The sequence below is a fragment of the Tiliqua scincoides genome, chromosome 5 (assembly GCF_035046505.1).
Source record: "Tiliqua scincoides isolate rTilSci1 chromosome 5, rTilSci1.hap2, whole genome shotgun sequence".
NCBI classification, from domain to species: Eukaryota; Metazoa; Chordata; class Lepidosauria; order Squamata; family Scincidae; genus Tiliqua; species Tiliqua scincoides.
In genome coordinates this window covers 103,787,405-103,848,352 of record NC_089825.1, presented here as the reverse complement: position 1 = coordinate 103,848,352, position 60,948 = coordinate 103,787,405, and the positions used below count along the sequence as shown (strand labels likewise).

The 60,948-nt window shown below is 43.6% G+C and overlaps 6 protein-coding genes across 6 annotated transcripts; 2 read left to right on the top strand and 4 right to left on the bottom strand.

The window, feature by feature from the left end:
* Window positions 1–3,945: 3,945 nt before the first annotated feature.
* On the top strand, window positions 3,946–4,884 carry LOC136652784 (olfactory receptor 13A1-like). The gene has a single exon (XM_066629705.1). The coding sequence runs from the start codon at window positions 3,946–3,948 to the stop codon at window positions 4,882–4,884; it is 939 nt and encodes a 312-aa protein (XP_066485802.1).
* A 16,471-nt stretch (window positions 4,885–21,355) lies between these two features.
* Window positions 21,356–22,318, bottom strand: LOC136652782 (olfactory receptor 6P1-like). The gene has a single exon (XM_066629704.1). It carries the CDS (start codon window positions 22,316–22,318, stop codon window positions 21,356–21,358), a length of 963 nt encoding a protein of 320 aa, XP_066485801.1.
* Window positions 22,319–30,020: 7,702 nt separating this feature from the next.
* Window positions 30,021–30,998, bottom strand: LOC136652781 (olfactory receptor 6F1-like). Its single transcript, XM_066629703.1, has one exon. The coding sequence runs from the start codon at window positions 30,996–30,998 to the stop codon at window positions 30,021–30,023; it is 978 nt and encodes a 325-aa protein (XP_066485800.1).
* A 5,010-nt stretch (window positions 30,999–36,008) lies between these two features.
* On the bottom strand, window positions 36,009–36,965 carry LOC136652780 (olfactory receptor 6F1-like). Its single transcript, XM_066629702.1, has one exon. The coding sequence runs from the start codon at window positions 36,963–36,965 to the stop codon at window positions 36,009–36,011; it is 957 nt and encodes a 318-aa protein (XP_066485799.1).
* A 12,386-nt stretch (window positions 36,966–49,351) lies between these two features.
* Window positions 49,352–50,329, bottom strand: LOC136652779 (olfactory receptor 6F1-like). Its single transcript, XM_066629701.1, has one exon. The coding sequence runs from the start codon at window positions 50,327–50,329 to the stop codon at window positions 49,352–49,354; it is 978 nt and encodes a 325-aa protein (XP_066485798.1).
* A 6,715-nt stretch (window positions 50,330–57,044) lies between these two features.
* Window positions 57,045–57,986, top strand: LOC136652778 (olfactory receptor 6F1-like). Its single transcript, XM_066629700.1, has one exon. It carries the CDS (start codon window positions 57,045–57,047, stop codon window positions 57,984–57,986), a length of 942 nt encoding a protein of 313 aa, XP_066485797.1.
* Window positions 57,987–60,948: the final 2,962 nt, after the last annotated feature.

Sequence of the window (60,948 nt, the reverse complement as noted above, 5' to 3'; positions counted from 1 at the left end):
CTAGGCACTACTGCCCTGGATCAGCCTACAGAAGCTGAGAGCCCCCCTTCCTCTACCTTGACATGTGCATTTTCTTAGAGGGTTTTACACTAGCAAAAAAGAATGATTATCACAGTTTAAAACAACCTTTCACATAAATGTCACCTGGAACCTGAAAGACTAAATAACAAATTGAAATATTTGTATCACTATACTTTATTGTTCTTTTTTTTTTAATGCTAAACATATTTTTGCTAGACTGAACCATGGGGCTTGTGAACATATCACTGTTCTGTTTCATTCCTGGGATGCACTCTCACCCAGTGACTGTAATCTATATAGAGGTGTTTCTTCTGGTGAGTAAGATAGGATTACAGCCCAAGTCTTACTGAGCATAATAGCATTACCTTCTGAGTAAGGTAAGTACTGTTTTCAAACACCTCTCTATCTATAGACAAGTGGTTCTCAAGCTGTGGGTTCAGAACCCACCAGCCATGCCCCTTTTTAAGCCAGGCAGCAGTCTCTAGGGTCCCTAAAAAGTTTGAGAACCACAGCTATAGAAAACACTAACCTGTTACTCTATATGCAAAAGAGGTCAGTGTACATGTGATCAAGTTATATACTGCATAGATATAGGGTGACCAGATGTTCTCTTTTTTCATGACATGTTCTCTTTTTTAAGCCTTGTGTCCTGGACAAGAACTTAAATGCTCTCCTTTTCTCTGTGAGCAGGCAGTGCAGAGCCTTCTTGTAATTAATAAATTATATGTAATATAGTTTTAAATTTAATAAGTAATTTATTATTATTATTATTAGTAGTAGTAGTAGTAGTAGTAGTAGTAGTAGTATTAACAGTATTTATATACCTCTTTTCAACTAAAAGTTCACAAAACAGTTTACAGAGAAAAATCAAATACCTAATGGCACCCTGTCCTAAAAGGGCTCACAATCTGAAAAGATGTAAAAGAACTCCAGTAGACAGCCACTAGAAAAGACACTGCTGGGGTGAGGTGGGCCAGTTGCTCTCCCCCTGCTAAAAAGAGGAGCACCCACTTGAAAAAAAATGCCTCTTACCCAGTTAGCAGGGGTTGGTAATATAGTGTTATATAAGTAATATATTGTTTAATATATTAATATAGTGTTTAACCACATGAAATCAATATACCTGTGTTTTCAGCTTTTATTTTGTCATGTCCTACATTTTTATTGTCTGTCCTACATTTTGGGGGTGGCTTGTCCTCTCCCATGGTTATGACATCTGGTCACCCTGCATAGATACTAAGAAGTGTTGTGAGCAATTGACTGAGTTGCTCAACAGAGCAAACACCCCTGTTGGATTGCTTGTGAGCAGAACTGAGAATGACAAGGTGTGCTGACAAAGTCTGAAATTTGAGAGCTTGGCATTTCAGGACAGACTGCACTTGCTCCCGGTGTGGAAGGGATTGTCACTCCTGGATTGGCCTTTTCAGCCACACTAGACGCTGTGCAAGAACCACCTTTTAGATACCATAGTCTTTCGAGACTGAAGGTTGCCAATACAATAAGAACTGAGAATGACAGGGTGTGCTGACAAAGCCTGAAATTTGAGAGCTTGGCATTTCAGCTTTGTGAACACTTTGACCTCTCACAAAAGGACCAGGTTTATTGAATTCTTCTGGGCCTTTGCAGGAATTTAAATATCCACCTGGATATTTTGTGAGCATTTAGGAAGCACACAATTGCAAATCAAAAAATGAGACTCATGCCTCCTGAATTAACATCAGCCTATAACATTGTGTTCCCTCTCACATAACACCAGAACCAGGGGATGGCTACTAAAATTGAGTGTTGGGAGAGTTAGGACAGACCAAAGAAAATATTTCTTTATCCAGCATGTAATTAGTCTGTGGAACCCCTTGCAACAGGATGTAGTGGTGGCATCTGGTCTAGGTGCCTTTAAGAGGGGATTGGACAAATGTCTGGAGGCAAAGTTCATCACGGGTTCCAAGTCATGGTAGGTATGTGCAAGCTCCTGGTTTTAGAAGTTAAACCAGATTGCGAGACATTAGGGAAGGCACCAGGATGCAGGTTGTGTCTTGTTTTGAACCATTTGGTGGGCCACTGTGAGATAAAGGAAGCTGGACTAGATGGACCTTTGGCCTGATCCAGCGGGGCTCTTCTTATATTATGTTCTTACACTCATATCTTTATAAAACAAACAGCATTACATTAATGAGCTGCAGAAAATGTACTTGTCCATTTCAGATGAAGATCAATTGCTCCTAGACATTTCAGCCTTGGAAGCCCTTTGACCTCTTGCATTCCTGTGCCTTTGCAAGAATTTCAGCAAACATCCTGAAAACACTAAAATGTTTGCAAATATTCATTAAGAAAAACCCATCAATGAGAGGCTCAGGCATCCATAATTACCATTGCCCTTTGACAGTTAATCATTTCAACACAACATACATAGCACTACATGAAACAGCTGTTGAAACTGTATTTGTCCCTTTAAGATGCCTCCAGTGCCCCAAAGAGGAATATCCAAACAAGAACCATGACCATTGCTTTCCTAAGCTTATAACTTTCCTTTCCTACAAAGGTGTGCCTACAGGTGGGCACAGCAGGGGGGGGAGTGGCTTCTATCACCCACATGTTTAGCCAAGCCTCTCTGGGCAGTTTCCCTGTTGTTGTCCTGCTGGATTTTCAGCTGCATTTTCTTTTGCAGAAGGGGTAGGTGCATTCTACACTGCTGCCTGACAAGTGGGGTGGGGGGGCAGCAGGGGAATGCTAAAGGGCATGCCGAGACACACCTACAGCTTGGTGCAGCCCCATTTCCCTCCACCAAGCCACGGTGGGCTTTTGCTTGCTTGCTTGGCTAGCGCTGCTGTGTGCCCTGCCGCCTGGCCGAGCCAGGATTCACCCTTGCTCTGCCATGCCCGTGGAGTGGGGGGGGGTTTCCTTCCTCACAGCTGGGGTGGGATCACGTGGGGGAAGGGAAGGAATGAGGTGGACACGTTCTGTGCTGCTGCCGGGCATTAGAGTGGGTGAAGATGGTGGGGAGAGTTGAAACCCCAAAGCACTCACACTACCTGGCAGCAGCCCCATTTTTTCTGCTGAGCCGTGGTAGGCTTTTTAAAGGGGGGGGCGACTTGACTCGAGTACTATTGCATCACGAGGGGGTGACTTGGAAAGCGCCCCTGTTATGACTCACTGTCAAATTGAGTTGCAGGGGGTGGTAGCTCTTTGCATCCCAGCTTAATGCTAAAATCCTACGAATCATCACTATCATCAGAACCTTTATTGGCATATATACAAGCAGTTATAAATCCAAATTACAACAATGAAACATTTAACAAGCCCATAATACCCTGTATCTTGATCTACTATTCTTCAAAATTCTATTGAATTTAAGCTTCTCCATGCACTTCATTGCAACCTAACATTACATTAAAACTTAGCAAATAACTACTTCCTTTTAATGATGTTTACTTCCTTTTATGTTATGTTTTTTATCTGTTTTTAAATTATGTTTTTAAGTTCTTTTAACCTTGTTTTGTAAGCCGCCTTGAGTCCCTAATAAAGTACAATAATAATAATAATTAATGATGTACGTGATGTATGTTTCACTATAATAGTATAAATACTCCCCATAACACAAACTGCTCAGGTGCCCTTATTAATGGGTTGCGTCCAAAGAAAGTGAATCCTAACCAAGAACCATTGAAATTAATGTTGCTTACATAATCCTTTGCATGTGTTTCAATGGGGCATGCCCTCCTTGTAAGTGTGCTTAGAATTTCAACCTTCGTCGCAATTAACTCATTGATTTGAATGGAGTTTAGTCAGGATTCCATTTTCTTGGATGAAAATCAAGGATTCCATTTTTTTTTAAAACTACTTGAGTATGTTATCTCTTCTAATAGCTGAATTTATTACTGAAATGACTGCTTATTTACTTAGGTTGGCAGTGTCAAGATCCTGAAGATGAAGAACCATTCTGTTATCATTGAGTTCCTCTTGACAGGTCTTTCCAGCTTTCCGGAACATCAAATGTTGATATTTTGGGCCTTTGGTTTCATCTATGGAGCAGCTTTGGTGGGCAACATTCTCATCATTCTTGCCATCAGCACCTATAGCAAACTCCACACACCAATGTACTTCCTGCTCGTTAATTTGTCCATAATAAATGTGTGTTCCATCTCCATTATAGTTCCCAAGATGTTGCAAAACATCTTGGCACAGAGAAAGACCATCACACTTTCTGGCTGTATTGCCCAGGTGTATCTTTTCACATTGGCTTTGGGAACTGAGCTTCTGCTCCTTGCCCTTATGGCTTTTGACCGTTATGCTGCTATCTGTCACCCTTTGCAGTACACCGTTATCATGAGGAAAGAGTTTTGCTTTGGGACAATGGCTGCATTGTGGCTGATAGGCATGATTAATTCTGCTGTTCACACAGGGCTTGTGCTACAGCTTTCCTTCTGTGACTCCAACATCATTAACCATTTCTTCTGTGAGCTGCCACCAATGTTCAAGATCTCCTGCTCAGACACGAGTCTCAATGAGACCATGATATTTGCAGCTTCTGTCTTCATTGCAATAGGTAGCTGTGCACTGACATTAACCTCATATGGGTTCATCGTGAGGACCATCCTCAAGATCCGTTCAACTGAAGGGAAGAAGAAAGCCTTCTCCACATGCTCTTCCCATCTTTTGGTTGTCAGCTTTTACTATTCCACCATCATCTACACTTTCCTGCGACCTGCCTCAGCCTACTCTTTAGAGGAAGACAAAGTTATTGCTCTCCTTTACTCTGTAGTAACACCAGTCATCAACCCGCTCATTTATTCGCTGAGAAACACTGATGTGAAAGAGGCTCTGAAAAAACTGACCCGTAAAAGAGGGTTCCTTCAGAAAGAATAAGTTTCTTATATGTGTCTCAATTCTCATGTGATTACACAGTGCATCGCTGAATCATGAACATGTTTGGATTCCCCCACCCGCAACAGGGATAGATAGATTTGATATGTTGCATGTTGGAAGGGTAAAGGGATGATCAATTCATACTACTGCATTGTACAAGAGACTGAGGACCCAGTCCTATGCAACTTTCTAGCACTGGTGCAGCTACAATGCAGCCCCGAACTAAGGGAACAGATGTTCCCATACCTTGATTAGGCCTCTGTGACTGTCTCCCACAACAGGATGTAGTACACACCCCTTAGACATGGCTGCACTGGCTCTGGAAAACTGGATAGGATTGGGGTCTCAACTAGTCATACATATTGGCAACCTTCAGTCTCGAAAGACTATGGTATCGCGCTCTGAAAGGTGGTTCTGGCACAGCGTCTAGTGTCAACTAGTCAGCTGGTTGATTATATGAATGGTTATTTGTATAGTCCAATGTGGTTCATTTTATGAATGGTTATTTATAATGTTCAAGAAAAGAAGGGAAATAAATCCACAAATGTAGACTCAAAGTAACAATGTACTTCACAAAAGGGGATGCAATAAAATCTGCATGGAAGCTCTGGGGACAGTCGCTGTGCATTTCCTTCAGTTCTTTTGAATGCTTATATGAATTGTGAGAGTGAGAGACTGACAGAGTGAGTGAGAGTTTAAAAGAAATATTTATTCTTTCAATACATGTTTATCTCACTTGTCTTTCATGATGAAACTCACATGAATACCCGTAAGGCTCCCATGCAGGCTCTCAGGCCAACACTGATCAGATCCAGGCCAGCTTAGAGTCAGCAAAGTTGATTCATTATTCATTTATTTGTTTTTCATATTTTTATATCACCCTTCCTCCAAGGAGCTCAAGATGGTGTTCATAGTTCTTCCCCTCCTTTTGTGCCTTTGAACTTAGTCCTAGGTGGCAATGGTTGGCAACCTTCAGTCCCGAAAGACTATGGTATAAGCCTACAGCACCACATATTCACAGTCAGTCTCCCATCCAAGTACAAACCAGGCCTGACTCTGCTTAGCTTCCGAGATCAGATGAGATCGGGCATGTGCAGGGTAACAGTTGCAGACAAGGTGGGAAGGCAACATGGTTATTCCTTTGTGCATAGTGATGGAGGTGAAAAATATGAGAAATAAATGAGGACACACACCTATATTTTGTAAGATTGTTGTGATCTACAAAGGCTTTTGACCCGCCTTCACATTTTGACCCGCTGAGCACAAATCAAGTATCCAGTCCACCTATGAGAAAGTGTGAACACATTTTTACTTTGTATCTACATGTTTGTGTGTGTCAGTTATATGAGTAGATGGTCATTACTGAAAGTACAAATCTGGCGTCCATTCGTTTTGGTTCTAAAACTTGGGGATAAATTGCAATCAGAAATTCTAAAACATGTTTTCAAAGAATATCCAGCATGCTTAGAGAAGCATTTTTGTAAAGGGTGGGTAATAATTGGGAATCTACTGTCTTGAAATAGTGTGCATGATGTGAGGAAAGGGCCCCCACTGGGATATAATTCCATCATTGAGGGGTTGTGCTACAGTCTTGCAATATCATCATAAGAATGACTGCTGTTTATGTTACTCAAGAGCTATGATGCAGTGCATGTATAAAAGAGCTAATTATGCAGAGGTCAATGGTAATGGTAATTACAAAAATAAACAAAAAACACATCCTAAACCCAGGACTTCATGTATGTATTGGAGGACAACTGGGACTAAATCCATGTGCATGGAGCTATTCAGGATTTCTGGAGAAGTTTCTAAAATGGGATGGTTAAAATGGTTCTGTGGGCCATGACCACCACGACAAATGGCCAGAGGCTGTGCATAGGTGACAGTCACCCACTGAATCTTCTCTGTTGTGTGCTGCTACTGTTAAGTCAGTGGGGGGAGGGGTGTTTGATGCCTGCCAGAGTGCATAAGTCCAGTGCAGGGGAGAGTGAGGGTGGGGAAGGGTTATAATGGAGTGGGGAGCAGCAACAGGGTTTTTTTTTGGGGGGGGGAAAGCAGATTGGGCCTAGGAGGGGGTGTGATTGGTAATGCCAGCACACACCATGTCATATCCCCCTTCCCAAGCCTGATTTGCCAACATGAATCAACAAAGACCTGTGGTAGCAATATCGCTGGCACAGGTACAAGTTGACCCATTGTGGTTGCTAGAACTTACCCTGGGGCAAGGGGACAAATGAGCAGACCTCCAGCAGCCAAAATTTCTTCATAGGATTCAGCTTAGCCCATGCTGGCACCACTGCATTGGCATGGGGGAATTTAGTTCGAACTGGACTGTCAGCATTGTTAACTCAATACTCTCCAGGCTTGCACTTCTCCAGGGTTTCAGGTAGGATTTTTTTTTCTTCCGTAGCCAACCTTGGAGATGTTGGTGATGAGCTTGGGACCTTCTGGATGCAAGACAGGTGCTTAACTTCTGAACTGTGACCTTTTCACTACTTTGTGAATAGCGTGGATAACAAAAGTATGAATGACAGAGTTCCACAAGCAGAAGTCATTGTAATGTCAGCTATATTCTTTGGGATTCAAGTATCATTGTAAGACAATTAAACCATTTAAGGCCGGTGACTCTCTCTCAGCCTCACCTACCTCACAGGGGTGATGTGAGGACAAAAGGAGGGGAGGAACACTGCACACTACCCTGAGCTCCTTGGAAGAGGTGGTATAAAAATGTGAAAAAATGAATAAATAAATAAATTCTGACCTTTATTTATTTGGAAGTAAATATCTATGTTCACTGGGTTTACTCCATGCACAAATTTCACAGGATTACAGTGCAAGTATGCCTGCTCAGAAGGAAGCCTCACTGTATTCAATGGGGCTTACTCACTAATACAGGTATTTGGGATTGCAGCCTTAGAGTACAAGCCTAGGCATGTAAGCCACATTGTGTTTGATGGGATTTACTCCCAGGTAAGTATGCACAGGACTGCAGCTGTAGTCACCAAACCTATTCTGAGCTGACCTACACTGAGATTTCCTGAGGCTAATTTTGTGATGTATGAATTCATCAGGTTAATTAATAAGGTGTGTGGTACAGGGTTTTAGTGATAAGTGTAATTATGGATCCACATTAAAATACCACCCCAAGCCATGTGTACTGAAGTGACATGACATGATCAAATTTGCTGCCTTCTCTGTTCTGCCTGCTTTGATGGACATTTGTTTGGCCTTTGCTGCCATCAAGAGTGCAGCCTGGTTAAATGCACTGGCTGTAAATCATTCATTCGACTGTGTGCTGGCTTTAACATTGTCAGCATCTGATGTTAAGCCAGTAGTTCTTCTGAGGATATCTAGAGCTGTTCAAAGTCATTGGTAACTTTCATAACCCTCATGTTGACCCAGCAGCAGTGTTTCTATTCCAGAAACAACCAGCGCTATGCCTCGTATCTGCTCAGAAATCAAGCCATTTTGGCTAGAATTTAGATCCAGGTGAAGGTCGGTCAGGCGGGGACCCTCAAAACCAAACCAGTTGCTAGGAGCCTTGGAGCTGGACCCCAATGCCACATCCTAAAGGAACACTGGGTACTGCCAATACCCAATATCTGATACTGGTGGTTCAGGTGGGCCCTATGATGGGCTTGGGCCCTCAGTCAGTCCCCAACCTAGTTAACTCCTGGAACCAAATCTGGGCACCAAATCTACACATGGTGAGAGGCAACCTCACCACTTTAATATCACTTTGCTTGTTCTATGGATGCCTTTACACTAAGTACAAGTACAAGAGTTAATGGCTAAGCTATATATACTTGGTGTAAGTAACTCTTATAACAATTTATAACAGCACTAGTGAATATGAGGTTATTAAGGATATGTATATAATGCTTTTCAACAAAAAAAGCGCCACAAAGCAGATTAAAACTCTGACACTCCAATCCTATCCAGGGCCAGCCTGTGTGATGCAGTGGTGCAGAAACAGCATCCTGTGGGCCAGTTGGGGCCCAGTCTGTGGCAGAAACAGTTGTGTAGCTGGTGTGGAGGGGTCACACCCTTGGCGGCTCTCTATGGGGGGGCAGCAATGCTACCCCTGCCACAGCCACTGGGGTTCTACCCCGTCGCTTGCAACCACCCTGACTCCTCCAAACGCAACTGGAGCTGGACTTTGGTTGTGTCCGGAGGGTGTTCTGAGACCTTAGAGCATCTTTTCCGGTTTTACCCGAAAAACCGGAAGTGATGTTCAAAGATCTTTCAGATGCCTTCAAAGGCCTTCTGAGCCTCAGGGAGGCCACTCTGGACCTCAGAACACTCTCTAGATGTCACATTTAGAGGGGTATAGGTAAGAAGGCAGCCCAGCCCTGAAAGGTGTGCCAGGGCAGCACTCCTTCCAGCTATGTTGCTGGGCAGAGAGGTAAGTAAAGAAATGTTTTACTTTCCTACTGTGCCACTCTCTGGGCCCCAATGGGCCTATGTAATGGAAATGCGCACGATCCCTCAAGGAGATAGGGTGTGGTGTCAACTGGCAGGCAAGCATGGAATTAACACCATGATTGCAGTGAGTGTGCTGCAAGGCTGCAGCCACTTGGAGGCAACAAGGACCTCAGGGATAAAAGCAGTACCTGGCAAAAGGAAAAGTGGTGTGGATAGTAGAAGGAGGAAAGCTTGGAGGAAGGAAGGAGAGAGAACTAAACTGATGGATTAATGGACTGAGGAACTAATAGACTGGCTGATGGACTACTGGATCTGCTGACTGATCAATTGGCAAATGAATTTCCGAGGATTGCTGGAACAGAGACTGCCGGAGACACTGGAGACCAGTGTATGGCTGTCATGCCTAAGACCTGAGGATCAAGGTGTTGTTGTGGTGGCTGGAGAAGCTGCTTGCAGAAGATGGGAGGAAGGAGGACCTCTGCAGTTTGAACAGGCGAGCTACCCTGATGGTGAGGTCCAGCAGTGCAGCTTTCTGCAGAATTAGGGCTACTCTAAGAGTGAAGAGGGGAACTAATTATCTTAAAGTGGGCATAAGTTCTCTAGGTGAAGCTGGCAAAACAGCCTACTCAGATCCACACTAGCTATTTTGCTGGTGTAAATTGGGTAGGTCTAAGAGGGCACATTGGGTCCAGGCCAGAAGCATGCAATCTCACCAACACTGCTTTTAATCCAAAGCAGATTAAAAAGCAAAACAATATGAATATTGTAGTGTCAGAGTGGATTTGGCCCTTATAGGTATGTCCAGAAGAACCTTCCAATGTTATTAGCCATCCAGCCATCCAGCTTGTGTCAGGCTCAAAATCCTCTTAAGCTGCAAAGCCACGGGAGGGTAAGCACCCTTCACGAGGTTCACCACTTTCCTTTATATAGCCTTATATAGCTACCTTCACATTGGTCTATGATTGGCCAGACAGTACAAGGCCTAGTTGGCTGGCCTATCACCTGGTCATTTGTCTCATGCTCAAATGGCATACCTTCCCTGCTCCACTTAGTGGAGATATCATACTACTGAGTCCAGACCCTGCAGTAGTCAGTATATGGCCCAAAATCAGGTTAAAAAACTTCATTTTGAGATGATCATCTGTGTGCCCTATATCTTTCTTTATCTTCCCACCAGTACTGAACTAGACCATTGTGACTTATTTATATAGCACAGTCCCTCAACAACAAGAAAATAAAAAAAGACATTTCCTATGTGGTCCCCATCAACACCAGCAATATGATGCACCTCATCAACACCCTATCAACACCAGCATTATGGGTGGGAGAACGGCATATTTTGAACTAGACATGGAAGCAAATATGTGTGTTACATCTGTAACTCCAACCGGAAGGCCTTTGTATATAAAATATGACTATACAGGTCAGTGGTTCTCAAAGTCACCCTGTTCATAGCATCCTGTCACAGTGACACCCCAATAGGAGGACAGGCACCCCAATAGTTGCCAGCACTCCGCCAAGATCATGCAAGATCTTGCAAGATTATCCAAAATCTCCTGAGATTGTTTGAGATCGTGTTCAATACAGGGCCGTATTATTCATAAGGCTGACTAGGTTGAAGCCTAGGGCCCTGCCCTATGTCCCTTTTGAGGGTCTTTTGATGAATTCTATTCGCAATTCTATTCACAATTCACAGTGCCTCAGAAGAAAGAAAGAAAAAGTTATGAGCCTCTCGTCTCTGCAGGGCCCTGCAGAGACGAGAGGCTCATAACTTTTTTCTCTGTCTATTTCTGCTGAGGCACTTTTTTCATAAAAATATTTTTAAAAATTATGAATAGAATTCATCAAAAGACCCTCAAAAGGGACATAGGGCAGGGCCCTCCAGTCCCTGGCCCATAAGCTGGATCCAGCAGCCTTTGAAAGCCCTCCGCCACGTGACTGGCGCTTACCATTCTGTGGAGGAGCCTTGACAAAGCACTTCTGTTCACCTCTAATAATCTTTGTGTCCATCTGCTTCTGCCCAGGAATCTGGGCGTAAAGACTGCCAGGGCATTGGAGGCCAGAAGCGACTAGACACGAAGATGATGGAGGGCAAACGGAGACACTTGGTAAAAGCTTCCCTGAAGAACGATAAGTGCCGTCCACACCAGGGAAGCCTTTGTGGGCATGCAGAGTACAAAGTGGAGGTGATCATGATTTCTGCTTTCCATTTTTTCCCCTGTGCTGGGGGGGGGGGGAATGAACTGAAGCTAAGGTATTCTAAACCCCTGGAGAGATATTAATTGATTGGTTGTCCTCTAGCTACTGCTCTCCCGCATTACAGTGGCAAGCGAGGCTATTTTTAAACTGCAGAAAGAAGGGGCATTTTTAAAAAAATGGATTCCATTTAATGTGATTTTTGGCATTCATGGGGTTCTAGGAATGGAACCCTCACAGATGTCAAGACACAACCTGTATACCCCAAAGCATGGGACATGCATGGTTTCATTGTTGAACAACGTAGAGCAGGGGTGCCCAAACCCTGGCCCGGGGGCCATTTGCAATCCTCGGGGACTCCCAGTCTGGCCCGCGGGAAGCCCCCAGTCTCCAATGAGCCTCTGGCCCTCTGGAGACTTGCTGGAGCCCATGCTGGCCTCATGCAACTACTCTCAGCATAAGGGCAACTGTTCGACCTCTCCTGTGAGCTGTGGGAGGAGGGCTTGTCAGTATGCCATGAGATGATATGCGTTCTCCCTCGAATGGTGGGAATGATCACTTCCACTCTCACCAGTATCCCTACCATATCCAGGTAAGGGGCACAGCAGAAAGGCAAATGTTCCTAGGTTTTATATAACCTAGGACTCAAGATCTTGAGGAATCATGCTTATAATAATAAAAAAAAATAGGACAGATTTTAAAAAATAAATAAGAACTAATATTGTGGCCACACCATCATTTAATACTCCAGATTGAATTTGACAAAACTTCAAGGACCATCTTCAGACAAATGCAGTAGTAAGATATGTACAACATAGTACAAGCTTCCAATATATTTCACTGACCATGTATATTTCCTTGACTTCTGACCCCCAGTAGGCACCATGAATACATTTCAACCAGCTGTATGAAATGAGTTGGACACCCTTGCTGTAGTTGACTGTTGCGAAAATGATTTAATATGATTTTATTGTGAGTCGCCTTGAGTGCCCTTTACTAGGATAGAAAGGCGGGATATAAATTTTATAAATAAATAATAAATAATAAAAGGCTTCCTTGCTGATATGACTGGCATTGTAACATCACACCTTCAGATAGGATGGGATAGCATTTCATTGATTTATTTTAACAGGGTTGGAATTATTGTTGCATGGGGTAAAAACAAAACCAAAAACCAAAAAAAAACAAGCTATATAAATGTTCGCCTACATCTTAGAGGCAACAAACAGTTGCTGCATTGCTTGAATGCACAGGCGGTAGGATATTCACAGGACTTTGTGATGTAACAGTGGGTTCCCTCATAACTTTTGCAGCAGCTGGAGGAGTTACAAATACCTTTTGCTAACACTCTTGTCTTTTCTTAAGGGAGATGCTCTCCGATTTGCTCAGTTTTTAGTTTTACCACAATGGCTAATCTAAACATTCCTTTGCAGTATGGGAGACTAACGGAATGTATGAGAAATCGCTTCATTGGACACAAGGGAGTACATTAAATGACCTGACATCCATACCCAACTCATTCTCCCTTCTAAATACATATCACAGGCAGCATGTCCCTGGTTGCTCTTGCTCATCTAAGCTCAATTAATGAAACCAATTTTTTCCCCCCTTTCTTTTTAATCACCCTCACTGGGATTTCTGCTTAGGGCTCTGTCTTCCCCTATACAGTTTCTTGCTAATGCCTCCCAGTGGAACCCATTACCAAGAAACATAATTCTGTTTCTAAATTTGTGTTTAATTCCTTCAGAAGAATGGGGAACATTCTGGGCTCTCAGCCAACTTAAAATCTCAGAAGGAATTTCGCAATGGCTTTCAATTAATTAAGAGACCATGGCTGCAGAATCTAGTTTATCAGTTAATTGTTGAAATGAGGAAGCATTTTACCAATAATAGTTCAATTTCCATGACTTCTGCATGCAGCTGGCCAAATGATTCATTATCTTTCATTTCTTTGCTAGACAGTGACCACTTACCAATAAACAATTATCATTAATATTTTTTTTTTTAAATAAGCGTTCTGCTTGCTGTTGAGGTGTGTTATGTAAGAAGCTTTTGTTTCCCACTTGGCTTACCTGTAAGATCATACACACACTTACACAGCTAGAAATCCGCTTTCTAATTACTGAAAATTATACTGTGCATCTATATATCTTAAAATGGATGTGCATCACTTGACTCATAAGTAAAGCATCTTCTGTGATCACTCCCCCTGCTGGTCAATGTGATTGATTCAATGCTTAATGAAAAATCAGGAAGGCTACTTGAAGTCAGTGAGCTACTCAGTTTCAAAGTGCATGTAAGGCTGCAGAACTGGGTTTGCCTTGAGCAGTTCCTGAGTGTAGACAAATGTATTAGTGAAAGATATTAGGGGCCAGTTAGGATGGTGCAGGCAAACCAGCACCGTTAATACAGTATTGGCTATCCTGAGATTTGCTATTCTGGGGTCATCTGAAATGCCCCCCTATATACAATCTAAATATAAATTAAATACTAGTTCAGAGACCCAGCCTGCACATGCTATGCAGGTGCGCGCACTCTTCTTCCACCCGACTATCCATTCATAGGCTTATTATTATTATTATTATTATTATTATTATTATTATTATTATTATTATTATTATTAACAACAGTATTTATATACCGCTTTTCAACTAAAAGTTCACAAAGCGGTTTACAGAGATTAATCAAATAACTAAATGGCTCCCTGTCCCAAAAGGGCTCACAATCTAAAAAGATGCAAAAGAACACCAGCAGACAGTCACCAGAACAGACACTGCTGGGGTGAGGTGGGCCAGTTACTCTCCCCCTGCTAAAAAAAGGAGCACCCACTTGAAAAAGTGCCTCTTACCCAATTAGCAGGAAAGGGGCTTACAACTTCTACTCATGGATAACACAAGCACACAACACCCGAACATACTCACTCATTCATCTTCCACCCATAAGTACATTTCCTATCTAACTGTCTGGCCCTGGGCAGGGTGCCTGTCACCATAGGCTCAAGAAGTCCATAAGAGGTCACGGCTATCAGGCAAAGGGAGTGGCCCCCCCTTTGCAGATCCAGAGCTATAGGCCTCAGATAAACTAAGGGCAGAGGTTCTCAAATTGGGGTATCAAGATGCCCCAGCCTAAGAATCTCTGCCTCTATCCTCTTAAGGGGCGGGCGAAGGGAAAGAATCAGAGAACAGGAAAAGGATTCTGACTTCAAAAAAAAAAATTTTTTAGAGGCTTTAGGAGCCCTTCAGGAGCCTCTGCAGGGCTCTCCACAGCCCCAGGAGGCAGGAGCTGACTCAGGTAAGTGAAAATCACGCCCGATCAGCCCCGGCAGCGGCACAATCCTAGTGATAATGCTGCTGCTTTTGCCCCGCCCCTCCACACACTTACCTTGGTTCTCAGACTCCAGTGAAGTCTAAGAACCAAGGGACTAGGAGGGAAGGTGGTTGCTTCACCCTCATCCTTCACCCTGCTTGTGGTTCCTTGTAGTCTCACAGGCCAGTCAGCTTCCTCGCCAGAGAGTCCTCTCATCACCACTGACCCTCATCCCTAGCCTGCTCCTGCCCCTCTGGACCCATGCTTTCCTCCCTCCCTCATATGATAAGGCCTTTTGCAGGATCCTGCCCCCCTTCTCCCCCTTGCTCCCATCAGATTGCTTTGATGCCCGTATCCACACACTCTCACTCATGCACCACTTTTGACCCAACTGTCCATCCATATGCACTCACATTTGCCACTTGGACCCACTGGCCCATTCATGTACATGCTCACATGCCCACATCCATCCTGCCAACCTCCACAGCTGGTGTTACTGCCACCATCACTTCACCTTTGCTTTGTAGGCCTGCGTGGTACACTGCTATTTGTTGCTATGCTTGGCTCAGGCATGCTTGTGTTTCAGGGGGCAGGGGGCTAGAGAAGAGGAAGAGAGCAAGAACAAGATGCTCTGCCTTCCTCTGCTCTCCACACATCCACATTCACTATACTTTCAGGGTGGAGGCTAAGGGCCCAATCCTATCCAATTTTCCAGCACCGGTGTAGCCGCAATGCAGCCCCAAAGTAAGGGAACAAATGTTCCCATACCTTAAGGGGGCCTCTGTGACTGCTGCCCTACCACAAGATGCAGTGCATGACCCATTGGCACAGCTGCACTGGCACTGGAAAATTGGATAAGATTGGGCCCTAGGTTGTGACACCCAACAGTAGCTGGGCAGAAGGGTGCCCCAGACACCTCCATGGGCATTGCATATGATAGCCCTGATGCAAGGGTATCACAAATCCTTTAATTTCATATTGGCCCCTTACAATCGTGCTGACTTGAAAGAGTCCTGCCATCTTTACTGTCTAATTCATAGTCACCGAGAATGGGGGGTGGGGTGTTAGAAAACTCCTTATCATGGGTCCAATGCTGATTGCCCTGGAATAACTGTTACTTACAAACCAAGGCAAAAACAGAGCTAATTATATGTGTAGTATGTCTCAGGCTTGCTCTTGGGTTCCTTTTAGCCATGCAGAGCTAGTTTCAAGAAAGGCTGATTTTGGCCAGAGCTGAGACTATAGTCACTGTGACCCATATTTTGTCATTCCTTTAATTGCTTAGATGCTTGATGGAATTTGCAAGTGGAACTATCATTGCACAAAAGAGAGTAAATATATTCACACACACTCCTCCTCCCTACACAGAAAAGCAATGAATCTTGCAATGAATCTGTTAGAAAAGCAATGAAAAGACAAAACAGATCTATTCCCTTCTTTTGTCTACCTTTAATCAGTGTCGGTGATACTGACATTTTTTTCACCATATGAAATATCACCTCTGCTTAGAGATGCACTTACCTTTGAAAAAAGTTTGTGAGCTAACAGCTCCCTGTGAGCCCTGTTAGAGTTACAGAAACTTCATGTCACCTGTCACTCTAATAGCCCAAGAGGTTAATCAAGGTCTCCAGTTTTTTCAGTCTCCAGGGCTGCTGCTGAATTGGCCGCTGGGGAAGTGATTATTGTGACCTGGAGAGCACATTCTCAGAGGGTTTATTAGAGAGCAAGGAATGTACGAGAAAAATCATTTGGGAAGAGTTGCATCTTGTTAACTCCTGGGCAGCTGTCCCTGTGTGACTAATTGTAAAAGTTTCATTTTTAGGACAAAGTTGCAACTGAACATGATTTGCTAATGAAACAAAATGTAATACTTGCATAGGCAGGTTTTTTTGAGCTGTGTGTCTCTATTCTGTACAGAATATGATTAGCCCTTGGTTATGAATTCAGCCATGTGCTTTTCCACACTTGATCTCTCCCTAAGAGTCAAATATTTGAGTGAGGGTTTGCTGCTAACACTTCAGGGTAACCGTTATGGCCGAAATGGACAACACAATACACAGGAAATTCATTATTCACTGACGTCATTCATTATTGTGCCTTTTTGTCATAGGATATTCTATTACACTAAAGTTCTCCACTAAAATTATCCAGAGATGTACAAGTATAACATTGTGCAACCCAATTTGAACAATTTTGTGTTTATCTGAATATTTTGTTGTTTATTAATTTTGGTGAAAGGATTTCAAAAACACTACTATTTTTAGCATACCACCAATAGTTTAAGGGTGCAATCCTGACTCGCCCTTAGGCCAGTGCAAGTCCCTTGTGCCAGCCCAGGAGGACACTTCGAGCTGGCGCACAGAGGCTGAATTCAGCCTCCTCAAGAGTCGGCTGGATCAGCACGCGGAGGCTGAATTCAGCTTCTGTGCCAACAGAGGGAGCAAGTCTTGTGTTGGCTGAACTCAGCCAATGCAAGGCTCGGTGGAGAGCAGGGAGGAGGCGAGGAGGAAGCAGGAGGGAGGTATTCTGAGATGGGGGATGGTGGTCCTGGGGGTGGGCAGGCAGGGAGCAGGACGCGGGGCTGGGATCCGGCTATTATGCTGGATCCCAACCTCTGTTCCTGAGCAGTGCGGAGCAGCTTCAAGCCGATCCGCTGTCCTTGGAATAGTGCCACCTCAGGAGGTGGTGCAAGTCTGAGGAGACTCATAGGAGCTGCAGTGGCTTACCCAGGGGTAAAGTGAAGAATTTCCCCTTGCCTCCAGCTGAGCCACTTTGCAGCCCTATCTTGTGCTGAACACAGTTTAGTTTGGGCACAGCATCAACACAGTTTTTATGGAATGTATTACCATGCATTACGCCAGTAGTTTCCCAACCTTTTAGCATTGGGACCCATCTTAAAAAAAGTTCTGCTTTACCAGCCGCTCAGGCCTCTACAATGTGGCTATAGTGGTGTGGCCGTAATGGTGATTGGGCAGCAATGCTCCTGTAAGGGTACTGTAAATGATGAACACTATAGCAAACAATATGTGCTCCTTCTTGACTTCGACTAAGGCCCAAATCCTAACCAACTTTCCCTCATTGACGGCTGTGTCAGTGGGGCATGTGTTGCATCCTGCAGTTGGGGGGCAGTCATGGAGGCCTCCTCGAGGTTAAGGGAATTTTTGTTTCCTTACCTCGAAGCTGCATTGCCCTTACCTCAGTGCTGGAAAGTGGGTTAGGATTGCGCCCTAAATCTCTGATGTGTGAGGCCCTTAGAACAAGGCCTTAGCATAAAGGAAAGAAAACACACTAAGCCAGTGGTATTCAAACTGGGGCATCGTGACACCCCAGCCTGAAGGCCCTGGCCTCTGCCCCCTTAAGGGGCAGGGGCAGGGGAGAAGGCAGTGACGCAATCCCCAGGATTCCCAGGACCCCCAGGATCGCATCGCTAACAGGACTGCAGGGACTGGGATGCACTCACCATCACTGCAGCAGCCTTCCCAGGGTGTGGGGAGCCCTGTGCAAGTGTCTGCAGGGCTCCCCAGCCTTCCAAAAGTGAAAGTGGCGCGATCGCACTCCACTGCTGCAAAACCGGAAGTGGTGCGTGATCACTCCACTTTCACTTTTAGAGGGCTGGGGAGCCCTGCAGACACTTGTGCAGGGCTCCCCGTACCCCCGACAAGCTGCTGCAGGGACTGGTGAGTGCATCCCAGTCCCTGCAGCCCCCCTTAGCGATGTGGTCCTGAGGATCGCGTTGCTGCCTTCCCCTTGCCCCTGCTGCCTCCCTCCCCTCCCCTGCAAAGACTTACTGTGGTTTCCAAACTCCTGGAAGGATTGAAAACCGCAGCACTAAGCATATTGGGCATGTGTCTCTGAGTTATGCTTGATTAAACTTAAAGATAATTTTGTGTCAATTTAGCCACAGAGATTTTCACCAACGTTGCATTTTGTAAAATTTTCTTCCTTAAAGGAAAATACACAACTAGTCATTCACATCACTTGGATACAGAGAGCTGTGTTTGGATGTGCAATCTCCAATAGCTTGTTAGAGATTGCTTCCAGTACCTTTTCAGTTTCCTCTTCAAAGATTCATTGTATAGATGGCATTAAAGAAGTACGTTGGAAAGGGAATCTCTTAGCATTTTGCATCCATGCCCTCAGAATGGAAATATCTTTCCTATTAACATACATACCTCCTTCCTTCTGGATTTAACATATACAAATACACACAAAAGGCTAATTTCCACTCTTTTTCCAGAGCACTCAGCTTGGCATCCAGCCATCCCTCTCAGTATTTCTTCTCTCTGTGTGTGCATTTGCTTTAACTTGAAATCTTGTAATGCTGAGTTGCCTTTTGTCTCTGTGATCCAAACTGGTTTGTCTGGTTTTTGCTCTTGGGAACCTGGGAATGCACTCATATAGATTTCATTACTTGGTGTAGTTTTCATAATCACAATGGACAATGATATAAAGAAACAGTCTTTCACTTTAATTATGGACATGCTGAGATCTCTCAGTCCATGGAGCTTAGGGTGGGCCTTCTCCCACTTATTCACACACACACACAGAGAGAGAGAGAGAGAGAGAGAGAGAGAGAGGATATGTGTATCTTTTCGTTTCTATGAATATAGTGAATGGTGATATTCGGGATACTCTTTAGGAGTGTAACCACCATGTTCTTGCTGTCTTGCATTGCAGCTTCTAAGGCCAGCCCTGCACAGGCTGCTACCTCATAGGGTTGATGTGAAGACACAAGAGGTAGGGGAAACAGAGCAGGCAGGGCGAGGGCGGGGATGGGCAAGCATTTCAACTGGGCGAACAGCAGGGAGGTTTCAGCCGGGAGGCAGGAAAGGGTTAATGTGAGCAGGAGGGGGGAGGCAGAACTGTGCGATAGGAATTAAGGAAGGGATGATCATTGGATGAAGGAAGGGCATTCTCATATTTTCATTGGCTGAGGAACAGCAGGAGGAGGAAGGAGGAGGCAAGGGGGATTCTTACAATTGGCTGTGGAAGCCCAGGGAGAGGGAGGAGGCAGGCAAAGAGGGGAGGGAGTGATCACACTTGCAGACTGCATGGAAAGGAAGAAGGAATTCTCATTGAATAACCAGCTGCAGTGAGATTACTTCTGAGTAGAGCTGCCAAGGATTGGGTTGTCCTAGTAAGCCCCCCAGCTGCTACTTGGAACCCTTGCCAATTCTGTCCCCGCTCTCTCTCCGTCCCTCCCACCCCTCCTGTTCTGTTTACAGATGGGCAGGGACATCGGGGGAGTGAACAAAGAGAATCTGACACACACAAGCTACTTGGCAGCAGCCCTGTTTTTTCCATGGCGGGCTTTTTAAATGGCGGGGGGACTTCCCTCAAGTCCTATCGAGTCATTAAATGGTGGCAATCTGGAAAGTGCCTGTGCTATGACTCATTTTTAGTTGAGTTGCAGGGGGAGTGACTCAGCGACTCAAGTTAAGCCACGCTGGATTTTCCCATCTCTGGTAATTTTATATAAGATGGGTATAACCCAACTGCAGCCCAGATTCCATGGCAGCAGTTTACATACAGTCCTTTGACCTGTTTCAGTAAGGGAGATGGACTGACCATCACAGAGATTCAAATGTGCACATCCTCTTGAACGAATCACATGAGACAAGCCTGTTGTTGGTATAAATTGGGCCACTTTATTGATTTCACAAATTCAGTCAACTGAAATCTTGCAGCAGATCTTGAATATGGTGCTCTTTCCCCTTTTAGTGTGGACACCCACCCTGAGGGAGAGAAATGCAGCTCTTCAGTTCTGCCTTTGGGCTTTAGAACCCTGGCTCCAACCAGAGATGGGCTCATGACAACCTTTGGATTTCCCTACATAACCCCTATTAGAAGGGGGGGGGGGTCAAGGCAGCCAAGTTGCCTAGTTCAGACATTTGCAGAACCTTTATTGCTTGGCAGATGGTTATTTTATAATAAAGAAATAATGGGGTATCTGGTAGAAAGAAATCACCTATAAGAATCCAATTTGTGACAAACAAGCCGCCGACATCTAGTTTGCTGAAACCCTATGGTAACAAAGAGCATCATATGACATGGTAAAACCTCATATTCTACCCTCATTCAGGGCCCAATCCTATCCAATTTTCCAGTGTCGGTGTAGCCGTGCCAATGGGGCGTGCATTGCATCCTGTGTTGGGGAAGCAGTCACAGAGGCCACAAAGGTATGGGACAATTTGTTCTCTTACCTCGGGGCTGCATTATGGCTACACCGGTGCTGGAAAGTTGGACAGGATTCGGCTCTCAGTCATTACCATCATAAAACTCATCATACTCATGGAGGAGTGAGGATACTTGTCTGAGGCAGCAATCCTAACCAACTTTCCAGCGCTGACATAAGGGCAATGTGACTCCAAGGTAAGGGAACAAACATTGCCTTACCTTGAGGAGGCCTTCATGACTGCCCTCCAACTGCAGAAAGCAGCATATGCCCACTGGCACAGATATGCCAGTACTGGAAAGTTGATTAGGATTGCACCCTGAATCCAGTCACTTTTTTTCCCCCAAATTATGACTCATTTCTCTTTGTCTACTGTTTTAATCTTCCTGTTGCAAAACATTCTGGGAAAGTGGCTAAGTTACGTAAGGCTCTCCTTAAAGTCTCTCTCACATCCCTGTTCCTGAGACTGTAGATTATTGGGTTGAGGAATGGGGCCACCACCGTGTAGAGGATGGACACCATCTTGTTGAGGTCAAAGGTTCCAATTGCCTTGGGTCGGGCATACATGAATATGGTGGTGGCATAGAACATAGAGACAACTGTCAGGTGAGAGACACAAGTGGAAAAAGCTTTACGTTTCCCTTTGGTGGAGGGAATCTTTGCAACTGTACAAAAGATGCTTGCATAAGACATTCCAGTCACAAGTAGTGATGTCATGAGGACTGCCAATGCTGCCAAAAAATCTAGCCTCTCAATGAATGATGTGTCAGTACATGACAATGTCAACAGGGGTGAGAGGTCACAGAAGAAGTGTCTGATAGTGCTTTTGCTGCAGAACCGCAAGTTGGAGATCATCACCACAGATGGAAAGGAAGCCAGGAAGCCACCTAACCAGGAAGCCAGGCTCAAAATTGTGCAGATTCTGTGATTCATGAGTGATGCATAATGTAATGGGTGACAGATTGCCAAATACCTGTCATAGGCCATTGTTGCCAAGAGGAAACATTCAGAGGAAGCCAAGGATAGGAAAAAAAATAACTGGGTGAGACAGCCCCCTAAAGTGATGGTCTTCTCACCCAACAACAGATTGGAGAACAATTTGGGCATTGTCACTGACACATAGAAGATTTCTAAAAGAGAGAGATTTCCCAGGAAGAAGTACATGGGAGTCCGAAGGTGGCTGTTTAACCAAATTGTCACCAGGAGGAGAACATTTTCAAGCAGTGTTAGAAGGTAGACACTGACAAACAGTGTAAACAACAAGAACTGATGCTTTGGAAATTCAGGAAAACCCATAATTATGAATTCTGTATGGGATGTTTGGTTCCACATTCTCCTGTAAGTCCATTGTTCCTTCCACTGTTAATAATAAAAGGGAAACACTAAATAAAATTTCAAACAAAACAGAATATTAAGAGTGGTTTGTAAACATCCATCAATGTGTTGACCCTCAGCTGACATGAGCTGAGGTCAATGAATCAATATATTTACTAGGGACCTAATCCTATGGTCACCCTGTACTTCTGGAACTCTAATTCCAGCAGCACAGGGCATTTTCAGAGGTGTGAAAGGCAGGCTGCAAATGGGCAGCAGCCTTGCGCATACCCCAGTGGCTTCCATGCTGTCCTGTGGTGTTGTGCATACCGCAGTGGTGCTGGTGTTTTGGGCTGGAGGGGGATGGCAGGGCGAGTTCCGGGGTGAATCAGCTGAAGGCAGGGAGGGGGAAGGAGAGGGAGGGAAGGGGTGGATCTCAGAAGCATATACTATATCAGTGATGATATCAGTGATTAAATCAGAGCAGATTTGATATACAGGGAGCCCCCATATTCACAGATGCTGTATCCATCATTTCAATTAATCATGGATCAGGACTGAGAGGTTGCCACATGTGCATCCCCACGTGCATCCCCACATGAGGGAAGCAGAGCTCCCCTTGCCTTCAGAGGCTGAGGGTAGGCATCCTCCCCATATCTGCAGATTCATGTATCCACGGGTAGACCTGGAATGGAACCCCCGTGGAGATGGGGGCACACCTGTATATCATTTTAAGAAAGGTTTTAGCTAAAAAAATTAGTCAATACAAAAATATAACTATGAAATATTTTACAAACATTCATATTAAAGTATTCATTTTCAGTGACCTTTGTTTTTATTTCATTTTATGAGTCCTTTGACATCTTTAATTCTGCACTTATGCATAACATATTCTGTCTCTTTTATTGACAACATATTCAAGTGGCTATCAGGAAAATTCAGAATGCAATTGATGTTTCTGCTTTCAATGTATCTAAGTGGAAAAACATGTTTTGAATGAGTGAATTTTCTGTGTACATACTATGTTGCTATAAAAAAAAATTATTTTCCAATTCCACCTGAGATATGAGGTCCAATTGGACCTTTTCCAATTCCACATGAGATATCAAACAAGATTAAAGCATTGGACTTCTTTTATTTCATGCTTTGGATTCAGAGAACTATTAATGTGTAAGCAATATTTATCAAAGTGGCATAGTATGGATAACAGAATATTTCTTGTTTGTTTTTGTTTATTTTATTAAGGACTTCTGTACAGAGAAGTCCAATGTGTGTCTACCCAGAAGCAAGTTTCACTATGTTCTGTGGGTTAACCCCTAGCAATCAGTGATCAATACCTTCTACATTTAGACTAATATCCTGACAAAATGAAACACTTTTAGATCCTTTAATATAAATGGGAAATCACACTGTCTCCCATGTTGAAATGAATGACTCTTAAACTTGGGTCATATAGAAAAACGATCTTACTTTTCTACTGTCAATCTACTGATTAACAGCCCAATCCTAACCAACTTTCCAGCGCTGATGCAGCCACAATGCAGCCCCAAAGTCAGGGAGCAAATGTTCCATGACCTTGAGGAGGACTCCATGACTGTCCCCCCACTGCAAGATACAATGTGTGCCCCATTAGCACAACTGCATCGGCGCTGGAAAGCTAGACAGGATTGGGCTGTAAGTAGATGAAGATCTCAGGACAGTGTGGTAAATTATTAAGAAAATATTATTTTAATATTAATGTTTGAAATATTAACAAAAGCTTTCCAATTAAGAAAAAGTAGGCCCTCATCTTTTCATAAACACTATGCTTCTCTCTATGTAGCTAGAATAGTTTTTCTATAACTTTCTTAAAATTCATGGCCTACTAAAGATATTACCTTTTTCATTTGAAATTATCTTCTTTTCAAGCACACTTGATTAATTTATTATTTCAATAGTTAAGTTCTGATGCCGTGCATTACAAAATTCATCTGTCCTCTCATGGACTTCAATCTCCCATAATAAATGTATCCAAAAACATATATACACTCTCAGTAAATATTGTGGATGCTGCTTGATTTATTACTGAGCCACAAGTGACTTTGATTATTTCAAAGTGTTTCTTTATTTTAATGAACAAAGAGTGGCTCAGACACAATGACTTTCATTCCCCAAGGTAGGGAAGTAAATTCACTCACTGACTCTGAAGTATATATTTTTATCAACTTGTTTATTCATAAATGCAATTATGCTTTTTGTGCATCAAAAGCAATTAGTAGGGTGTTTCATAATGGTATGCTTTTAGTGTGTGTGTGTGTGTTGTTTTTTTCAGGGACAATGAGTGAAAGGGAAAGTTGATCAAATATAAAGATACATTGTACAATTTGTGAGATTTGGCACAGCAGATCTTCTGCAATATTGGGTGTGAAATTACTCAACTGTTATGAATCAGGAAGTCACCAAAATGTAAAGTTTGCCCATACCGTGAACCAAAGTGGTCTCATTGAACCTACCCTTTCTTGATCTCTTGGTCTCAGTTTCCAAGGTTCCATATGTAATCATATTGACCTATATTATATTTCTAAGGCACTCTATTTCTATTTCTAGAGTCTATTTCTAAGGACTCTAAGGGTCCAATCCTATCCAATTTTCTAGTGCCAGTGCAGCTGTGCCAAAGGGGCATGCCCAGCATCCTATGGTGGGGAGACAATCACAGAGGCCTCCTCAAGGTATAGGGACATTTGTTCTCTTACCGTGCTGGAAATTTGGATAGGACTGGGCCCTATGCCTCTAAATAGCAGCTATTGGGAAACAACAAGAGATGGCCATTTCCTACATATCCCACTCTGGACTTCTCAAAGTATCGGTTTTGTTATTGGGAGAGCCAGGATGCTGGACGTGATGGAACTTTGGTATGATCTTATCTTCTTATTTCTGTTGGATGACAAACACATTCTATTGAATGACAAATTTTTACTGGATGATAGACATTTCAAACCTACAGCAGATCAATCTGTAAAAGCCAGAATCTTACTGGGCGATAAATAAGAACATAAGAACATAAGAACAGCCCCACTGGATCAGGCCATAGGCGCATCTAGTCCAGCTTCCTGTATCTCACAGCGGCCCACCAAATGCCCCAGGAGGCACACCAGATAACAAGAGACCTCATTCTGGTGCCTTCCCTTGCATCTGGCATTCTGACATAACCCATTTCTAAAATCAGGAGGTTGCGCATACATATCATGGCTTGTTTTCTTTATGACACTCAAAGCTTATTTAGATATTTGTTCTATCTACTTGAGGGGAAAAAAGATAGATGATATAAGTCCAAAACCAAGGTGATGATACTCCTAGAAACAAGAAATGATATTCTGTTAATTTAAAAAAAAAACTTATGCTATCAATAAACCTGAACAAAATAGCTTCTCTGTGCCCTATCAGTTCATCAGCCCAATACTAACTAATCCCCATATGGTGAAGCCATGGTGCACCCTCTGCTGCATGCCATGGGGGATTTTGGCTGCTGGAGTTCTCCTCAGAGTAAGGGGACATTTTTCCCCTTGCCCCGGGAGAAGCCCCAACAGAGGAAATGGGCCAACTTGAACCCGTGCCAGCAATATCACTGGGACATGTCCATTTTGAACCATGCAGGTGGATCAGGCCCAAGAAGGGCATTGGCTGTTGATCCTGCCCCCTTTTAGGCTCCATCCAAGGTATCTTGTTGTATTACATGCTTCCTGAGGCATCCGCTGGGCCACTGTGAGATACAGGAAGGTGGACTAGATGGACCCTTGGCCTGATTCAGCAAGGCTCTTACGTTCTTATCTCATAGTTGAGAGACGATTAGATACCTGTATCCTGTTGCCTCACCATTGCACCTGGTATTCCTGGCATTTAGAACAGGCTACCTCTTAAACCTGAACATTGTATATTGCCATCATGACTTGCAACCTGTGATGGACTTTCCCCCCATAAATCTTTCCAATCCCCTTTTAAAGGCATCTAACCCAGGTGCCATCACAACATCCTGTGGCAAGGAGTTCAAGAGACTGATTACACACTGGATTAAAAAATATTTCCTAACTCTCTTGCCAGTCAATTTTAGTGGACGTCCTCTGGTTCTGGTGTTGTGCATGAGGGAAAAGAACTTCCTTCTATTCATCCCATCAATAATTTTACAAGTCTCAAACTTTTCCCCCTTAGAGTGTCTTATTTCTAGACCAAAGAGCCAAATTACTCAGCTCATCCCAAATTGGAAATCATTTAGAATGGACTTTGCAATTTAGGCTTAACCAGCCAGCATCCCTGACCCAGACAGCATCTGAAGATTGGCATTGGCTCCCCCACTTGCCCTTCCATACCTTCAAATACACACCTGATCTCTTCTTCTAGTCCCAGACCCTCACTAAGCTTGCCAAAGGTGATCAAGTGGCAGAGATTTTCAACCACTGTGCCATGGTACACTGGTGTGCCGTGGATAGTCCATAGCTGTGCTATGACACTTTGGGGAGGATCATTTATTAGTAGGACGATTGGGGGATTTGAGCCCTGTACCAGCAGCATGGTATACCTTGTCAATGGTCGATGGTGTGCCTTGACAATTTTAGGGCCTTGTCAGTGTGCTATGAGATCAAAAACTTTGAAAATCGCTGGGCTAGACCATCACAGGAAGGATTAAAAAAATATCAAAACAATCACACACATACACACACATACACAAAAGATCACCTATGGACAATCAGGTGGGAGGCAAAACATTCCTACCCAGCCCTGAGGTGACCAGCTAATGTCAAACTAGTCCTAGGGTAGGTGAGATGGCTGCAGCACCACCAAACTCAGAATGGTGAAGGCTAGCAAAGCTGAGAAGAATAAATACTGAGGTAAGTCCTCCTAAGATGCACCAGGCAAGTAAATTGCTCTTCATCTATGCCTTAAGTGGAGGGGCCAGAGCCTTGCTAGAAGGTCACCACTTGAACTGCAGTGTGGCCACAATATGATGGAAGATAGGACTAGCCTGCTACTAATTCATCTTAAAGCAGAGAACCAGCTGGTTGGTATATCTTGAAATAACATTTTTCAGGTATTTAGGTAAGATCTCATTTTCAAATGGACAATACTAATTTTTGCAGCATCATTTTCATCAAGCAGGCTAAGATTACTGAGAGAACAAATGTTTTCCATGTTGCTTTGCTTTATCATGGTGGACAAAGTGTTGTGAGTTGGTATCACCAGTAAACAAGACCAAAGACTCAACATGTGATGCTCCAAGGGGAAAGGGTTTATTTACAAGAAAGCCACAGTCATAAAGTTCCAGCTTGTCCAGTTCAGCATTTTCATTCTAATTAAGATCTTGCATTACTAATTTACTTGGGTTGTTCTCTTTTCTTATTGTGCTCCTGCTGTTGCCCAATGGTCTGTTCCTAACCATAGCACTCAATTCTATGGACCCCTTGTCCCAGCATGCGGGAGTCTACATTTTTAGTTCTGGTTTACCTTCCAAGAGGAGCTCCAGTCCTCAGCATAGCCCAAAGTGCCCCTCTGTCTCTACTGCACCCAGCCCTTGGCCAGTTCACATGTTTCCTTCCTTCCTTATCTGCCCAGCTTACTGTTCCTTCCATCCTGCTCTCTCCACCCTCTTCCCTGTCTCTGTTCCTGCTATCCGCCCATCTTCTTTCCTGAGGTTCATCCCCATCCTGTCTTTCTGCTCCTCCTCCTCACCTTCTGTTGACCCTTCATCTCATCCTTCCTTCCCCTTTAGCCCTCCTAATCATAAAACCTGATTCTGAGGGTACTCTGGAAAGCACACCTTCTGAATTTGGACCTCTTTCACCTAATTCCTGATGTGTCACGAATGTCATAAGAACATAAGAACATAAGAACATAAGAACAGCCCCACTGGATCAGGCCATAGGCCCATCTAGTCCAGCTTCCTGTATCTCACAGCGGCCCACCAAATGCCCCAGGGAGCACACCAGATAACAAGAGACCTCATCCTGGTGCTCTCCCCTACATCTGGCATTCTGACTTAACCCATTCCTAAAATCAGGAGGTTGCGCATACACATCATGGCTTGTACCCCATAATGGATTTTTCCTCCAGAAACTCGTCCAATCCCCTTTTAAAGGCGTCTAGGCTAGACGCCAGCACCACATCCTGTGGCAAGGAGTTCCACAGACCGACCACGCGCTGAGTAAAGAAATATTTTCTTTTGTCTGTCCTAACCCGCCCAACACTCAATTTTAGTGGATGTCCCCTGGTTCTGGTATTATGTGAGAGTGTAAAGAGCATCTCCCTATCCACTCTGTCCATCCCCTGCATAATTTTGTATGTCTCAATCATGTCCCCCCTCAAGCGTCTCTTTTCTAGGCTGAAGAGGCCCAAACGCCGTAGCCTTTCCTCATAAGGAAGGTTCCCCAGCCCCGTAATCATCTTAGTCGCTCTCTTTTGCACCTTTTCCATTTCCACTATGTCTTTTTTGAGATGCGGCGACCAGAACTGGACACAATACTCCAGGTGTGGCCTTACCATAGAATTATAGATAGAATTATGCATAGCTTTAATGATCTGTGGAGGTTTGAGGAACAATTGTGCACCAGGCTACAAGACATATACTCTTATGATGCAGAGAAGCAATGTATCTCTTATGATACATCGCTTCCCTTCTCACCAATATTTGCTCAGTGTCACTTCTGAACCTAATGGCACTGCAGTTGCCATCTTGGAGCATTTTTTTTAGAATGCTGGAAGGATGGGGCCTACAATTTGACTTAAGGGTTTGTTAATGCAGGGAAATGAGATGCAACTGCAAAGATGTTGACCTGAGCTCTCTGTTAGAAGAGGGAAGAAATGGCACTGAGTGATCCTGTCAATTTCCTTTTCCAGGAAACAACAGATTTGCTTTTTAATGAAGCTGCAGGATACTTGCTTGTCAGCATGTGCCTCCCCTCTCCCCTTCTTGCTTCACAGAACCGGAAATATTCGGCTGCAGCAGCAGCATCCAGAGTTGAAGTGCATCCAAGCCTGTTTTCAGCTCTGTAATTATGAAGGGAGAATTCTTCTGCCTGCTGTATGTTTAAGGCCCCCTCTGCTGGACAAACTGTTGATTCAGCTGTCAACAATTAAAGAAAACTCCTGAGTCAGAGTTCCGGGCACACTGTACAATGCGAAGAATGCAGTATCTAAGCAAGAAGACAAAGGAGGCTGTGATAGAGGGGACCTAATACACTTACAATGCCTATTCTACCCAGTCTCCAGCATCAGTGTCTGATCTGCAGTTCACACCCACAGACCTTTAGGAAGCAAATCTAAAAAATAATCCCCCTTCTTTAGCCTTTGTTTTTTTCCCCCCAGACTGCTGTGTTCTTATAAGCCTTTTTATCAGACTGCATAAAGGTGTAGTCTGCAGACTTAATCCTTCCACTTGTTTTCATGGCAATAAAAGTGCCCTAAAGCAAATGTCTACAAGAGGCTGATTACAATACACTCTGCACCTTTCTTAGGGGCATTGTCAACTATTGCAACTTTGTGTACTCCCACATAGAACTCAAGAATTAAAAAGAGATATCAGAGCTCATTCACAATGAGCCATGACTAAAGTGGAATCATGTGGCATGTTCCTTGCTGTTGAAGCAAATGGGACAGTTGTTGCTTGCCCAGAGATTTTTGTGTCTTTGAATAGCTATGGGCTTTAGAATCTGCACCAAAATATCTTCCCAAATAATGGTCTGTTATACCATGATTACAGTTTGCCTTTAATGTTTTGTTTGCCTTTTCTGCAATTCACTGTCATTGTTGTGTCTTGAAATATGTTCTTTACAGCTTGCTTAACCTCATTGTTCCTCAGTGTATAAATGAAAGGATTTAACAAAGGTGTTACTATGGTATTTAGGATGGTGACTATCTTAGTCAATTCTAATGACTGATGCTTAGCAGGGGTGACATGGAGGAAAATGGTGGAACCATACCATATAATCACAACAGTGAGATGAGAAGAGCAGGTGGAAAAAGCCCGTTGACGTCCTTGAACTGATGCAATCCTTAATATAGTGGTGATGATGTAAATGTAAGAGACCAAAGTGATCAAACATGAGCCCGTGATGATAATACCAGCCATTATGAACCATACAATTTCAACGGTGTAGGTGTCAGTGCATGAAAGGACTATCCAAGGCACAATGTCACAGAAGAAATGGTTGATAACATTAGAATCACAGAAAGACAACTGGCTAATAAGATAGGCTGGCAAAGAAATACCCAGGAAGCCACATACCCAAGAAGCACAAGCCATTTGAATAGACAAAGTTTTTGACATGATGGTGTTATAGTGCAAAGGGTGGCATATGGCTAAATAGCGATCATAAGCCATGACAGAAAGTAGAAAATATTCTGTGCATCCCAGAGAGAAGACAATGTACATCTGTGTGACACATCCTACAAAGGTGATGGTTTGATCGTGGGACACAAGTATTGCTAAAGTCTTGGGAACGCAGGCTGTTGTGTACCATATCTCCAGGAAGGAGAGATTGCAGAGGAAGAAGTACATGGGTGTATGCAGCTGCCGTTTGGCTTTCACTAAAGCGATGATGGCCACATTTCCAGTGACGGTGAGGATGTACATGCAGAGGAAGACCATGAAGAGTGAGACCTGCAATTTACGAGAGCCAGGGAATCCCAGTAGAATAAATTCCGTCACGCTGGAGCCATTTGTTTCTTGCATCAGAATCAGGAAGATTACCCTTCAAAACATGAGTCTGAACCAAATGAATGAAGTCAAGTATGCCATGAAATATGGTAAACATCATGATAGCATGATTTAGGGCTGACTGAAAATTTCTCTTCTGGAAATAAAAAAACATAAATCCCTTAAATTTTGATACAAGGACCTCAAGAATCTGGTGACCATCTTTTCCGGTTTTTCTGCTATTTCTCCCAGTGTATGTGTTTGTCCTGTGTTAGGTTGCAATGCTATCCACACTTACCTAACCCCATTGACTAGAATGAGACTTACTTCTGAGTAGACATGTTTGGGCTTGGGCTGCTAATCTACACATCTAAATGGAATCTATCAGCCACATGGGTACCAGCCAGCAACAAAACAAGGGGACCGGAGGCACCAAAAAAACTAACAAATTTATTTCAGCATAAGCTTCCACAGATTACAACAGTGTCACCTTTATAAAAATTACTGGTACCTTCCAACATAATCAATATCTTCTAAATTTAAAATAAGATCCAGACAAAATGAAATACATTTTAAAATCCTTTCATATCTATGGAAAGCCACAGTCTTCCATAATGAAATGAATGGTTCTTAAACAAGGTACATATAGAAGAATAATCTTACTTTTCTACTATTAATCAACAAATTAAGTAGATGAAGACCTCAGAACATAGTGGTAAAATATTAACAAAAGTGTTCCAGTTAATCAAAAACAGGTCCTCACCTTTGCTAAAAAACCATGCGTCTCCCTACATACTGTACCTATAATAAGTGCTTTTCCATAAGGACATTTCTTAAAATTCAAAGCCATCTAAAATATTACCTTTTCATTTGAATTTCTCCTTAGTAAATGAGCACTGGAATAATCTCTTATATCAATAGCTGAGTTTCTGATGCCATGCATTGCAAACGTCATGTTTCTTCTCATTGACTTTGTCTACCATAATAACTATGCACATAAACACTCTCAGTAAATATTGTGGGTGTTGCTGGATGCATTATTGAGCCACAAGTGGTTTGAAAGTGTTTAGTTTAATGAATGAGTTAAGAGTGGCTTAGACCCAATGACTTTTACTCCCTAGGGTAGGAGAGTGAATTCACCTGCCTGCTCCGATGTATATGTTTCCAATGTATATGTATATCAGCTTGTTTTTCATAAATGTAACTATGGTTCTGTTTTTTTGTTTTTGTGCCTTTTGTGTATTAGGAGCAATTAGTAGGGTGATTCAAAATATTTGATGCAAATGAGGTAAGTATGGAAATTACTCATGACGAAACCATGTTAATGCTTTTTCATTTTAAGAGACAATGAGTTACAAATTCATAAATTTGTGAGATTTGGCAGAGCGGGTCTTATGCAAAATTGTGGTTAAGAGACTCAGCTGTTGCGAGTTAGTAAGTTTCCACAGTATGAACTTTGCCTTTGCCATGAATCAAAGTGGTGCGATCGCTTGGTCTCTTCATCTCAATTGGTCTCTTCATCTTGTTCACTTGGTCTCTTCATCTCAATTCCCAAGCTTCCATATGAAAGTAATAACATTGACCTATATTACAAGATATTTCTTAGGAGGGTCCCATGAAAGGGCAATCATCCCTGAGGTGAGGTGTTTCCTCAGCAATGGATTGTGAGGGGTGAGAGAGCAGCAGGTGTCTTTAATCCCATGTTTGCTACTGATGCTGCTCTCATGTCCCTCAAACCTACTTTGGATTTGAGCCACATTGAGCTGCTTTATTCTCACTTTACCCTTGGGTATAAATTTTCTCCTTACCATGCTCCTTGCATGATTTTTTTCAAAAGGACAAGACTTCTAGAAACTCCTAGGCCAGCAACTTGAAGCTACTTTGGCCCAATACTGCATAGACGCAACAGGGACCAAATTTGTACCTCTCTGGGCTGGCAAAAATGGGTTAACTTGATCCTGTCCCCCTTTTTCCAACACAATACATCCCTGGCTGACCTTGTACTTGCACCAGCAAAATGGCTGGTATAGGTCCGAGAAGACCCACAGACAAGGCAACTATTCACTTCCCCCATGGGGGAAAATGGCTCCACTTTCGTAGCACCCTGAATCCAACCAGAAGTCATCTCAGGCCAACCTCTGGTTTTCCCCACCAACTCCTGGAAAAGGGGCCAAGGCAGCCAAATTACTCAGCTTATCCCAAGCTGGAAAGTGTTTAGAATGGACTTTGCAATTCGGTCCTTAACCAGTCAGCATCCCCGACCCAGATAGCATCTGAAGATTGGCATTGGCTCCCCCACTGGCCCTTTTATACCTTTGAATACACACCTGATCTCTAATCCTAGTCCCAGACCCTCATTAAGAGCACAATCCTAGGCATGTCTACTCAAAAGTAAGTCCCATTTTGTTCAATGGGACTTACTCCCAGGAAAGTATGTTTTGGATTGCAGCCTAAGCCTGCCAAAGGTGATCAACTGGCAGCCATTTTCAACCACTGTATTGCTGATGGTCCACAGGTGTGCCACAGGACTTTGGATAGGGTCATTTATTAGTGGGACAGTTGGGGGATTTGAGCCCCCTACCAGCAGCATAGTATGCCTTGTGAATGGTCAAAAAACCGATGGTGTGCTTTGACAATTTTAGGGCCTTGTCAGTGTGCTGTGAGATGAAAAATGTTGAAAATCACTGGGCTAGACCAAGAAAAGATTGAAAAAATATCAAAACAATCACCCAAAAACAAAACAATAACAACAGACAATCAGGTGGGAGGCAAAACATTCCTACCCAGCCCTGAGGTGATGTCAAACTAGTCGTAGGGTGGGTGAGATGGTTGCACCACCAAGCCCAGAAAGGTGAGGGCTAGCAAAGCTGAGAAGAATAAATGCTGAGGCAAGTCTTCCTAAGATGCACCAATCAGGTGAATTGCTATTCATCTTTGCCTTATGTGGGGAGGGACAGAGCCTTGCCAGAAGGTCACCGCTTGAGCTGCGGTGTGGCCACAATATGTTGGGAGATACGCTTGGGCTGCAAGTAATTCACTTGAAAGCAGAAAACTAGCTGGTTGGTTTCAGGAAGTGCCACTTACAAACTTATACATAGAATTATATTTAGGTAAGATCTCATTTTCAAATGGACGATACTAATTTTTGCAGCATCAATTTCATCGAGCAGGCTAAGATTACTGAGAGAACAAATGTTTCCCATGTTGCCACGCTGCAGGTGCTTGATCATGGTGGACAAAGAGTTGTGAGCTGGTATCACCAGTAAACAAGAACAAAGACTCTGCATGTGATGTTCCAAGGGAAAGGGGTTTATTTACAAGAAAGCTACAGTCATAAAATTCCAACTTGTCCAGTTCAACACTTTCATTTTAATACAGATCCTGCATTACCAATTCACTTGGGTTGTTCTCTATTCTTATTCTGCTCCTGCTGTTGCCCAATGATCTGTCCCCGTCCATAGCAGTCCAGTCTATGGACCCCTTTGGCACAGCATGCTGGTGTCTACATTTTTTATTCCAGTTTTCCTTCCAAGAGGAGCTCCAGGCCTCAGGATAGCCCAAAGTGCCCCTCTGTCTCCACGGCATCCAGCCCTTGACCAGTTCACATGTTTCCCTCCTTCCTTGTCTGCCCAGCTTACTGTTCCTTCCTTCTGGCTCTCTCCACCCTCTTCCCTGTCTCTGTTCCTGCTATCCACCCACCTTACCTCTGCTTTCCTTACGTTCATCCCCATTGTTTCTCTCTGCTCTTCCTCCAATCCTTCTGTTGACCCCTCATCTCATTCTTCCTTCCCCTTTAGGCCTCCTAATCCTCCTTCCCTCACTGCTCCTTGGTGGCCACCATTTTGGCCTAAAAAAAAACAAAAACAAAAACCCAAAGAGACAGTTGGGAAGTTGGTTAGGATTTTGGCCTAATTGTTTCAACTCACTGAAACTAAGATGAAACTGGGCTTCATGTTGGCAGGGATATCCTGGGATCAGCATTCCTGTTTTGTCCAACCAGACTCATTTCAACTTTAAAGGCCTGCCTCTTTTGAGTCAAGATAGGATTGCAGCACAGAGTTTCAGCCTACATTGTTGTCAGGGCCGGTACTATCATTAGGCCAACAAGGCAGCTGCTTATGGTGCCGACCTCTGAGGTGCAATACTGACTGTTGAAGGGCACACTTTTATACAGATTTAGTTTTTTAAAAAAATCATTATAAAATATAACTGACTGTTGTTTTTCCTCTCTTCTGCATGACATCTGCTTTTGAAAATTGAAGTTGGCCATTTTGGGGGGGGGGGAGTAGTGCAGGTAATCCTTGCTTAGGGCACAAAATAGCCTGTCACTGGCCCTGGCTGTTGTCACCTTTGGAAAACTCCTGTATGTGACTTTTCATGGAGTGGAGAAATAGAAAAGAAAAACCACTTTTTAACCATGCTGTGTTCCATGTCTTCCTGGCATTAATACTGAACCAAAGGAAGCATCCATAGTGGCCTATATGAGAACCAGACATTTCATAACAAGTGGATGAGGAGAAGGATGAAAAAAAGAACATTGCAATGATGCTCGGAATGCACTGCATTAGTGCACAGTGGTGATGTAGAATTATGGCTGATCCATTCAGGTGATGCGTCATGAGGTGGGAAGAATATCATTACTACATTTCCATGAAAAGAAAATCTGATACTGAGGGTGCTCTGAAAAGCACATCCTCTGAATTTAGTCCTCTTTCACATAATTCCTGGTATGTGAAGAATGTCGACAAGAAGCCGATAACAATACACTCTGCACCTTTCTTAGGGGCATTGTCAACTATTGCAACTTTGCATACTTCCACATGGAACTCAAGAATTAAAAAAATATCAGAGCTGAGTCCCAATGAGCCATGACTGAAATAGAATCATGTGGCACACTCCTTGCTGTTGAAGAGAATGGGTCAGTGCTTGCTTGCCCAGAGATTTCTGTGTTTTTTAAAACCTATGGGCTTTAGAAACTGCACCAAAAGTTCTTCCCCACATAATGGTCAATTTGTTATACCATGATTACGGTTTGCCTTTATTGCTTCACTTGCCTTTACTGCAAATCACTGTCACTGTTGTGTCTTGAAATATGCTCTTTACAGCTTCTTTAACCTCACTGTTCCTCAGTGTATAAATGAAAGGATTTAGCAAAGGTGTTACAATGGTATTTAGGATGGTGACTATCTTAGTCAATTCTAATGACTGATGCTTAGCAGGGGTGACATGGAGGAAAATGGTGGAACCATACCATATAATCACAACAGTGAGATGAGAAGAGCAGGTGGAAAAAGCCCGTTGACGTCCTTGAACTGATGCAATCCTTAATATAGTGGTGATGATGTAAATGTAAGAGACCAAGGTGATCAAACATGAGCCCAGGATGACAATACCAGACATTAAGAATGATACAGTTTCAACAGTGTAGGTGTCAGTGCAGGAAAGGACTATCCAAGGCACAATGTCACAGAAGAAATGGTTGATAACATTAGAATCACAGAAAGACAACTGGCTAATAAGATAGGCTGGCAAAGAAATCCCCAGGAAACCACATATCCAAGAAGCACAAGCCATTTGAATAGACAAAGTCTTTGACATGATGGTTTTATAGTGCAAAGGGTGGCATATGTCCAAAAAGCGATCATAAGCCATGTCAGAAAGTAGAAAATATTCTGTGCATCCCAGAGAGAAGACAATGTACATCTGTGTGACACATCCTACAAAGGTGATGGTTTGATCGTGGGACACAAGTATTGCTAAAGTCTTGGGAACGCAGGCGGTTGTGTACCATATCTCTAGGAAGGACAGATTGCAGAGGAAGAAGTACATGGGTGTATGCAGCTGCCGTTTGACTTTGACTAAAGCGATGATGGCCACATTTCCAGTGACCGTGAGGATGTACATGCAGAGGAAGACCATGAAGAGTGAGACCTGCAGTTCACGAGAGCCAGGGAATCCCAGAAGGATAAATTCCTTCACGCTGGAGCTATTTGTTTCTTGCATCAGAATCAGGAAGATTATCTGCCAAAACATGAATTGCAAACAAATGAATGAAGTCAAGTACATCAAAAAATATGGTAAACATCAGGATAGCATGATTTAGGGCTGACTGAAAATTTCAGTACTGAAAATTAAAAAGAAAAATCCCTTAGATTTTGATAGAAGGACCTCAAGAATCTGGTGTCCATCTTTTCCAGTTTTTCTGCTATTTTTCCCAGTGCATGTGTTACATAAGAACATAAGAACATAAGAACAGCCCCACTGGATCAGGCCATAGGCCCATCTAGTCCAGCTTCCTGTATCTCACAGCGGCCCACCAAATGCCCCAGGGAGCACACCAGATAACAAGAGACCTCATCCTGGTGCCCTCCCCTACATCTGGCATTCTGACTTAACCCATTTCTAAAATCAGGAGGTTGCGCATACACATCATGGCTTGTACCCCATAATGGATTTTTCCTCCAGAAACTCGTCCAATCCCCTTTTAAAGGCATCTAGGCTAGACGCCAGCACCACATCCTGTGGCAAGGAGTTCCACAGACCGACCACGCGCTGAGTAAAGAAATATTTTCTTTTGTCTGTCCTAACCCGCCCAACACTCAATTTTAGTGGATGTCCCCTGGTTCTGGTATTATGTGAGAGTGTAAAGAGCATCTCCCTATCCACTCTGTCCATCCCCTGCATAATTTTGTATGTCTCAATCATGTCCCCCCTCAAGCGTCTCTTTTCTAGGCTGAAGAGGCCCAAACGCCGTAGCCTTTCCTCATAAGGAAGGTGCCCCAGCCCCGTAATCATCTTAGTCGCTCTCTTTTGCACCTTTTCCATTTCCACTATGTCTTTCTTGAGATGCGGCGACCAGAACTGGACACAATACTCCAGGTGTGGCCTTACCATAGATTTGTACAACGGCATTATAATACTAACCGTTTTGTTCTCAATACCCTTCCTAATGATCCCAAGCATAGAATTGGCCTTCTTCACTGCCGCCGCACATTGGGTCGACACTTTCATCGACCTGTCCACCACCACCCCAAGATCTCTCTCCTGATCTGTCACAGACAGCTCAGAACCCATCAGCCTATATCTAAAGTTTTGATTTTTTGCCCCAATGTGCATGACTTTACACTTACTGACATTGAAGCGCATCTGCCATTTTGCTGCCCATTCTGCCAGTCTGGAGAGATCCTTCTGGAGCTCCTCACAATCACTTCTGGTCTTTACCACTCGGAAAAGTTTGGTGTCGTCTGCAAACTTAGCCACTTCACTGCTCAACCCTGTCTCCAGGTCATTTATGAAGAGGTTGAAAAGCACCGGTCCCAGGACAGATCCTTGGGGCACACCGCTTTTCACCTCTCTCCATTGTGAAAATTGCCCATTGACACCCACTCTCTGCTTCCTGGCCTCCAACCAGTTCTCAATCCACGAGAGGACCTGTCCTCTAATTCCCTGACTGTGGAGTTTTTTCAGTAGCCTTTGGTGAGGGACCGTGTCAAACGCCTTCTGAAAGTCCAGATTCTGGACCTGCTACGGTGTTTGTCCTGTGTTAGGTTGCAATGCTATCCACACTTACCTAACCCCATTGACTAGAATGAGACTTACTTCTGAGTAGACATGCATGGACTTGGGCTGTTAATCTACATATCTAAATGGAATCTATCAGCCACATGGGTACCAGCTAGCAACAAAACAAGGGGACTGGAGTCACCATAAACACTAACAAATTTATTTCAGCATAAGCTTCCATGGACTACAGTTCACTTCATCAGATGTATCAGCTTTTCAGGTACAGTAAGGAGATGTGTGTGTACATCATATACAAACACGCATGGGTATAGAAAAACAAATCTGAAACAAGCAGTGTCACATGGCCAACTAGAAAACCCTTTTCAGTTTAAACCTATTCAGGTCTACTCAGAAATAAGTTCCATTTAGTTTAATGGGACTTACTACAAAGTGATTGTTTATAGGATTGCCATGTTACAGTGCATTCCTACAGATATCTACTCAGAAGTAAGCCCCACATGCTGAATTTAATGAATGACAAGCTTAATTATAGAATAAGCAAGACAACCTTTAACGATTGGAAAAAACTGAGAAAGCGGATGAATGTCTCAAGCTGGGGGGAGGGAACTACTTTAGAAAGTGAAATTGGCCTCATCATGAGGGTGAGAACTACTTTGCTAAACATGAAGAAGTGATTTATATTGCAGCCTTAATGAATTAAAATGATAGGTAGAAAACGGATGCCTCTTTTACTAAACAACAGTGTCACCTTTCTAAAAATTACTAGTACCTTCCAACATAATCAATATCTTCTAAATTTAAAATAAGATCCAGACAAAATGAAATACTTTTTAAAATCCTTTTATATCAATGGAAAGCCACAGTCTTCCATAATGAAATGAATGGTTCTTAAACATACATATAGAAGAATAATCTTACTTTTCTACTTTTAATCAACTAATTACATTAATACCTGTCCTGATTACCTCAGGACACAGTGGCAAAATATTAACAAAAGTGTCCCAGTAAAGCAAAAAGTGGTCCTGACCTTTGCTAAAAAGCCATGCGTCTCCCTACATACTGTGTTTGTCCATAAGGACATTTCTTAAAATTCACAGCCTTCTGAAGTATTACCTTTTTCATTTAAAGTTCTTCTTATTAAAAGAGCACTGGAATAATATATCAATAGCTGAGTTTCTGATGCCATGCATTGCAAACTTCATGTGTCTTCTCAATGACTTTTTCTACCATAATAACTGTATGCACAGAAACACTCTCAGTAAATGTTGTGGGTGTTGCTTGATTTATTATTGAGCCACGTGGCTTGAAAGTAGTTTGATGAATGAGTTAAGAGTGGCTTAGACCTAATGACTTTTACTCCCTAGGGTAGGAGAGTGAATTCACTCACTGACTCTGATGCATATGTTTTAATCAACTTGTTTTTCATAAATGCAACTATGGTTCTTTTTGGTGTTGTTGTTTTCTGTGCCTTTTGTGCATTAGGAGTAATCAGTAGGGTGATTCATAATACTTGATGCAAATGAGATAAGTATGGAAATTACTCATGAGGAAACCATGTTAATGCTTTTTTGCATTTTAATAGACAATGAGTTACAAATTCATAAATTTGTGAGATTTGGCAGAGCGGTTCTTATGCAATATTGTGGCTAAGATACTCAACTGTTGCCAATTCAGAAGTTTACAAAGTATGAACTTTGCCTATTGCATGAATCAAAGAGGTGTGGTCTCTTGGTCTCTTCATCACAGTCCCAAAGGTTCCATATGAAAGTAATAAAATTGACCTTTAGTACAAGATACTTCTTAGGGTGGTCCCATGAAAGGACCATCACCTATGAGGTGAGGTGTTGCCTCAGCAATGGTTTGTGAGGGGTGATAGAGTAGCAGGTTTGGGGTGCCCTTAATCCATGTTTGCTACTGATGCTGCTCTCATGTCCCTCAGACCCACTGTGGATGTGAGCCACATTGATCTGATTTACCCTCACTTTACCCTTGGGCATAAAGTGTCTGCTTACCATGTTCCTTGCATGATTTTTTCCAAAAGCAAAAGGCTTCTAGAAACTCCTATTCTAGTCCAGCAACTTGAAGCTACTTCTGCCCAACATTGCAGAGACACAACAGGGACCAAATTTGTACCTCTCTGGGCATGCAAAAGTGGGTTACCTAGATCCTATCCCCCTTTTTCCAACCCTTTTTACTGTCCCGGCTGACTTTGTACTTGCACCAGTGAAATGGCTGGCATAGGTCCAAGAAGACCCACAGACAAGTGGGCAGCCTCCTGTAGGCTGTGCAATATCCACCAAAACCAGAGCAGGCAGTATGTGCCCCTTTGGTGCAACTCCATGCTATGTTTCACCCATAACAGACCACATAAGACAAAATGTTGTTTTTATATAATTTTTTATTAATACACACAAACATACACTACAAACACATACACCACAAACAACAGAGGTTGCAAGACACCATCTACCAAAATTTTTTAATACATCATTCTACATTCCTAATCTACCATTCTTCTACTTTTACCCCTCATTAACCTAAAAGATAAGGGAGAAAACAAAATGGACAAAAAAGAAAAAATAGAAAATATATACTTATCTCTTCATACCCTATATTATACTTATATACAATATATACTTTTTATACTTTCTATATCATTTCTACCATTCATGTTTATATCAACCTTCTAGACTCCTTCCAATAGCTAACATATAAAAATATGCTTTATTAATATGTTTATATGATATATAAAATCTTCTTATATACCTTTCCCTTTCTAAAAATTAAACACATTATTTTACCACACTGATAACCATTTTTACTATCTCTAAAATTAACATCCCCAAATATATTTTCAATTACATATATATTTTTAACATACAAATTTAACCATTTTTACTATCATATTATCATTCCAAAACAATCTCAAACACTTTGATTCCAATTCTAATTCTTCTAAATTAACCTATAAAATACTAACATCTCTCTTATCTCAAATATAAAAATATCTACCAAATCATTATTTTGAATATCAGTTCTTCTCCTTATCTCAAATTCTATCCACCATCTTAATACATATCTCTGAGTAATTTTCCATCTCTTTTTCCTAATAAACTTCACATAAATCTTTCTCCACAATTGGTGCTTTAATAAATGTCCTCTTCTTGTTGCTCCCATCAAATCCAAGCTCTCGCAGATCCTCTCCTTCTCTTGATCCATTTCTGTGCCTGTCAGTCCAATTGTTTCTTCTCCAGTCTGATCTGATGGCATATGAATACTTGTCTTCTGAGCTGCTCCATCAATCTGCAACTGTATCAAACTTCCTTTTACAGATTGTTGATCAATAATCTTCTCCATTACGCTTTTTTCTTTTGTGTCACTCAGTTTATTTATCTTTTGACTTAAGATTTCCACACCGTTTTGAATTTGTAAAAATCGAATTCCTTGCTGATGACTCAATAGAATTAAAGTTTGTATTTTTTCTTTCATGAGGTTTCCACATTCTTCCGCCAACATTTTTCCCTTTGCAATTATCTTTTAATCCACTAGATGTCAGAAGCAGCTCTTTTTTACTGTGGAATGTGGAATACAAGATATTCCACATCCTTGAGATACAAGGCCATCAGACTAACAAAGTCAGTTCACCACTCAGCAGGCCTGTAGCTGGGGGGGGGGGCAGGGGGACTTTGCCCCCCTGAGCCAGCAGTTTGCCCCCCCCTAGCATTTTTTCCAAATCTGTCCTCTTTATCTAATCTGGCGTCAGTTGGGGTGATTTGACGCCCTTTTTGCAACATTTTTTTGTGCACAGGAAGGTGCTTCTGGCAGGGACTGGGGAGGAGAGAGTGCATGTGTGCAGAGTGAGTAGAACAGGGTCCTGGGGGGCTCCTTGGAAGTTATGACCTCTGGTCACCCTGTCCCCATCCAGAGCACATGGAGAGCGGGGCTGGTCAAGAGCAGCTACAAGAAGGTTGGGAGAGATTTCTACTTGTACTGGCTGGGGGAAGGGAGGGTGCTATTTCTTCTACTGTGGAACATGCTAATTACTATAATGGTACTGCTGTGGGGGGCGGCAGGGAGAAATGTTTCTGTTTGGAGAAATCATGGGGGCAGGTTCTTGCCTTTCAGATTTGTATTGGCAACCTTCAGTCTCGAAAGACTATGGTATCGCGCTCTGAAAGGTGGTTCTGGCACAGCGTCTAGTGTGGCTGAAAAGGCCAATCCGGGAGTGACAATCCCTTCCACACCGGGAGCAAGTGCAGTCTGTCCCTGGTCTGTCTCCTTGGCTATGGGCCTTCCTTCTTTGCCTCTTAGCCTCAGACTGTTGGCAAAGTGTCTCTTCAAACTGGGAAAGGCCATGCTGCACAGCCTGCCTCCAAGCAGGCCGCTCAGAGGCCAGGGTTTCCCACTTGTTGAGGTCCATCCCTAAGGCCTTCAGATCCCTCTTGCAGATGTCCTTGTATCGCAGCTGTGGTCTACCTGTAGGGCGCTTTCCTTGCACGAGTTCTCCATAGAGGAGATCCTTTGGGATCCGGCCATCATCCATTCTCACGACATGACCAAGCCAACGCAGGCGTCTCTGTTTCAGCAGTGAATACATGCTAGGGATTCCAGCACGTTCCAGGACTGTGTTGTTTGGAACTTTGTCCTGCCAGGTGATGCCGAGGATGCGTCGGAGGCAGCGCATGTGGAAAGCGCTCAGTTTCCTCTCCTGTTGTGAGCGAAGAGTCCATGACTCGCTGCAGTACAGAAGTGTACTCAGGACGCAAGCTCTGTAGACCTGGATCTTGGTATGTTCCGTCAGCTTCTTGTTGGACCAGACTCTCTTTGTGAGTCTGGAAAACGTGGTAGCTGCTTTACCGATGCGCTTGTTTAGCTCGGTATCGAGAGAATGAGTGTCGGAGATCGTTGAGCCAAGGTACACAAAGTCATGGACAACCTCCAGTTCATGCTCAGAGATTGTAATGCAGGGAGGTGAGTTCACATCCTGAACCATGACCTGTGCTTTCTTCAGGCTGATTGTCAGTCCAAAATCTTGGCAGGCCTTGCTAAAACGATCCATGAGCTGCTGGAGATCTTTGGCAGAGTGGGTAGTGACAGCTGCATCGTCGGCAAAGAGGAAGTCACGCAGACATTTCAGCTGGACTTTGGATTTTGCTCTCAGTCTGGAGAGGTTGAAGAGCTTTCCGTCTGATATGGCCTGGCCTTTCAGATATACTTTTAAAATTAATGGCTGCTGCTTGGGGGCTGGGGTGACCCTTTTTCTGTTGGGAGAAAACATGGAAAGCATTTCAGCTAAAGAAAACCAAGAACTTAAGTGTGGGAAAGGTTCTAAGCAGTGACTGATCCAGGGGAGGCCATGGGTGTATACCCCCCCAACTGTCCTGCCAGCAGGGAAGGGCACCCGCCAGGATGGAGAGCAAAATCAGGTGTCAGGGGAACACACACTGGGCTGGTGTCAAGGAGATTGGCTGGAATGGGAGCCCAGGTCTACCCACCCAGCAAACAGCCACAGAGGCTTTAAGCTCAATCAGGAGCCCAGGTCTACCCAAATAGGCAGACCTGGGCTCCAGGTCCAGACAGGACCCCAGGTCTACCCACCCAGCAAACAGCCACAGAGGCCTGACGGGGGACATGATTGAGACATAAAATTATGCAAGAGATGGCTAGAGAGATGTTCTTTCCCCTCTCACATAACACCAGAACCAGGGGCAGCCACTAATATTGAGTGTTGGAAGAGTTAGGATGGACAAAAGAAAATATTTCTTTACCCAGCATGTAATTAGTCTCCAGAACTCCTTGCCACAGGAAGTGGTGATGGCAACTTGCTTAGATGCCTTTAAGAGGGGATTGGACAAATTTCTGGAGAAAGTCCATCACAGGTTACAAGTCATGATAGGTATGTGCATGCTCCTGTTTTTAGAAGTAGGCTACCTCAATGCCAGATGCAGGAGAGGACACCAGGATGCAGGTTGTGTCTTGCTTTTTTTTGTGTTCCCTGAAGCATTTGGTGGGCCACTGTGAGATACAGGAAGCTGGACTAGATGGGCCTTTGGCCTGATTCAGCAGGGCTCTTCTTATGTTCTTATGTAGGCTATAAGCTCAATCAGGAGCCCAGGTCTACCCAAGCAGGTGGTCCTGGCCTCCAAGTCCAGGTGAGAGCCGAGACCCAGTTCTGCCTGCCCATCAAATGTCCACAGAAGTGATAAGCTAAAGCAGGAGCCCAGGTCTTCCCAGCTGCTCCAAGTCGAGAACCAGGAAGGTAGACCTGGGCTCTGAAGGTAGTGCTCATGGCCCCCTCCCAAACAGACACTGGATCCACCCCTGGTTCTAAGGAGATTCAACTCTCAGAAAGCTGGGAGGATTCAGATCAACCAGGTAGATTCAGTAAATTCAAATCTTCTGTACTTTGCTTTTTAAAAATCATGAATATTGTAAAAAACTAGTGTTCCAATGATGTGACTATTTGACTAGCATATCTTTCCTCTTGCTGTTATGTAAAGTAAATAAATTTTATCTTAATATGTATCAATGCATCAGCAATGTGTCATTGACAAATGCTATATAGGTGCTTGATAGATGCTATGTAGGCATTATAGAGGTGATATATAGGTGCCGGACAGGTGCTATATAGGTGCTAAATAGGCACTATATAGGAATTCTGCTGCTCATGCACTGCTTAGCCCCGCCTCCCCCTCACATAAGACAAAATGTTGTTTGGTATAAATTGACCCACATTATTGGTTATGCAATACAAACCAAATTCTGCACTGAATCCTGAACTAGGGAGCTCATCCACCCATGTTGTGCAGGCACCTACTCTGAGGAAGACATAGGCAACTGTTCACTTCCCCAATCAGGGAAAATGGCTCCACTTTTGTAGCACCCTGAATCCAACCAGAAGTCAGTTCAGGCCAACCTCTGCTTTTCCCCACCAACTCCTGGAAAGGGGGCCAAGGCAGCCAAATTACTCAGCTCATTCCAAGCTGGAAAGCATTTAGAACGGACTTTGCAATTCAAGCCTAACCAGCCAGCATCACCGACCCAGATAGCATCTGAAGTTTGGCATTTGCTCCCCCTCTGGCCTTTCCATACCTTCAAATGCACACCTGATCTCTACTCCTAGTCCCAGACCCTCACTAAGCCTGCCAAAGGTGATCAACTGGCAGCGATTTTCAACCACTGTGCTGTGGCACACTGGTGTGCCACGGATGGTCTCCAGGTGTGCTGTTGGACTTTGGGGAGGGTCATTTATTATTAGGACAATTGGGGGATTTGAGCCCCCTACCAGCAGCATGGTATGCCTTCTCAATGTTCAGAAAACTAGTGGTGTGCCTTGACAATTTTAGGGCCTTGTCAGTGTGCTATGAGATGAAAAATATTGTGCTATGAGATGAAAAAACATCACTGGGCTCGACCACCACAGGAAGGATTTTAAAAATATCTAAACAATCACCCCCCCCCCACACACACACACACAAAATCACCAACTTACAATGAGGTAGGAGGATAAAAATTCCTACCCAGCCCTGAGGTGACCAGCTAATGTCAAACTAGTCCTAGGGTTGGTAAGATGGCTGCAGCACCACCAAGACAAGAATGATGAAGGCTAGCAAAGCTGAGATGAATAAATGTTGCGGTAAGTCTTCCTAAGATGCACCAATCAGGTGAATTGCTATTCATCTTTGCCTTATGTGTGTGTGGGGGGGGGGAGAGCCTTGCAAGAAGGTCACCGCTTGAGTTGCGGTGTGGCCACAATATGTTGGGAGATTGGATTGGGCTACTAGTAATTCACCTGAAAGCAGAGAACTAGCTGGTTGGCATATCTTGAAATAACATGTTTCAGGAAGTGCCACTTGCAAACTTATACATGGAATTATATTTAGGTAAGTTCTCATTTTCAAATGGACGATACTAATTTCTGCAGCATCAATTTCATCAAGCAAGCTAAGATTATCGAGAGAACAAATGTTTTCCATGTTACCTTGCTCCAGCTGCTTGATAAGAACATAAGAACAGCCCCGCTGGATCAGGCCAAATGCCCATCTAGTCCAGCTTCCTGTATCTCACAGTGGCCCACCAAATGCCCCAAGGAACATACAAGACAACAAGAGACCTGAATCCTGATGCCCTCCCCTGCATCTGCCATTCTGACATAGCCCATTTCTAAAATCAGAATGTTGCACATACACATCACGTCTTGTAACCCGTAATAGATTTTTTTCTGCAAAAATTTGTCCAATCCTCCTTTAAAGGCATCTAGGCCAGATGCCATCACCACTTCCTGTTGCAAGGAGTTCCACAGACCAACTACACGCTGAGTAAAGAAATATTTTCTTTTGTCTGACCTAACTCTCCCGACAGTCAATTTAAGTGGATGTCCCTGGTTCTGATGTTGTGTGAGAGGGAAAAGAACAACTCTATCCACTCTAGCCTTCCTGTGCATAATTTTGTATGTCTCAATCATGTCCCTCCTCAGGCACCTCTTTTCTAGGCTGAAGAGGCCCAAATACTGTAGCCTGTCCTCATAGGGAAGGTGCTCCAGCCCTGTAATCATTTTAGTCACTCTCTTTTACACCTTTTCCATTTCCACTATGTCCTTTTCGAGATGTGGTGACCAGAACGGGACACAATACTCCAGGTGTGGCCTTACCATCGATTTGTACAATGGCATTATAATATTAGCTCAATACCTTTTGTTTTGTTCTCAATACCTTTTTGAATGATACCAAGCATAGAATTGGACTTCTTTACTGCTGCTGCACATTGGGTCAACACTTTCTTCGAGCTGTCCACCACTACCCCAAGATCTCTCTCCTGATCTGTCACAGACAACTCAGAACCCATTAGCCTATATGTGAAGTTTTGATTTTTTTTGCCCCAATGTGCATTACTTTAGACTTACTTGCATTGAAACACATGTGCCATTTTACTGCCCGTTCTACCAGTTTTGAGAGATCCTTCTGGAGCTCCTCACAATCTCTTCTGGTGTTCTCCACTTGGAAAAGTGTGGTGTCGTCTGCAAACTTAGCCAATTCACTGCTCAACTATGTCTCCAGGTCATTTATGAAGAGGTTGAAAAGCACCGGTCCCAGGACAGATCCTTGGGGCACACCGCTTTTCACCCCTCTCCATTATGAAAATTGCCTATTGACACAGACTCTCTGTTTCCTGGTCTTCAACCAGTTCCCAGTTCATAAGATGACCTGCCCTCTAATTCCCTGACTGTGGAATTTTCTCAGCAGTCTTTGGTAAGGGACCATGTTGAACGTCTTCTGAAAGTCCAGGAATATAATGTCCACGGGTTCTCCCGCGTGCACATGTTGACCTTTTCAAAGAATTCTAAAAGGTTAGTAAGGCAAGACTTGCCCTTAGAGAAGCCATGCTGATTCTCCCTCAGCAAGGCTTGTTCGTCTATGTGCTTTGATCATGGTGAACAAAGTGTTGTGAGTTGGTATCACCAGTAAACAAGACCAAAGACTCAACGTGTGATGCTCCAAGGGGAAAGGGTTTATTTACAAGAAAGCCACAGTCATAAAGTTCTAGATTGTCCAGTTCAACTTTTTCTTTCTAATACAGATCCTGCATTACCAATTTACTTGGGTTGTTCTCTTTTCTTATTGTGCTCCCGCTGTTGCCCAATGGTCTGTTCCTAACCATAGCAGTCAAATCTATGGTCCCAGCATGCAGGGGTCTACATTTTTAGTTCTGGTTTACCTTCCAAGAGGAGCTCCAGTCCTCAGGATAACCCAAAGTGCCCCTCTGTCTCCACTGCACCCAGCCCTTGGCCAGTTCACATGTTTCCCTCCTTCCTTGTCTGCCCAGCATCCCCTGGGGGCTGGGGATAAAAATAGGCCCTCAGTTTGGCTGTACTTGTCGTAAGAGGCGACTAAGCAGCCACCGGGTAGATGGGACTCGTTAGCCTGGGAAGGCAACTCATCTGAGAGAAGGATAACTCTGATCCCAAACCTCCACTGCCTTGTGGCTACATCCAGTTATGGAAAAGGCTTCAGGAGTCAGCCTCGAGGCAAAATCTGGAGCCGGAGTCCCTGAGACAGTTCATGGCTGAACACAGTCATGTTCTGGCAACTCCTGCGACGCCACTGGAACCAACCGTATTGGCCTCTGCCTTTCCGTTGGACCATTTCAGTGACATGGAGAGGGGGGATTTGCTGCATGGGAAACAGTCTATCCTCCATATCTACTTCACCCACGCTTCGCACACTGGAGAGGACACTCTGTTCCAGAACCACCATTCAGAGCGCAATACCATAGTCTTCCGAGACTGAAGGATGCCAACAACTGTCTGCCCAGCTTACTGTTCCTTCCTTCTTGCTCTCTCCACCCTCTTCCCTCTCTCTGTTGCTGCTATCTGCCCATCTTACCTCTTCTTTCCTGAGGTTCATTCCATCCTATTTCTCTGCTCCTCTTCTTCTGTTGACCCCTCATCTCATCCCTACTTCCCATTTAGCCCTCCTAACCCTAAAACCTGATGCTGAAGGTGCTCTGGAAAGCACATCCTCTGAATTTAGACCTCTTTCACCTAATTCCTGGTGTGTCAAGAATGTCTACAAGAGGCTGATAACAATACACTCTGCAACTTTCTTAGGGGCATTGTCAACTATTGAAACTTTGTGTACTCTCACATGGAACTCAAGAATTAAAAAGAGATATCAGAGCTCAGTCCCAATGAGCCATGACTGATGTGGAATCATGTGGCACATTCCTTGCCCTTGAAGAGCATTAGTCAGTTCTTGCATGCCCAGAGATTTGTGTGTCTTCAAGTACCTAGGGGCTTTAGAACCTGCACCAAAATAATTAAAATATAATAATCTTCCCCAAATAATGAACTATTTCTTATACCATGATTACTGTTTGCCTTTATTGATACATTTGCCTTTTCTACAATTCACTGTCACTGTTGTGTCTTGAAATATATTCTTTACAGCTTGCTTAACCTCATTGTTCCTCAGTGTATAAATGAAAGGATTTAACAAAGGTGTTACTATGGTATTTAGGATGGTGACTATCTTAGTCAATTCCAGTGACTGATGTTTAGCAGGGGTGACATGGAGGAAAATGGTGGAACCATACCATATAATCACAACGGTGAGATGAGAGGAGCAGGTGGAAAAAGCCCGTTGACGGCCTTGAACTGATGCAATCCTTAATATAGTGGTGATGATGTAAATGTAAGAAACCAAGGTGATCAAACATGAGCCTATGATAACAATACCAGCCATTATGAACCATACAATTTCAACAGTGTAGGTGTCAGTGCAGGAAAGGACTATCCAAGGCACAATGTCACAGAAGAAATGGTTGATAACATTCGAATCACAGAAAGATAACTGGCTAATGAGATAGGCTGGCACAGAAATTCCCAGGAAGCCACATATCCAAGAAGCACAAGCCATTTGAATAGACAAAGTCTTTGACATGATGGTGTTATAGCGCAAAGGGTGGCATATGGCCAAATAGCGATCATAAGCCATGACAGAAAGCAGAAAAAATTCTGTGAATCCCAGAGCGAAAACAATGTACATCTGTGTAACACATCCTACAAAGGTGATGGTTTGATCGTGGGACACAAGTATTGCTAAAGTCTTGGGAATACAGGCCGTTGTGTACCATATCTCCAGGAAGGACAGATTGCAGAGGAAGAAGTACATGGGTGTATGCAGCTGCTGTTTAGCTCTCACTAAAATGATGATGGCCACATTTCCAGTGACCGTGAGGATGTACATGCAAAGGAAGAGCATGAAAAGTGAGACTTTCAGTTCACGAGAGCCAGGGAATCCCAGAAGGATAAATTCCGTCACGCTGGAGCCATTTGTTCCTTGCATCAGAATCTTGAAAATTATCTGCCAAAACATGAGTCTGAACCAAATGAATGAAGTCAAGTATGTCAAGAAATATGCTAAGCATCACTTAGCATCACTTATTTAGGGCTGACTGAAAATTTCTCTTCTGGAAATAAAAAAAAAAATGTTTAAAATAAATCCATTAAATGCTGTTTCTCCCAGTATATGTGTTTGTCCTGTGTTAGGCTGCAATCCTATCCACACTTAACTAAACCATATTGACTATAATGAGACTTACTTCTGAGTAGCAGGGCCTCTGAGATGAAATTTATCAGGGTGTATAAAGTTTCTTTGGGCCCCTTCCCAAAGAGGGAGGGGGTGAAACAGAGTGGGGGGTAGCAATGGGGGTAGGCAGAATGGGGCAAAGCAGGCAGGGGGAAAGTGGCAACAGTCAGAATAGTCTTTGCAGTCCAGGTCTACCTGTCTTCCCAATGGACAGCTCAGGTCTACCTGCCTGGCTGGCGTTGGCATCTAGATACAGTAATACGGGAAACCAAACACACTCCTAAGAGCCCAATCCTGTAATCTGTGCTGCGCCTCTGTGGTGCAGACCACAGTTGCAAATGTGCTGTAAGGCATGTTTGCGGGGCTTAGTGCCGGGCTCCCGCCAGTGCTGGCTCAGCGCCAGCTGGCACTGAGCCAGCTCATGGCGGGCGCCCTCGTTCTGCAGCTCGGTGGTGTCTATGACCGCCGGGCTGTGGAACGGGAAAAGGAGGTGTGTCCAAGGGCATGGGGGAGGCGTTTGGGGGAGGGGGGAGGCATGGCTGGGGTATGGGGGAGGTGTGTCAGAGGGCGGAGGAGAGGCGGATCTGCGGAGCTGAGTTGTGCAGGATCCAGGGCACGGCTGCACGCCCTACACAACCAAACAGTCACCGCTAAAGTGAGTAGTCCTATTGCGGGACTGCTTCCCTTACTCAGTGGAAGGGGACGAACGTCCCCGTCTCCCAAAGAGCCTCCTGCGGTACCGCAGGAGGTGTTGGATCCGGTGGGAGCCCTTTGTGGAGCCACCAGGTCCCGCAGCTCCAGGCAACTCAGGATTGGGCTCTCAGTCTCTCTGAAATCTTTCAAATATAGAAAATCATTGCAGAAGATTAGTAGCATTGTATTTAGGCTCACATTGGAATGGAAAGTGTCCTATGTACACCAAAACATACTTCTGCAGTAGCTACAGACCCCCAGCTGTGTCACTGAGCTTCTATACACTTCTTCATGGTTAGCAGATTCACAATCCAAAGAGCAAGGGTAGCAGGTCAGTTTCCTCCCAGATGCGACACTGTTAAGGAATGTATGCAATCCTGGGCCTGGTGTGTATGGCTTGTGGCAGCAGTCATCGCAATGTGCCCACATAATGCTCCCAGCATCCCAGTTGGGCAGTGAGATTGGAGAATTTAAGATTCCAGGAAATTTCTGGACCCCCCTCCTTTGACTCCTGGGGCCCATTTCTGACCCTGGGTAGAAATTACCCCCTTTACCCCCCTCTCCTAGGCCCTGCTGAGCGGACATGCATAGGCTTGGGCTGTTAATCTATCCATCTAAATAGAATCTATTAGCCACATGACTACTAGCTAGCAACAAAACAAGGGGACTATAGGCACCATAAACACTAACAAATTTATTTCAGCATAAACTGTCACAGCTTACAATCCACTTCATCACATGTATCAGCTTTTCAACAGTATCACTTGGCCAATTAGAAAACCCATTTCAGTTTATACCTATTCAGGTCTACTCAGAAATAAGTCCCACTTAGTTTAATGGAATTTACTACAAAATAATTGCTTATACGATTGTCATATTACAGTGCAGTCCTAAAGGTATCTACTCAGAAGTAAGCCCCACATGCTGAATTTAATGAATGACAAGCTTAATTATAGAATGAGAAGCATGATGACCATACACCATTAAAATAAAATTGAGAAACCGGATGAACATCTCAAGTTGGTGGGAGAGAACTACTTTAGAAAGTGAAATTGGCCTCATCAACAGACTGAAAACTACTTTTCTAAACATGAAGAAGTGATTTACATGGCAGTCTTAATGCATTAAAATGATAGGTAGAAAAATGATGCCTCTAAAATTTATTAAACAACAGTGTCATCTTTCTAAAAATTACTAGTACCTTCCAACATAATCAATATCTTCTAAATTTAAAGTAAGATCCAAATGAAATACTTTTTTAAATCCTTTCATATCAATGGAAAGTTGCAGTGTCTTCCATATTGAAATGAATGGATCTTAAACATGATACATATAGAAGAATAATCTTACTTTTCTACTATTAATCTACTAATTATACAGAGGAAGACCTCAGGACATAGTGTAAAATATTAACAAAAGTGTTCCAGATAAGCAAAGACAGGTCCTCATCTTTGCTTAAAAACTGTGCTTCTCTCTAGATATTGTACCTATGATAAGTGTTTTTCCATAAGAACATTTCTTAAAATTCATAGCCTTCTAAAACAATACCTTTTTCATTTGAAGTTCTCCTTGTTAAAAGAGCACTGGAATAATATCTTATATCACTAGCTGAGTTTCTGAAGCCATGCACTGCAAACGCCATATGTTTTCTCATTGACTTTTTCTGCCATAATAACTATATCCACAGAAACACTCTCAGTAAATGTTTTGGGTGTTGCTTGATTTATTATTGAGCCACAAGTGGCTTGAAAGTAGTTTAATGAATGAGTTAAGAGTGGCTTAGACCCAATGACTTCTATTCCCTAGGGTAGGAGAGTGAATTCACTCACGGACTCTGATGTATATGTTTTAATCAACTTGTTTTTCATAAATGCAACTATGGTTTTGTTCGTGTGTATCTTTTGTGCATTAGGAGCAATTGGTAGGGTGATTCATAATACTTGATGCAAATGAGATAAGAATGGAAATTACTCATGAGGAAACCATGTTAATGCTTTTTGCATTTGCAAAGACAATGGGTGCAATCCTGGAAATGAGTTGGGCCGGCACAAATTCCTTGCGCCAGCCCATGAGGGTCACAAACGTGCCATAAGGCATATTTGCGCCTCCTCAGCAGGAAGCTGCGTTGGTATATGGAGATGAGCCAACACACGGAGGCTGAATTCAGCCTCATGGATGCTTCCTCACCAAGACCATAAGGCACCTTTACTCATCCTTGAGAGGAAGCCGGGCCAGCACTCTGAGAAGCGCCGGCCTGGAGAGGCTGACATAAGCCTCCACACTGGCTTCCTTCTGGCTGGGCCGACACAAGGACAAAAGTTAGGAAGGTGGGAGGAGGCAGGAAGGAGGTGTTCCTGGGTGGGGGGGAAGGGCAGACAGTGGGTGGCCCCAGGGGCAGGTGGGCAGGGAGCTAGAGGCAGGGCTGGGATCCAGCTGTTAAGCTGGATTCCAACCCGTTCCTAGGGAAAATGGAGCAGCTTCAAGCCGCTCCGCTCGCCTTGAACTTGTGTCACCTCAGGAGGTGCCACAAGTCCAAGGAGACACATAGGCGCCCACGGTCTGGCTGCCTTCCCCTTAAGGGACAGACATGGATGAGAAGCGCCGCCCAACAACGGGGCACAACTTGGAGTCGGGTGCATGCCTGCCTGGGGGCAGAGGTGTTCTGGTACCACCAAGAGGTCCTGCCTCCGCACCACAGGGGGCTTGCGCTGCCTCAGATGCTGCAGGTCTCAGCCTCCTCTTCTGCTGTAACTGCTAAATAAAGTGGCCCTTTCTCCCATATCTTTTGTCTTGAGTGTTCATTGGACAGTGCGGAAACAAAGGCTGATAAACACACTGTGATGGCAAATGTTTCTCATTATGGAAAATTGAATGAGGTAGTTGAAAATTAAATCAATTCAACAAACTGACAATCGTTTAAATAGCCTATTGTTGATGGATACATCTAGAACCCAATCCTGTCCTCCTCCCCCCCCCCCCAAGCTGATGTACAGCTGAATCCTGAGCTGCCCAGGGTGCAGGTCTGCAGTGGTGCCGGAAATGGCTGCCTCCGCATCCTGCGTGCTCCAGGCAGCTGCCGCCTTCTCTCCTTGGGAGAAAGGGATTTCCGCCATTATTGCATCAGTAGTTTTAGAACCTTTTTTTCAACAGATGAGGAATTCCGTGGAGGGGAAATCTCAGTGGAACTTTCGATTGTGATTGCATAGAAGTTATTTATTCAACAACTTCATCTCAATTAGAATTGGTTGTACAGGATTACCATAGGATTTAGACTGGGTGAACAGAAGAAGCAAAACATCCAATTAATATAACTGAAAATTGTTCTCGGATGGCATATCTGATGGGCGGACAATTGGATGGCTGGATCAAAGTTCAAATTCAATCAAGCTGGCATTGTTCACACAACGATTCAAGGGAATGATGGAGACAATGATTGGCAAGTGGCACAGGTTACTAATTATGCCTCTGAATAGCAGCTGCAGGAGATGGTCATGGCCTACATATTCTACTCTGGACTTCTCAAAATATCTGTTTTATTCAAGTGAGAACCAGGATGCTGGACAATCAGGGGTCTCCAAACCCTGGTCTGCAGGCCACATTCAGCCTGTGGGATGATTTTATCCAGCCCACATGTAGCCATGCTGCCTGCCGACAGCAGTGCACAGTGGCTCCCAGAGCATGTGCACGGGCTCTCTGCAGTAAAAGGGTGAGACTGTTCGGCAGGCAGGGTCTTGCTGTAGCATAAGGAGCATGCACCTGGCAAGGCATGGCACCTGGCATGGCAGCCAGAGGGATGGGGCTTCAGCAGCTGGCACGGGCTTCAAATGGGGCCAGCCAGCTGGCTGGCCTGCTGGAGAGGAGGCTTGCTGGGTGACTTTGAGCTCCAGATAAAGAAGAAAAAAACAGTAGTGACAGGAGTGTTCAGGAGTGGAGTTGGAAGGAGGAGGCATCAACTGGAGAGGAGCGGGGGGGGAACGGTTGCAGTAGTTGCAGGGCGCTTGGTTCCTTTATTATTTTCCATTGGGGGGAAGTGAGTGAGTGAAGGCACTTGGAGGGTGCATATGTGTGTGTGAGAGAGGGGAGGGCAGGGAAGCCGAGTGGAATTCAGACTGAAGTCAGGAGTGGAGTTGAAAGGAAGATGGATTTTGCAAAATCCATTTTTCCCCTTGTGTCTCTATTTTCCAACCCTCAACATTGTGTCAGATAGGCAGTGCACCAAAAGGTTTGGAGACCCCTGGACTAGAGGGAACTTTAGATGGAACTAGATGGTTTGATCTTATTTGTATTGGATGATAAACTCTGAGACATTTCAAACCTTACATGCTTTCACCTATTGCCCGGTGAAAGCCAGAATCTTTGTGGGCGATAAATCTAGCAGATTTTCTTTATGGCACTCAAGCTTATCTAGCTATTTGTTCTCTCTACTTGAAGGAAAAATAGATATAAGTCCAAAACCAAGCTGATGATACTCCTATAAACAAGAAGTGATACACTGTTCATTTAAAAAAAAAAAAAAAACTTTAACTTCTGCCATCATAAACCTGAACCAAGGTTCTAATTTGTATATCTTCTTCTCTGTGCCCTAACAGATTATCAGCCAAATACTAATTCCTGTGCGGCAATGCAACAGTGCATCTTCCACTACACGATATATGGAATTTTTGGCTGCTGGAGGTCTCCTCAGAGTAAGGGGATATTTTTCCCCTTGTCCCAGGGTAAGCCCCAGCAGCTTCAAAGGGCAATTTGGGCCTGTACAAGCAATATCACTGTCACAAGTCCGTGTTGAACCGTGCATGTGGATCAGGTTGAAGAATGGGGTTGGCTGTTGATCCTGCCCCCTCCCAAGCTCCATTCCAGATATCTTGTTGTCTTGTGTGCTCTCCACGGCATCTGGTGCGCCGCTGTGAGATACAGGAAGCTGGACTAGATGGATCCTTGGCCAGATCCAGCAGGGCTCATATCATGTTGGTATTTCATAGTTGCTCAGCAAATGCCTCTGAGAGCACACAGAACTAGATACCTGTACCCTGTTGCCCCAACATTGCACTTGGCGTTAAGAAATAGGCTACCTCTAAAACCTGAAGGTTGTATATTGTCATCATGGCTTGCAACCTGTCATGAACTTTTCCTTCATAAATCTTTCCAATTCCCTTTTAAAGGCATTTAACCCAGATGCCATCACAACATCCTGTGGTAAGGAGTTCAAGAGATTAATTACACACTAGATAAAAAAATATATATATTTTCTAACTCTCTTGCCAGTCAATTTTAGTGGAGATCCTCTGGTTCTGGTGTTTTGCACAAGGAAAAAGAACTTCCTTTTATCCATCCCATCAATAATTTTAAAAGAATCATTTTCCCCTTCAGGTGCTTATTTCTAGACAGAAGAGCCCCTAATACTGTAGCCTTTTCATGTAAAGGAGATGCCCAGCCCACTAATCACTGTGGTCACTCTTTTCTGCATCTTTTTCCTGTTCTACTATATCTTTTTTGAGATACGTTGACCAGAACCGGACGCAATACTCCAGACATGGCTTCACCATTGATTTGTACAGTGTCATAGTATTGGAATACAGTGATATCCTTGTGCAGAAGAAGAAGAAGAAGAAGAAGAAGAAGAAGAAGAAGAAGCAGCAGCAGCAGCAGCAGCAGCAGCAGCAGCAGCAGCAGCTTCATCTTGGAAATGAGTTGTTTTATTGAAAGAACAAAATAATATTTTGATGTGTTTTTATATCCTGCTGAAATTCAAAATTTTGTTTTACCAGGTAGAAGAGGACAGATGGAGAACCACAACGAAGAGGAACAAAATGAAACTGGTGTATTGGAATTCATTCTTCTTGGGTTCCCTGGGTCAAGGCATTTCCAGGTGTCCATCTTCATGCTCTTTCTTATCATGTACATACTGATACTTTTTGGAAATGCATTCATCATAGTTCTTGTGATAACAAGACGTCGCCTCCATACTCCCATGTACTTTTTCCTGTGCAATCTCTCATTCCTGGAGATATGGTACACAACAGCCTCTATCCCCAAGATCCTTGCTATCTCCCTGGGGCAGGGCAGGAACATCTCTTTTGCAAGCTGCATTATGCAGATGTATTTTATTTTTGCCTCTGGAAGCACAGAACAATTCCTTCTATCTGTCATGGCTTATGACCGATATTTGGCCATATGTTATCCTCTGCGCTACAGCACCATCATGGACACCAGCCTCTCTAGCAAGTTGGCATTTGGCTGTTGGTTGGGTGGATACCTTGTGGTTTCTATACCAGCCTATCTGATCACAACGTTGTCCTTCTGTGGGCCGAATGTAATCAACAACTTCTACTGCAACATTGATTCCTGGATAGCTCTCTCTTGCACTGATACCTATGTGACTGAGGTGGCCTTTTCCATTATAGCCATTATGGTCATTGTAGGTTCATGTGTGATAACCCTTCTTTCCTACATGTACATCATTTCCACCATCCTGCGTATCCCTTCTACCAAAGGGCAGCAGAAGGCTTTTTCTACATGCTCTTCCCATCTTGCCCTTTTGATTATTTGGTATGGTTCTACCATGTTTCTGTTCGTCAAGCCATCAAAGCAGATATCTGTAGAAATGAACAAAATATTCAACACTCTCTGCCTCATTGTGGTTCCGTTGCTGAATCCTTTCATCTACACACTAAGAAACAAGGAGGTGAAGGTGGCCTTGAGACAGTCATTGCACTGGAGCTGAAGAGAAAGATCAGCTGAAGAGTTATACCTGATATGACATCATGTTTGTGGAATTACTTGCGTAAGGTGCATGTATTTTATTGTGTTTGCTGTTTTCTGCCTCTTCAAAGAGGCTAGCAATATTAAGAGCTTAGAGAACCAATCCAATGGCTTTTCCCAACAAAACAGGCTGTGCTGCATGCTATAGTGGTGGGGGGAACGCACAGCTTGGAAAAAGCAGGGGGAAATGTTTTTCCTTACCTCCCCATAAGCCTCCTGTGTTTCCTCAGACCAGCAACAGGTTTTTAGCTAGCTCAAGTCCAAAGAGAGGAAGGAGGCACGTCCAGAGGCAAGGAAGGCGACAGCATCTAACACAAGTTGCCCACATTGGGTGCCACCCTCGCGCACCTCTAATACACCTCCTACTCTCATTCCTCCCCTGCCACTGACTAACCATTGTCGATGGGTTCTTCTCTTCTGCTCTGTTGTGCACTGGGCCTCCATGGCCTCTCAGGCATCAACCCAGAAGCATGCAGCTATGTGCACTTCCATATAGCCATTAAGATGGCCAGAAAGCACATTCCACCACTAGAACACTAGTTCTAGTGGTGGATCACAAAGATAGGATTGGGCCATAAGAAATTTTAGGCATGGCAGTGTTTGCTCCTTCTCCAGTTTCTTCATATCTCCTCTCCAATAACGTTGGGAGACAAAAGTCTCATGCAGGGAGCCATGTCAGCATGGCTTCTCATGGACACTGGAATAAGAAGGAGACATAGGAAGGAGACAGAGCTTGGGATACTCTCAGGTAGAGCAGAACTTCACAAAGTGGCATTGGAGGAACGGACGCTGAAGCACATGCTTTGCCTGAACAATGTCAGAGTGAGCCCATTGCTCCAGACAACTCATCACGATGCATCTCAGTGATATAATTTACATAGGTAACTTCATGTAAAATTAGATTATGGATACTTGATACTGATATATGCCACCAAACTTGCATATGTCTGTGGGTGCTGCTGCCTTGTTTCCTCATATTCATGATTTTCAGGCAAGTGTTTACATGATCTTGTGTCTCAAACAAACACTGTTTGTTTGTCTTCCAGTTAGGTTCAAAGTACATAACATGCAGTCCATTTTGATCTTCAGTTCCTTCAGAGTGTCATCTTTTCTAATTTCCTATTACCTTAAACTTTATTCTCTACACATGAATCCCCTTTCTTAAGATTCCTCTTCATCAGTCTTATAATGCAACCATTATTCCGTCTTCTTGCCTCTGGGCTAGATGTTACACAGAATGCCCTTAACATTTCTGCCCAGCCCACAGTTGTACACATTTGATCCCTGTTGTGTAAATGCAATGTTGGGCAGAAATGGTTAATCTTTTCCCCCAGGTAGTCAACCTGTTCTGTAGGAACATTAAAACCCAATCAAACAGGCAACTTTCCATTCTCTCATAGAAGCTGAACTTCACATTCTTTATTTCATTGACTAGTCATGACTGGTCCAAGACCGCTGGAACCAGAGGCATCATACTAAATGTTCCTCCCTTACAGATGATATGCCAGACTCTGCTCCTCCGGTAGCATTGGAATTGCCATTGAATTGGAAAAGGAAGAGGGAAATGAACATATGTGCTAATTGGGTGACATAGAGGGTCTTCTTCCTTTCCCAATCCAGATGGTGAGAAAAGTAGTGCAAGTGAATAGAGGGATGGAAATTGGTGTCCCCTAACAATATGCAACTATCCCAGTTAAACTCATGGATGGGTAAGCTCTAGTGATAACCATTGCATGCCCCCACACCAGCTGAACCTATTCATGTTGAAGATTGCACTGCTTGATGATATCAAGTGTACAGGCTAGTTCCATTCAAAAATGTTTCCACCATGACATTCACTCTGAAATCATGTCCTTCACAGGTGGAGACCAATCAAGTTGTGAAGTCATGAAATCTAGTTTAAAAAATGATAGATCAATTAATCATATGCAATTCACATCCAAATGATCAGAGACTATTTGAAAAGCCCAGATCTATGGTTTTGAATGACTTTCTTGGAAATACATGGCTTACTATTGCCCCCAGATATCTGGACTTTTCTTTCAAATCCATTGGCACTCTCTGTGACCTCTGTTCGGCACTCTGTGCTGTATGAAGTAGCACAGCAATCAAGCATGATCAAGACAATGGAGTGCATAAAGTTTAGACTTCCCTTGGAAATGTTTCTGATCCATGACTGCATAAGAAGCATTGGGAACAGTTTTTTTTGAAGTTGAGGGATTGTCATGAGATCAAATCTCAATGGGTCTTTTAGTTGTGATCATATAATGGTCCCTTTACTACTACCATTTCATTTAGGAAGCAGAACAACATAGGAGGCATTTAGTAGTGAGGTTTTTGCCTGGGTGAGTCAAGTGATGAGATGCAATCACTGGTGAGCACTAAGAATGTGGAAGTGAGATATTGGATGGATGGATGATATTCAAACCAAGTGGTATTGTTTGCATATTTAGCCATGGAAATTAAGAAGAAATCGTTTCTTAAGAGAGTCTAGCTTCCATGTGACTGCAAGCTCTAGGAGGTTTGAAATTTTAATTATGATATGATAAAATCTCTAGCATCTTTTCCACTTAGTCTTTTCATCTTGGTATTTGAATATTTGAATCTTGTTTGAATATTTAGCCAAGGAAATATTTTTTAACTAGCATTATGTTCAAATGTCTGTGTCAATTCAAGCTCTAGGATGTTTGAAACCATAACTATTTTCAAGAACAGTACTTTAGCAGAAGATACTATTTTGTGTCCTTTTCCTCTCATTTTCCTCGAACTTTTAAACTCAAAAACTTTGGAGTTTTTAACAAACTGTGAAACCTGACTTTTGCTTTTTGGCTGGGCTGTGCAATTTGGCACCCAAAAAATTCAGTGCAGCCCACTGGTGCTGTATGGTGAACTGCCAAATATTTGATTAACTCTGTTAGAAGATG

Excerpts from the sequence above, each read along its gene's own strand:
- LOC136652781 (XM_066629703.1), bottom strand. The coding sequence starts at position 30,998 with ATGCAAGAAACAAATGGCTCCAGCGTGACGGAATTTATTCTACTGGGA.
- LOC136652780 (XM_066629702.1), bottom strand. The coding sequence starts at position 36,965 with ATGCAAGAAACAAATAGCTCCAGCGTGAAGGAATTTATCCTTCTGGGA.
- LOC136652778 (XM_066629700.1), top strand. The coding sequence starts at position 57,045 with ATGGAGAACCACAACGAAGAGGAACAAAATGAAACTGGTGTATTGGAA.
- LOC136652782 (XM_066629704.1), bottom strand. The coding sequence starts at position 22,318 with ATGTGGAACCAAACATCCCATACAGAATTCATAATTATGGGTTTTCCT.
- LOC136652784 (XM_066629705.1), top strand. The coding sequence starts at position 3,946 with ATGAAGAACCATTCTGTTATCATTGAGTTCCTCTTGACAGGTCTTTCC.
- LOC136652779 (XM_066629701.1), bottom strand. The coding sequence starts at position 50,329 with ATGCAAGGAACAAATGGCTCCAGCGTGACGGAATTTATCCTTCTGGGA.